This window comes from Lytechinus pictus, chromosome 8, assembly GCF_037042905.1.
Source record: "Lytechinus pictus isolate F3 Inbred chromosome 8, Lp3.0, whole genome shotgun sequence".
Taxonomy (NCBI): Eukaryota; Metazoa; Echinodermata; class Echinoidea; order Temnopleuroida; family Toxopneustidae; genus Lytechinus; species Lytechinus pictus.
In genome coordinates, this window is record NC_087252.1 from 12,800,916 (window position 1) to 12,873,004 (window position 72,089).

The window sequence follows — 72,089 nt, forward strand, 5'->3', positions numbered from 1 at the left end:
AGTTGATGGCATTGTTGGTGTGGAATCATGCTCATCTTAAAAACAAATAAATTATGGGGGTGGGGTTTATAATGCTTATAATGCACTGAACACGTTTGTAAGGGGTCATTTTTCTTGGACAATAAGGGGCAATATTTTTAGTGCTTCAATAGGTGTGTTCGGGAGCACTGTGCTCATCCCCCCCCCCCCCCGGAATCGCCGCCCCTTTATACTGGGGTATACCATGGATATACACATGTACACAGTTTCCCGGTTGTCTTTTTTCTTCTAGGAGGCACTTAATGTTAATGAAAGGAAAGGAGGAGACAAAAAGGGAAATTAAAGGGAGAATGGAATAAGGAAGGTGTAAAAGTAAAGTAAAACTCTCTTCTTGGTCGATTTCTTCATAAAAAGGTCTTTTATCCGCAAACTCACAATGTGTTCTTACATTTTTTGACTAAAATGATGTACATAAAATTATGGTTTCATAAGAGATACTAATTTTTGTTTTCTTAATGTCGATACCTTTATAGTATCATATATACAAAATATGAGTCTATTTTGTACCTTTTCTGAGCTTGAAGGTTATGTTAGATATATAAATGGTAAATACTTGTTGGACCCGAGACGGATGATTCGGGGGAGAAATACAATGCAACTCAGTTAATGCGGATTGCAAGGTTAAGCAAATAAGGTAACTCGATGATGAAATGGATTTATAGTGTTTAAGATACAGTGAATTAACGTAACTAATTTTATATGCCTTGGTTAATTCCTGGGCCCATTTCATTTTTGCTTTCATGTTGTCTTGAATATTTTTCAATTATTTTTTTTTTTTTGTAAACTGTCAAATATTGTGATTCATATTTCCATACACTTTTTGGGGCGAATGAAGAGAACATTGAACTGATAAAAATAATTATAATAATGATAGTAATAATAATTACTATTATTATGAACATTATTATTATTATCATTTTTATCATTATCACTATTATTATTAATATTATTCAACTCATTTATTATTTGTTTGCCATCACATGTCATACGGTACTAGGAATACGATCCACCGGCGGATTGTGTTCCAACTCCGGCGGATTCAAGGATTCAGTACCAATATCTCTTCGGCAGATATCGTTCTTGCTGTCGTTCATACACGTACCGTATATATACGTCACCGTGGTGGTACGTGGCAGCGCGCAATATCTCATATTATATTCCATATGCTAAGAACCTTGCTATAGGATTGGTCAGAAGTAGGTCACGTGCTAACGAGTAGTTTCCCTATCAATCTTCTCTCGCAGTGATTATGGTTGCACAATTCACGGGAATTTTCGCGATGGAAACTTTCCATGGGAATAAACTGGATTTTATTGGGAATTTTGGGAATTTTCGGCAATTTTCGGAAATATTCAAGAAATGTTGGAAATTTTCAAAAAAAGTTGCAATTTCCTGATATTTATATATAGGAATTGAAAGGATTACCCTGGCAGATGATGCTTGATTGTGCTTTGTCAGCAAGTTTCAAGCCAAATATTATGCTAAGACAGTAAGACAAGGCAGAATTGCAATTAATTTAATGTAAAAGTTGATTTACTGTATTAGTGGCTAAAAGGTACGTGCAATAGCATTACATGTACACTGCAAATGCTTTTACACAAGGGATATACATTGATCATGGAATGATGCCTATTGAATATTCTGATCTTTTTGCAGATGATGAGAAGCAATATTAATGATAATGATAATATTATTGTTGTTATTAGGATTATTATAATTTTATTATCATTTAATACTTTATTTCTCATTTATTTCTACATAACAGAAGTGAGAGCTTGGTGCTGTTTGCAGCGTTAATTTGATTAGTATAAATACAGATTGCTGGTTCAAGTTTAAAGTTTATTTCAGTTCAGTTAACCCTTTTTAGAAATAAACATTTTGTTCATTATTTTCAAAATACTAGATCAAATTAAATGAAACTGATATGAGATTGTCATTTAATATCACAAAAGATATAAAATCAAAAACACGTTTCTCAATCTCGATCAAGGTCAAAGGTCAACAAACTTAGTGCATGTTTTTTGTTTTCTCCCTTTGTGAAAAATTATTCATCTTGATTGTTTTCAAACTCAGCCATTATATTGTTATTTCTTGACCCTCCATATTTTTTTTTTTGGGGGGGGGGTGGAGTGGGCATCTCAGAAAAAAAAGGAATTTAACATTTTTTTGTTCCTGGACCTGATTTTCCCCTTTAAAGTCTCAAGCCAGTGCCATGGCTGCTGGTGGGATTAGTCTGCTGTGCAAACCTATTCTGCATGCACATACCCTGATTGAAACTTTGATCAACAAGTGGGTCTCCACGAAAAGACTAGCACATAAAATCTTGCCGTTTCCTGAGCGAGAGTGCCTTCAATACACAAGGCATGAGTAGGCTGCACATTCAGACCCTTAACTCAAGTGAAGGCTTTGCACAGCAGACTAGCAAACCCTGCACTCTAAATAAGTGGTCTGAATATGCATCCTATTGTTTCTGCCAATGACTTATGTACAAAAGGTCGTTTTGTTAAACAGGAAATTGTATTCGTGCTAGACCTGTATGAAGTTGTGGATGATAATTTTTTTTATACATTTGTGGGTAAAGTGCATTATTAAATTTCTGGGTGAAATTATTACATTTGTGGGTAAAGTGTTGCTACATTTGTGGGTAAAGTGTTATTACATTTGTGGGAGGTATTACATTTGTGGGTGTTACACCCCCCCCCCCCCCCAACCCTGAAAGATGCTCAAACCATTAGCAAAAATATGTATTTATAGTACATATCATTTTGGCCACCTACTCGCATTAGACGTCACAAATCAAAAACTTACAATCCTAACAACTTATTAAATCTTTGAAGGATTTTCCTCAAAGCTTCACCATTTTTGTCTCACCTGCATAGCAGAGTGAGACTATAGGCGCCGCTTTTCCGACGGCGACGGCGACGGCGGCGGCGGCGGCGTCAACACCAAATCTTAACCTGAGGTTAAGTTTTTGAAATGACAGCATAACTTAGAAAGTATATGGACCTAGTTCATGAAACTTGGCCATAAGGTTAATCAAGTATTACTGAACATCCTGCCTGAGTTTTATGTCACATGACCAAGGTCAAAGGTCATTTAGGGTCAATGAACTTAGACCATGTTGGGGGAATCAACATCAAAATCTTAACCTAAGGTTAAGTTTTTGAAATGTCATCATAACTTAGAAAATATATGGACCTAGTTCATGAAACTCATACATAAGGTTAATCAAGTATCACTGAACATCCTGCATGAGTTTCACGTCACATGACCAATGTCAAAGGTCATTTAGGGTCAATGAACTTTGGCCAAATTGGGGTATTTGTTGAATTACAGCCATAAATTTGAAAGTGTGTTGGTCTAGTTCATAAAACTTGGACATAAGAGTAATCAAGTATCACTGAACATCCTGTGCAAGTTTCAGGTCACATGATCAAGGTCAAAGGTCATGTAAGGTCAAAGAACTTTGGCCACGTTGGGGGTATTTGTTGAATTGCCATCATATCTCTATAAGTGTATTGGTCTAGTTCATAAAACGTGGAAATACGAGTAACCAAGTATCACTGAACATCTTGTGCGAGTTATAGTAGTTTTCAAAATCAGTACTGCTGCTATATTGAATCGCGTGATGCAGGTGAGACGGCCAGAGGCATTCCACTTGTTTATGTTTCTGCTACTTTTACAGCAAGCCTTTCGTCAGGGTGATTGCCCCCTTTGAAGACCTAATCAAAGAATAATCATTGAGGTCATGTGGGTGATATTTATTGCACTTGAACCTTATAATTGCCGAGCATACAGGCATACATGTAGTTTGCAATTATTAACTCGTTTGGCTGCTATGGGCCGTAAGTAAATTCAAGATTATACCCAACTAAGTTAATGATTGATTTCGTACTCGTCACATGCGGATGACGCTAGCTTACATTTCGCTGTCAGGTTTCATGTTTTTTAGCTTATGAAAGCCAGACGACGTGCGGACATATTCTAGGCAGGCATTGTATAAAATTCGTCTCTTTTGGTGGAGATGTGAATCCTTCCTCTAATACTCTACCAACAGTTTCGGAAGCAATGGTCGTTATCTCATGATTCTTATCAAGGCCAGGTAGGATGTTTTCAAGAGAATGGTTCAGTGTACAACTTTAGAGTCGTAATGCTAGTCCTTTGCCTAAAAGCGCATAGAGGTCTACTTCTTCAAAGCATTATTATTATTATTATATTATTATAAAGTCTTATTTATCCAGGACACCCTCATCAGTGGCGTACACTGTTCTCTACGAGGGCCCTGCTACATTTAAACACACACAAAAGAAAAAAAAAATAAAGGACAACAAAATTAGAACGATACAAACAGAATAAAATTTAGCGAATTGTGTTTTAAAACCTGGAATAAGATCATCGGTTTCTCAATTAAGATGAAAAATTATTGCAGGGTTGCAGCCCTTCTCATAGTAGATGGAATACTATTCCACAGAATTGAACCGTGTACTGAAATCCTTTTCTTTCCCTTCTCTGTTTTACACTTTTGTATTATGATCCCATTACTATCAGCATTTCTGGTACGGTATGACTGGGTGTTTGATAATTGCATAAACAAATCTGAAATATATTGTGGGCAACTGCCATTTAGGCATTGTAAACAAGTTTGATTATTTGGAATTTCCATCTCTCCTCTATTGAAACCCATCCTAACTTCTGCAGCACTTCTACAGTTGGGGTCCTAGTATCAACTTGTAAGATAATTCGAGCAATTCTTTTTTGTTGTTTGACAATTGTGTTTTTTACATTCAAATTACAATTGGATCAAGTTGGACTACAGTAATCAAAATGTGGCATAATTAGTGCATTGGCAAGTACTTTAGAGCATGTTTGAGTAAGGAAAGGCCGAAGCCTACTGAGAAGTGATATTTTAGATCATATCTTCTTGTCAATGTAATCTAAATGATTATTCCATACGAGGGATTGATCTAGGAATACACCAAGATACTTATAAGAGGTTACTCTTTCCAGTATAGTGCTTTCTACACTAAGTTCAAAAGATTCGTGAAAATTACCCAATTTCTGAGGTGTTCCCATTATCATATATTTAGTTTTAGTTGTGTTCAAAACAAGTCTCTTCTCTTTCAACCAGAAATTAACGTGATACAAGTCTTCATTAAGGCATGCTTGGATTTCCGTTGCTGATGAACTACTGTAAAGAATCATTGTATCATCAGCATACATCATTACCTTCCCATTCTTTGTCGAACTTGGTAAGGTATTCACATAGAGTGAGAACAATTGTGCCCAAGGATTGATTCCTGTTGTATTCCTATTTGGATATTTCTTGGTTCTGACAATGCATCTCCTAGAGTCGTGCGTTGACTACGATCTTGTAGGTAATCAATGAACCATTTCCTTTCAATATATCTGATCCCATAGCTGGACAGTTTATCTATCAATTGGTCATAATCTACGGTATCAAAAGCTTTCTTTAGATCAAGAAAGACCACTCCAGTCAAATTTCCAATATCCATTTCTTTGTATATGAAATCACTGATGTAACATAATACAGAGTTTGTTGAATGTGCTTATCAAAAACCTGATTGTCCTTTAGTGAGAATGTCATTATCCGTGAGATATTCAAGTAGTTGACTGTTAACTGCTTTTTCAAGCATTTTCATTATTATTGGAGTAATTGAAATTGGTCTATAATATGGGGCTTTTGGCCCCTCTTGCTCTCATGGAAACAATAGGAGCATGTTTGTCACACACCATTAAAAACAATTCTTTCCAAACTTGCCATGCGTCTTCAACATTAAAACTTTGTAGAAAGTGTTCCCAATCAACCTCCTGCGGATCGCCAATAAAAGCATCTACGTCAAACTTTTTGAAAGACCGAAAAGTAATCATTCTATGAGGCATAGTTGGTCTATAAAGTTTCCTTACTACATACACATAGCTGTGGTCGCTTTACCCATTGGATACCACTCTACTTTCTTGGACATTTAGTGGGTTATTAGTTAACACAATATCAAGCAGACTTTGGTTCAGTCATCCGGGTAGGAGATTCAATAACCTGTTGAAGGTTGTGTTGGATACACAGTTGTCTTATAAACCGAGCCTTTCTAACATCAAGCATATTGTAATTGAGATCTCCTAAGACATAAACTTCTCTGCCATTACTCATAGCCTTTGAGACTGTTGTCTCAATCAAGTCCTGATATTCAACATTGGCTTGTGGGGGCCGATCGAAAGTTCCTATGAAAATCGAATTTGTGTTTTGCAGCTTGAGTTCAATCCATATAGATTCAATATGTGAGCTCTCTAGGTCCACTCTTCGACAGTATTTGAGCTCGTCAGCAATGAACATTGCTACCCCTCCCCTCATACCTATTCCAATCTTTTCTCTCATTTTTCAATCCCTTTTGTTTAACATCAATGGGATAATTACTGTTGACATCATCATCATCACCGTCGTCAATGTTGTCATCTCTCTCATTTGGCAAGTTTGTTGATGGTGTTGTACTACTAAGAGTCTCAGGTAAGAAGTGATTTCTAGTTGTCTTCTTCCCACGATGAGTCTTCCCCTTAATAGCAATGCCAAGTGATCTGATTCTCTGCCAGACGTCGTTACTCAGTCTAATGCCGAAGTTGTGAATTAAGTCTATGAAGTTCAGCACTCTCGCATGTTATTCGTAGATGGCGCTGTGCCTTGTCGTCCGTTTCTCTGGAGTTACAAGCCTTGCATAAAAGCACGGATAGCTGTTGCTGCAACGTCAGTCAGCACTAAGTAGCAACTGAGGAGCATTGAGGGTGAAATTTATTTTTTACAAAATGAGATCAATTCGAAATTCCCTCCCGAATTTTGAAAATTGTTCATTCCGGCTGGTTCTGCTTGATTCCTGCTGAAGTGTGACGGGGACTTAAGCATCAAAATATTTCAGCTACTAACGCCCGAGTTCAATCAAACAGCAATACCTTGGTCATATTTGCTCTGCGGCGGCCGTACGGCGAGTCGAAAACAACCGTTTTATTAATTTTAATTCAAACAACCTATATGTAGTTGGTACAAAAATGTTGAAACGGCTGATTTCGACTCGTCGTACGGCCGCCGTAGACTATCTTCAATGAAAATTCATGCTCATTTGAATGAGTCAAATAATCAAAAGGAAAATGCCTGAAAAGTGCAGACAAGATAATGAACCTAGCATACAGTTGTTGGCGAAGCTGCCTGCTAAAGATAATCGTCACAAATATGTCATATTTTTTTTGACAAACGAGTACCTTGTATTTTGCAGTCTATTTGCATTTCGTCGTCGTAATGACGTGCAGCTGTGCCTTTTATTTCTACTCTACCAACAAAGTTTAAAGTTCCCTTTTCTCCTGTTTCTTTTTGGTCCGAAATGTTTTATCCTGTTTATTGTGTACCAGTATATAAACAAATGCTTTTTGTGCCAGATTGGCCATATTCATGTATATGTACCGGACGGTTTTGTAATTTGTATATGGTATAGTAACCCTAATCAGCCCTTCAACACTTTATATTGTTATCCTAATTTTTCGTGTTTTTTTTTTTGGGGGGGCAGACAATTTTTCTGATACTCTGTATAATTATATGCACGCTAGGTGGGTTTAAATCATGTTGATTTAAATCATGATTAAAATAACGATTTAAATTACAATGATGTTTTTTAATCATCGACTTAAAGCATTTTGATTGAAACATGTACAGATTAATGTCATTTTTTAAAGAGGCAGTATCACTTTAATTCTCTTAATAGAAAAAGATTTATATCATCAAAACATAAATAAATCCTTCATATCTACTCAAAGCAATTGGAATCAAGTCAATAAATACAGGTTGATCTTGCAAAAGCAAATATGTGCAATGAGCCTATGAGTGGCCTTTGTTCATAGCAAACAAAGTTCTTGTTTCTTCATGCAAACATACAAATTACAAAACATACATTTTTTTTATTTAGAGGACATTTTTTTTAAGAAAATTTATGAGTAAGTAAACTGTTATTGGCAGTTCTTCTATTCTGATCATTCACATGAGCTACTACATAGTGTTCTCCAATATCAACAATTTGTTCATACAATTATCTATCCATAGCAGAACAAAAAATATGTGAAAACTATGAAAGAGGAATTTAACCACCCCCCCCCCCCCCTTAACTTATAACGCCTTTTCATTCATTCATTCAATTCGGTTTATTGTGAAAAGACATTGTAAAACAGTCCGAAGACTGATACATACAAGTTAACAGAAAAAGGAAAAATACGTTAAATTATATACCTACGAATTAACAAAATATAATAAGAACATAATAGTAAGATTACATATTGCACTCGAGGTTCTACACATAACAGAAATATCATTATTAAAGGGGATAATGCTATATAAAGAGAAAATAGAATGACCGATAAAAACACACAAAAAATATTGGGATATGTATTATGTTGATTAATTTCAATGTAAACTGAGGGGGGGTGTAAATTATGAAAAGGAGGTGAAGGGTGAAGGGAAGTAAACAATTTTATACTTTTACACACAAATTATATACAAACATGAACCAGGGTTGACATTGAGTTGAATGGCATATACAGAGGCACATACATATCAATATGTCGACATATCAGAGAGCAACATTAAAAAATGCTGTGACATGATATGAGGGATAGTTGAGTTCTTGTATCTCTGACTTCTGCAGCGCGGTAAGTCCAGAAGATGCGCATTACGCAGGGCCGAACTGTGTCGCGAAACAGATTGACGTGTGTGTGTGTGTGGGGGGGGGGGGTAACATGTCTCGATGGCGGTGAGATATGAGAAGACCAAGTCCAAAACTCAAGATGAGATCCTTTCTGTGTTCACATAATGAAGGGAGGTCAAAAAGAGTGAGCTGTTGTGAGCATGAAAGAGATGACGGATACAAAATCATACGAAGAGCTCGTTTTTGGAGTCTTTCAATTTCGTCACTTTGTGTTTTAGTGATTGCAGATCCCCAAACCGGAACACCAAACTCCAACAGTGGACGAATTTACATTTTGTAGATATTTACGAGATCATGCTTATCAACAACAAATTTCTTTAGAATGCAGAGGATATACAGTCTTCTTGAAGAGCGTGACATCATGTGTTGGACTTGATCATCCTACTTGAGATCCGAGCGAATCATCACACCAAGGAAGGTTAACGAGTTGACATGTTCCGAGAGAACATCCTTGATTGTGATGTCTAGCTGGGGTGGAGGGACCTTCAGGAAGGACACTTGCATGACTTTGCACTTTTCGGGTTTAGGCGTAACGTCATTTGAGATACACCATTGACTCAGCAAATCAACATGGTCCTAAATGGAGCTTTGCTGGTTCTTTGGGAAAACCTCCACAACGCTTAAGTCGTCTACACAGGGACTAGTAGTCAGGCTCATTATCTTTATGTTTTAGCTTTCGCCGGATTTTTTTTTGGAGAAATTGAAATCTATATATTTTTGGAAAGGTTATCGTATGAGCTATCAGAAAAACAATGTTTTCATTTTCACCGACCCCAATATGGCCGCCATCTTGGATTTTTACCATGAGAACTGATCATAGAGATGTATACTAATTACGCTAGAGTGCGGAGTCGCCATAGGCGCGCGTACTTAACGTCTGTGATTGCGCGGAAGACGGTCGGCCATTGCTCGATAGGTCTAGATTCGCAAAAGTGCCCGGATGTACCCATAGCTCGTACGTTGTAACGCTGTGAAAAGGGATGCTGTCTCCGGCTTTTAAGGAATCAAATCTAATTACAATTGAAAATATGAATGACAAATTGCATCTCAATAAACAATTGGTGTGATTACATGGGGATTATGCTATTAATCTGTCTTTTTATCTGGATTTTCGGGACGAAATTCTCTATACAGTGCATTTACGATTACCTGCCACATGCCTATTATTATAGATAACATTATGACATATTAAATAAGTAGAACAAAATAAAACATACAACATTAAAAGTAAATGTTGACAATCATTTCAAAAGAAAGTGAATTAGCCCCCCGGGATTAGCCCATCTTCTCTGGACTTCCCTATCTTTGGCTTTAATGATACATCATCCTTTGGAACATTCCTTCGTCCACATGATACCGTGTTCTCATGACCAATTTGTTTATGATGGATATACTTTTGTAATTTTGATTCATTTCCACTCTATTCGTTTCACTTCACTTCAAAACATTTTTTTCATTTTCATTCAAGCATAATACAAAGTAATATAAATCGGATAGGCCCTACAATCTTACAGATGAACATTCTTATCTCGTAAAAAAAAACAGTAGGCCTATAAAATTGAGCATAAATGGCCAACTACATGTAACTTGCATTAATTTGTATGAAGTATATACTATTTTTTTTTATGGACAATAATTTGTATAAGTGCTTTGATCTTTGATTACTATTTTATTAGCAAGTATAGAGTATTTAAAGGGCATCTTATTAATTTTACATCATGGTGAGCCTCCCGTTACACCATCAATGGTAAAACTATGTTTTCAGTGCACTTGTTAATTTTTTTCTTATAGGAACATGATAAATTCCCTAAATCTGCGGGCCTATATCGCACCGAAAATTAATAACATTCTCTTTAAGTTAGAGTCGGTTTATTTTATTAGCTTTTTAGGGGGTGGGTGTAATTAAAATGACATACGCACCCACGAAAATTCACAATCAAAATAAAAGTATACAAGTACAGGGGGCTAAATTGGACCCCTCCCTGACAGGTAGGCCTATATCACTTGAGGTTAAATTAGGATCACTCAACAGCAGACAATAATTGTAATATCTTATTCCAAGTATTTGTCAGTTTTAATAGGCCTATTATTGCTTAATATGTTTGGTTTTGTACTCACAATTTTGCAAAACTTTTTTTATTTTAAGTTTTATTAAGTTTGCAATAGATGTATCTCTTTCAGGATATTTGTTATCAATTGGTTTTATATTCGTACAAATTATAATTATATACCACTCCCGCTCTGTTTCTTCTCCTCCTTCTTCCTAGCTCTCCTTAATTCTTATTCGATCCTTGATTTGTTCACACAATTTGTCCAATCAAAGGAGCATATACACCAGCGATATGTCAACAGAGTACATGTACATACAATACTATTTTTTTTCAAGAGAAAGCATTACAATTTTATTTCGTACGCAACATTTCATACTTTGTAAGATACAAAAGATAGTTCTTTACCCTCCGTGGCCTAACATACAGTTTTAAGTTTAGCGTCCAATATGGAGGCTTAGGACTACATAGTCATCTTTAACGCGACAAGGAAGCAACCAATTTGATTAAAAATCTCAGGTAATTCTTGCCTGACCAAATTAAGCATGAGCTGCAAGAGAGAAAAAGAGATAGAGAGGGGAAACAAATTATTTAGATCCTGAAGGACGTTATACTTAAAATCTCTGACTTGTTAGGAAAAGTAGATTGCAAATCTGATATTCTACAGTATTTCAGCCGATCAGCATATTCAGCCGGGGGGGGGGGGGTGGGGTCAAGCCTAGATTTTCCAGAAAATCAAAGAGAAACTCTTTAATGTTGCGTTAAACACGCTTTGTAATTCGTTTATCATGTTATTTGCTAGGCAATACTGTAAATATAATTCCCCCCATTAGGCCTCAAGACCTGTACATTACAAAATTGTACAACTGCATGCGCGTTTTTTATATGCAAATTTTGCTGTCAACAAACTTTTCTACATTGATTTGCAAGTAAGAAAGTAATTAAAGTGATCGGATGGTTGCCAATATTGGAAATCTAAATCATGTAACTTATAGATTAGTCAATAACTGGACCAATTCGTAAATCATTTTCAAATATTATCAATAAAAAGTCATTTTTTATGACTCACGTGTTATTGTGATGAGGGTTACGTCGACGTTTAAACCCATGGGGAAAAACCGGAGTTATGCCCTATTCTGATTTGTATGTGTCGAACTAGTATAATTATGGAAAAATATAACAATCATGAAAAAAAGAAGAAATAAATTATCAGCTTCGTGGTTTTGCCTAGGCCTACATGTTATTTTTAATATTCATCCCTTCCAAATCATTAGAAAATAAAAGTCATACAAATAAATGTAGCAACCTATCGAAATGTATATGACCAAAGCAAAAACAATTCGGGGGATGTATCATTGGCCTGTATATATGCGCTATTGATATTCCTATCTAGGCATTTTTGTTCTCGTTTTGTTAGATTTTTTGTTAATTTAAACTTTAATTCAGTATATTCGAAACTATTCAACTTTTTCATTTGCTTTCGCGCTCATTTGTCATCATTTTGCTCCGTTTCTGTGCTATCGCTGTACATGCCCCATGGGTACTGTACGCGCGTGGCAGGCTGCGAAGACCTATCGAGTAATGGCGGCCGGTCTCCGCGTAATCACAGCGATTTGACGAAGTACGCCCTCTAGCGTTATTAGTATATATCTCTATGGAACTGATATACTAAAAATGTGTTTAAAAAACATTCCCTATGTTCATAAAAAAACAAAATGCAATGACCCTAACTTAAACTCTAATATCACCAAGATTTTATCAAAATCTGGATTCATTTAATTTGGCACAAATTGATTAACAGCAAATAATAACTCCTGCTTACTGAAGCGTAGACATATATCACAATGAAGGCACTCTTTATAGGATATAGTCATACACATTCATGATTATTGTTTTTTTTATCAAATCGACAATTTTAGAAGTATATATATATAGAGAGAGATTGTATTGTCTCAGCAGGTTTATTGATATTATAATGTATGATAATAATAATGTAAGATGTTTTTTTAGTCATTTTCTTTAACTTGTGTTTTCTTCAGCTGTTTTACATTTCTGTTCCGTCTAGAATTGAGTTAATTTTTATTTCTTTTTAGCACTGCCCTTGCAGTCTGAACTTATGTTATTTGAGTTTGATTATATTCAGTTTCCATTCATCCTTCTCCACATTGGATTATTTTCCTCTGATTCTCTTTTGTCATCTTCATTCCTTCTCTATTTAGGTGATTCACTCATTCCATCCTTCACCTGACACCTTAGTTTCTAATGCCATAATTACATAATCACCCAGACATCTTTTATCACTTTTATCTTGATTTGATTTGATTTATTGTTTTCTTTTGCATCCATGGAAAATTCGTATAATACATTTTCCATAACATAATAAGCATAATATGTTAGCATTTTTGGCATGAATCATAAATAAAGTGTACTAAAAAATAATTCCAGACAAAAATGATTAACTACCAAATTATTATATGATATTTACAATTTGCAGGAGAAGGATTGTCATCATAAGCAGATTGCTTGAAGAAAAATGACAATCCCAAACTAAAACTAATTAAATCAATTAATACATTTATAAAGCAGAATGGGCATATATTTTTAAATTTGAAACATCAATTCATGCAATATTTTTAGTATGAAGATGAAGATGATAAAGGTGAGGGTGACGTTGATATGAAGATGATTATGAAGGCCATGGAGATGATGGTGGTCATGATGGAGATATTGGTAATAACTAAATCGAAGGAGGAATGAATTCACGATAAAAAGGATACAACGACACATACATTTTACTTCAAATATTCTGATAATAACATAGATTTAACGTTTGCCTTAAATGATTGAAGAGACGAAGATTGTTTTACAGACTCTGGTAGAGAGTTCCACAAATCTGAACCATGGTGTCTTATGGATCTCTGCGCAATAAGCAATTTGGGGTTGATTAAATGGAAATATGAAGAGTTACGTGTAGGGTATGACTGAATAGATGTATTCAGAGTATAAAAATTGTGGAATGAAGGTGGGAGCATGTTATTTACGTACTTAAACACAAGTAGTAAACTTTGAAGTGAATTTATGTCAAATACTGTTAGAGTCTTTAGTTTATGGAATAATGGATTTGTGTGTGATAAATATTGGGAATCAGTACAGATTCGAATTGCTTTTTTCTGTAATAAGTATATTGTATTAATTTTAGTTTGTGCACATGTTGCCCAAACTATGTTGCAATACGATATATAAGGTAATATTAATGAATAGTATAGTATGATAAGAGTTGTATGTGGAATTATGTTTTTCATTTTGTACAGTATACCTACGTTTCTCGGAATACTAGAAGTTATACATCTTACATGTAATCCCAATTTAAATTTTCATCTATTGTGACACCTAAAAACTTTGTTTCTCTTTTCCTTTTGAGCGGAATATTATCTATGTTTATATTGAAAGGAAATTCGTTACCATGTGAGTGTGTATACTTGAAATATATAAAGTTTGTTTTATCTATATTGAGTGAAAGCTTATCACACTTAAACCAGAAAGATAGTTTTGGCAATTCACGGTTAATTATATCTACTAAAGTGTCTAAGCTATTATGTTAACAAAAAATGTTGGTGTCATCTGCAAATAATACATATGATAACAAAGGTGTTACAGTAGTCAAATCATATTAAAAAAAGCAAGGGGCCTAGGATTGATCCTTGTGGAACTCCGCATTGTATTAACTGAAAATCAGAAGGAATATCATTGTGAATTACATATTGTTTTCTATTGGATAAATAACTCTTAAACCATGATAGTGTAATTCCGCGAATTCCATAATTTTCAAGTTTTTAAAATAATATCTGGTCAAGAGTGTCAAAGGCTTTGCTTAAGTCCATGAATACTATTATATGTTCTTTTTTTTTGCCATTGCATTTGTAATTTTATCGTATATTTGTATTAAAGCCTGATCAGTCGAATGTCCTTTCCTGAATCCATACTGGTTTGAATTAGAAAATGAAAAGTATCTAGAAACTTATAAAGTCTATTGTAAATAATCTTCTCTAATATTTTTGAAATGCTGGGAAGAATAGAAATAGGCCTGTAATTTGTTATTTCATGCGGATGGTCTTTTTTTTTTTAACGGGATTTACCTTTGCAATTTTTAGGGAATCAGGACATATTCCGGTGCTAATCGACATATTAAAGAAAATGACACAAAGGAGAGACAATATAGTGTATGATCTGCTTAAGAAGGGAAGTACTAATTCTATCATTCCCCTGTGATTTGCTTGATTTGAGATTTTTTGTTATTTCAATTAATTCCTGAACATTTGTTGGGTTAAAGAATAAAGAAGAGTTAATGGGTGTGGGAAGAATTTTTTTTCAAAATTTTCATCAGGTTTGTCAAGTTTGTTTGCCAATGAGGGTCCTAAGTTAACAACAAAATAAATTGAAGGTATCAGCTACATCTTCTGAATTTATCGCAACATCATGAACTGTGAAATTACCTTTGGGTAATATTTTGGGTTTCTTGCCAATCAAACAATTTATAATCTCCCATGTGGCTTTCATGTTTGATTTAACTTTGTAATGCTTCTCGGAATAAAATAATTTGCGAGAAGCTCGAATTGTATTGGTTAGTCTATTTCTATAAGTTTTATATTTATTTTTATTTTGAATAGAAGGGTTCTTTAAAAATGCCTTGTAAAGTTTATTTCGGGTATGTATGGATCTTAAAATTGCTTTATAAATCCATGGCATTTTTGCCTTCTTTCTTTTGACCTGTGATATCAGAGGAGCATTTTTCTCGTAATATGTTAAATATTGTTAAAATTTGTGCATGCAATGTTTGAATTAGATTCATGAAGTACATCTATCCATTCTTCAATTGCAAGATCCCTTTTGAACGATTCAATGTTATTAGGAGATTCTTTTCTATACATTGCCGATTTAAGTGTATTTTCTTTTGGAATATCATTATCGCAAAATGTAAAAACCGGCAAATGATCCGATATATCAGATATTAACAATCCGCTCGTAATATCTCTGTTTAATATATATTTGAAAAAATGTTGTCGATAAGTGTTGATGAATGGCTATCAATTCTGGTCGGTTTGTCTATATAGGGATAATACCAAATGAATGCATTGTGTGGAGGAATAAATCGTGTTCATTGTTTTGGGATAACAGGTTGATGTTAGAATCACCCATTAAATATATATGTTTCTCTTCTTTTCTAATAGTATGAAGGCACGTTTCAAGGTCTTCACAAAATAAATCTTCTTTATCATGAGGGGGTCTATAAATCAATCCAATAATTATATTTTTGCCTTTCGGCTTCATGATTTCTAGGAATAAAGTTTCACTCTGTTTTAATGATATTTCTTTTCTTATTTTTAATTGTAAATGTTCACTGATGTAAAATGCTACACCTCCTCCTCTTTGTTCTTCACGGTCACGCCTAATGAGATTATAGTTTACAAACTGAATATGTTAGGTGAAGTATTGTGAAGCCATGTTTCCGTGACACCAATAATGGAAAATTTGAAATTATTTAAAGTGAAAAGTAATTATTCCAATGACTCAAAATTTTTGTTCAAACTTCGAGCATTAATATGAAGCAAACTGAATTTATGTTCCATGTCTCTAAATCTAGAAGTAAAATCTTCAGTTGAGTAATAGTTATTATCAGATGATATATTGTTTGTATTGAAAAAAAAATGTCCATGTCATTATTCACGAGGAATATTTGATATTACCAGAAACTTAAGATTATGGGTATGATATGTGTGTAAATGTTCTGTGTCGTAACAGCAATATGGTGGTAGTAATGGTGATGAGATAAAGAGAGGATGAAGTTTAAAAAAACCAATAAAGGATGAATGTGTAATCGATTTTGCTGTTTGTGATGATGATGATGATGAAAATGATGACAGTGAATTGACATCCTGCAACCGGAATCTGATAATGATTATTCATAATCGAAATGTAATGAAACACTCTAATTTCTGAATATCTTAGCCATGATTTGTATGCGAAGGAACCTTTTAAACACGAAGTATCAGTGGCACTGTAATAATAAAGAAACAAAACTAAAAAAGTTTCGATCCTATCGAACAAATACAATTATATAAATATAATTGGTCATCGACATCACGAAGTGTCTCAGAGGTTAGAGTCAAAACAGAATAAAAAAATAATGTTTAATTTGTTTATTTCGAATGAGATGTCAATTGTTAAATATCTCGTAAAATTTTAGAGTCTTTTATTTTCTTGATCGATCCCTTGTGTTGGTATTCAAAAAAGTAAATCCTAAAAGCTAGAAATTACACAAAAGTCTCTCAAAATTGGTTCATGTCCTCTGAAAACATAAGGATAGTTCGTGAATAGGATGATAAATTAGCACATAATGTCATGTACAACCAAAGGGTGGTGCCATAATGGATGTACTGCATGCGTATTATAATCACCTAATGCATGGTTGCATAGGGCCTATACACATAATGCACATAATGGTTGCATACATAAACAGGTTGATTTAGCAAAAGCTGGTGGATGTAAGAAAGGGAAAATTTCACAATGTCTCATAAATGTCCTATTATTGTCAATAAATGTCTGGACGATCACATGATTATCATAAATATTATTCCTTATTATCTTATTCCTCATTGGTTTATATTGTGAATTGGATTACTACATTTAAGTTGGGTTCTCCTATTTTCTTTAATTTTATTGGTTATATTATCCCGTAATTAGTAACCAACGGGAATAAAATTATTGGAAATGGTTTTTTGACTTATTTGAGTAGGTATGGGTGTCAACATTTACCAAAAAAAAAGTTAGGAGGAATACAGGTTGGGGAAAGTGCCTTTTCCAAGGTCAAAGGTCAATGACCTTTTTAAATATACTGTATCATGGTATCTCCCAGATAAAATATTACAGGTTGGTGATTATGGTGTCAAAATGCACAGATTCTTACAAGAAGATAAAATATAATCAAATCAAGTACCTACAATGCTCATTCACCCATGAAATTCAAGGTCAAAGCCTCTCAAAGGTCAATGACCTTTTTTTTTTACATCATATACCATATACGGTATAATGGTATTTATGAGATGAAAAGGTGCAGGTTGGTGATCTAGGTGTCAAAATGCAGAGGTTCTTACAGGAAGATCAAATGAAATAAAATTAAGTACCCAGAATGCACATTAAACAATAAAATTCAAGGTCAAAGCCTTTCAAAGGTCAATGACCTTTTTTTTATATTATATACCATATACGGTATAATGCTGTCTTTGAGATGAAAAGGCGCAGGTTGGCGATATTGGTGTAAAAATGCACAGATTCTTACAAGAAGATCATATGAAATCAAATCAAGTACCTACAATGCTCATTCACCAATGAAATTCAAGGTCAAAGCCTTTCAAGGCTCTATGACCTTTTTTACATTCTATACCATATACGGTATAATGGTATCTCTGACATGAAAAGGTGCAGGTTAGTGATCTTGGTGTCAAAATGCAGAGGTTCTTACAGGGAGATCAAATTAAATCAAATCAAGTACCTACAATGCTCATTCACCAATGAAATTCAAGGTCAAAGCCTTTCAAGGCTCTATGACCTTTTTTAGATTATAACCCATATACGGTATAATGGTATCTCTGACATGAAAAGGTGCAGGTTGGTGATCTTGGTGTCAAAATGCAGAGGTTCTTACAGGGAGATCAAATAAAATAAAATTAAGTACCCAGAATGCACATTAAACAATAACATTCAAGGTAAAAGCCTTTCAAAGGTCAATGAACTTGTTTTTTACATTATGTATCATACTGTATAATAGTATCTCTGAGATGGAACGGCACAGGTTGGTGATCGTTGTGTCAAAATGCACAGATTCTTACAGGGTGGTCAAATAAGATAAAGTTAATCACCTAGAATGCATATTAATCCATAAAGTCAAAGGTCAATGACCTTTGTACATGGACTATATGTCGTATAAAGGTATCTTAGATAGAACGCTGCATGTTGGTGATTTTGATGTCAAAAAGCAATTTTTTCAAGAAGATAAAAAGGCTCAAAATAATCATACAGAATAATCCTTCAACTTTGATATCCAAAGTCAAAGGTCAAAAGTTGATAGATATCTATATATCCATGCATGATTCCCCCAAAATAGAAATTGATCCATTATATTCACATTTTATTTGTGAATAATAGAAAGAAAGAACTTGAAATTGGAAGTTTAATAATTTCACTCTGAAATAACGAAAAAAAATGGCCATGAAAAATATATTTAGGAGTTAGAGGTCAATCAACTATGTCAATAACGTCAGGGAATTTAAGTTAATAGGTCGATATAACGTGATTGTGGCATGTAGGTATAGTGATTCTGATGGGAAAAAGACTGACCTGCGTGGAAAATGAACACAAATTAAATAGTTGAATCCTTGACCAATGATGATGTCAAAATATAAGTTCGAGGTGAAATTTAGATAAAATAGCACCTTTTCTTACAATATATTGTAATGCATTGCCAAAAGTGTAAAAAAAATCATGTGTGATGTGATTTAAAATGGTGACAATGGTGAAGTTAACTAAAGTAGCAAGTATTGAAGTATTAAGTAGCAAGTACTAAAGTATTAAGCTAATAGTTTATACTTTTTATTATAGCATTGAGATGAGTGGCCTATCGCTGGAGAGAAAAAAAGACACGACAACTTTGATTTAGATATAATGATGCATTAAATGCTGCTACTTAAATTAAAAATCATTTCAATTTATATACTTGATTTCATTTATTTTTTTCATTGCTTTTGGCAATGCATCGCAGTATATGAAAAAGTGTTATTTGGTTATCAACATTTTTTAAACTTAATTTCCACTGATATTTTGGAAAGGGTTCATTGACCTCTGACACCTAAATACATTCTCCATGGCCTTCATTATTTCAGACTGAAATTATGAAACCTCGATGTTTTCATTACAAATTAGCCATCTTTATTTACATTATTCACAAATAAAGTATGAACACAAAGGATATTTTTTGGTTATTTTTATGTCATACAGATTATACATTTCCTCTGATCTTCGATTTCAAGGGTGAAAGTTTATTTTTTTATACTTATTTTGGTGTTGTTTAATCGTCTTGTACAAGTCTTTGCATTTTGGCACCAAGATCACCAACCTTCGGTATTTTATCTCAGAGATACCATTATTATTATTGACCTTTGTCCTTTAATTTTATGTGTGAATGTGCATTCTCGATGCCTAATTTTATTTTATTTTATCTTCCTGTAAGAATCTGTGTGTTTTGACACCAAGAACACCAACCTGCGCCGTTTTAACTTAGAGATACAATTATATAATTTGGTACATATAGTATAAAAGGTCATTGACCTTTGGCAATACATTTTATGGGTGAATGTGCATTCTAGGTACTAAATTTTATTTTATTTGATCTTCAGGTAAGAATCTGTGCATTTTGACACCATGATCACCAACCTGTGCCTTTTCATCTCAGAGATACCATTATACAGTATGGTTTATAATGCAAAAAGGTCATTCATTGACCTTTGAAAAGCTTTTACCTTGAATTTTATTGGTGAATGTCCATTCTACGAAGGCCAAAGGTATAAATAGAAAGAGTATTTTAATAAATAAATGAGACACAGACACAGATGCACAGATACGACACTACAGATCCAATCTCTTTGTTTACTTTTTCTCTGTCTTCTGTTCCTGATATGTTATGTTTGCTGTTAAGTTCCTGAGTTATGCTGTTTTTTTAACTGATTATTTTATTCTCATCAAGTAGGTGTTTAGTTTTAAACCCTACAATAATAATGATAAATTATACAACAATAATAATAAATTATAAAACAAAATTTTTTTAAGCGCTTTAGCACGGCTACCCTTATCGGACGCTCAAGCATTCAAGGAAACAAAACCTTTGACCTTGACTGGGAAACTTGTTCTTCATTCAATAATGGAAACCCCAACTTTAAACCGTGGTTTAAGTGAAACTTAGGTTCCGGATACGGGTCACTGTATGTATATTTGACAGATAAAATATAAGGCAGTTTATGTTGATTTCTTAATACCTCAATGAATCAACGCGTCAAATATTAATCATTGGTACGTTCTCTTTCTCTTATGTCACGCAGTCTCCTAATGTCACCATGCCTGTCTCTCTGAGTGTCTGGCGGGTCAGAATCGGCACTTATCTCAGGAGGTATCGCCATGATCCGAAGAAAGAAGCTGAACAATCAAAAGAAAGTGATAATGCCAATAGCGAGAATTCATCTAGAAATGGTTGTTCACTAGTTGAAAATGGCAAAGCTGTCAACACATCCTGTCAACAACCTCCATCTTCTGACGATGTAGACCAGAAAACAGCCCATACTGAATCTCCAAGAAACACCAGCGATAGTAAAGTCGACGTGCATTATCAAACTCTGTCGATCTCGGTCATTTCCGGTTGTGACATCACCAACGGATCTTCATGTGATTTCAGAAGCCCCGGAAATATCACTCAACATGGGTTTCTGTGTGTTGATGACCGTAATCTTTCAACACGTTCAACAGGTTCGAGAGAAAGGCAATCCATTCCTGTCCCAGATCCTTCTGACACCAAAGTTCCAAAGCCTTCTGACGTAGATGAGTTGGATATGAGATATATCACCATTCATCGCGTATCACCTGCAAACTTCTGTACCTCCACTCAAATAAGTAAAAAGGACCAACCTGGTGGCACGTCTGATTCTTACTCACAGGAAGCTAGAGCCATCACTGGTGCTCAAGATGATGACAAACATGACGAGAAGGAGACATCAAACACTATACCATATTGTACAGACGGTAAATCGTCACCTAGTTCTAAACTGGATACATGTACATCTAGCAATGCTGAATACACTTCATCGTGTACCAGGGTAGGTCTTATATATACACACACACATATATATTTATATATATATATATATATGTGTATATATATATATATATATATATATATATATATGTATATATATATATATATGTATATATACACAACAAAAAAAGTAAGTCCCCCCTAAATCAAATTGCTGTAACTTTTGAACGGAATTATTTTGAGATATGATATTTCGTAGGTAGTTTTCTACACTCATTAAGCAACTCCTGGGGGAAAATGAGATTGATCGGTTGAGTCATGCATGAATAGTTAAAGATTGAATTAAAAATGACCATTTTTGAAAGTCACAAGAGTCGTTTTCCAGATTGTGCAAATACAAAGTTGGGCAAAAGTTGTTTTTAGGTGAGTTTTATGGTGTTAATGCTGTATTACTATCCATCATTTAGCCACTCAACACACAATTTTGATATCGTATGTTCATGGTTGAGTGAGCACAATATTTAAGGGGCCGCAGAAGCGGGGTGGGGGTGAGGGCCCCCCACTTTTTTCCAAAAGTATGTACACAAATGTAAAATTGACCATACGATTGTGATTTTTTGCATGGTCAGCCCCCCCCCCACACTTTTTGCTCAGCCCCTCCCCCACACTTTGAAAACCGTTCCGCGGCCCCTGTATTGTGACGTATCATCATAGGGGTTTTAGTAGTATCCTCTACAACTTGTTAGGTCTTATTAAAATTTGAAAATGTTGGTGGCTACCCCGATTATAGTTCCCTCCCCCATTTTTAAATTATGGATACCCCCCTGATATATCCATGAATTAAACTGATCATGAGAAATTCTTAGGAAAAGAATACATTTATGCAGTATAAAGAGTATTCAATCCTAAGTTTTCGAATGTGCTCGCTCAACCATGAAAATGTTAAAAGTTCGGAAAGTGTGTGGTGATAGAAATGATGGTTGATAAAAACAACAGCAATTAAAGTCACATTTGAAACCGAATTTGCCCCCAATATTGAACTTATTACCCTTTAAAATGAGTCTGTGACATTGAAAATACCCATTTTCCAACTTTGATGCGTGCTCACTCATCCATGAATAAACAAATCGATTTCATTTTTGCACAGAATTCTGCCCATAGGTTGATAAACATTACTGCCAAATGACAATGCTAAAGACAGCCTTGAAAAAAAAGTTCCACCATATTTAATAAGGGGTTACTTATTCATAAACATATGCACCCATAATGTACACAAGTCAAGAGAGAGGAAGTCAAAATTTTAACAAATATGAAATAAGGGTTTGTTTCATGGACGGTTTCTGTTACTTCTGCCAACAGTTATTTCATGAAACTTCGCACATGGCTTCAGGGTGACACTATCCAAAAGGCGCGCACACCAAAATAACAATTCGATACGGCACAGAGTGGGGCCAAGGCCTTGACATTTCTTCCCATTTGCATAATTTTCGAATATTGTGTGCTCACTGATACATTAAGCATCGGGATTTTCATAAAAATCAAATCAAATGAACCATGCAAGGAGGTTTGTGACAGATATCCATAGTTACAAATTGCATTTTTTCCAATAACGGAAAAAAGAGCTAATCACATTCCACATGTTCATTCAAGCGTGAATGTTTAATTGAACGCCTTTGAATCATTGAAGCATGTTAATTGTTCATGAACATAACGAAAAAATTGATAAAAGATCAGTATCAGTTACCAAAATGACACAATACTTGCCTATGATATTTGAAAATCGTATTTTTAGTTTTCAATAAATGTTCATTGAACCGTGAAACGATGCATATTGTTGAAGATACTCTTCCCAAAAATAATTTTCATCATATTCGATCATTTTTATTGATAAAAATGTGTAAAAAATCCAATTATAGCAAATTTGGACTTGTGTTTATTCAACCGTGAAATTTAGCCAAAAAAGTTGTATCGTCTTTTAGAAAGTACCTTTACAAGCCTTCTGACTATTTTTCATGATGAGAATGTGGAATCAGTTCATATGAAATGGAATCAAAGTCATGATATTTGGCTTGTGACTTTTGAAAAGTGACATTTTTGCCTTCCGACGGTGCTCACTGAAGCATGACGTAAAATTCGTTCATAACATTTACTCAGAAGGTAGCTTATAAAATTACCTACACGCTCATGTAAAAATATATCAAAAACTCGCATTGGTTCGGAAATTATTGACGTTTGTTCAAGGGGTTTTTGTTGTGTATATATATATATATATACAGTGCGTCCCACAAAAAACGAAACCGAGATTTAGCGATGATTTATAGATACAATAGATAGATGACCCACCAACGTAAAGCTTAGAATCCCCTCTTTCATCCGATACTACTTAGATTACTCCTCATTCACGCATGAGTGAGCAAAAACAATTCGAAGAAAGGATGCCAAAACCTCGTTTTCAAAAAGAAAGTCTCATGACTAAAAAGTTCAAATTCTGCTCTTTTATTTGATACCTTAATCACAGAAAATGGTCAAGAAGTAAAAAAGTTATGATCCCTCGAAACAATGCTTGTATTTCCATAATTTCATTAAATAAACGCGTTTTCACCGGTTTCCCACAGAAGCTATCGCACGGTAACAAAAGACTTAATGCATGGCTGATCGTCAACAAAACGGAGTGTCGAGTGAGTTTGAACGCTAGCTTGTAAAACCTCTTCATTTTATGAAATTATTGAAAATCAAGCCTTGTTTCAAATAACCAGAACTTTCCTATTTCTTGACCATTTTCTTTAATTGAGGTATCAAAATAAAGAGCAGATATTGAACTTTTTAGAAATGTAGTTTTCTTTTTTAAACCCAGATACAGCCCGCCAAATGACTTTTTGGTATCCCCTCTTCAAATTTATTTTGCTCACTCATGCGTGAATGATAAATAATCTAAGTAATTTCAGAGGAAAGAAGAGATTCTAAGCTTTACAATGATAGGTCATTTGTCAATTGTATTTATGATTAAGTTATGATAAATCATCGATAAATATCGGTTTCGTTTTTTGTGGGACGCACTGTATATATATACACTCGGCAAAAAAAGTTCTTGGACACTTATAAAAGTTAAAATATTCCATAGATATTTGATTAAAGGCAAAGTATTGTATGTCAACATGACCACACAAAATTCCTCTTCCAGTATGACATGACAATTTCATGTGAACAGTCATGCATGGGTGGTTAAATGCTTTAAACAATTGCAATTTCAGTAAAAGAAAATTGCAAGAAATCGCCCATTCAAATGCTAATGATCATGGCCACCCTGTAGGCATACATTCAACAATTTCAACAGGGGGTTATCATTTGAATTGAATGCTTAGGGATGGATCACGAGATGCACAATGAGATGGATCATTTGGACACTCACTTTCAAGATGAAGCTTTCCAATCAAGAGCGTGCAAGAGCAATAGGAATGTTGCAGTCTGGGCAGTCATTTAGACAAGTGGCTCGATATTTCCAGGTTTCACCAACAACAATTTCAAATTTGAACCAGCATTATTTGGCTACTGATGAAGTTAGAGACCGCCCTAGGAGTGGTCGACCTAGGGCCACCACCCCTGCAGAAGATAGGAGGGTAAGAATAGTTTTCTTTTGCTTCTGCCAAGATACTGAAATTTGACATTTTTTTCATCGACTAACTTTGACTTAAAATTCCAGTGGAATAGTGATGCATCCAAGGTGGATAACTTTCTCTTCACTTTTAGAGTGGTATTTGACTTTAAGTTTGCTTTTATCGTTAAATGGATATTTATGCCACACAAACTTTAACAACTGAATGAATGACTGATCGTTTTCTTGCAATTTTCTTTTACTGACATTGCTATTGTTTAATGCCTGTAACCAGCCATGCACTGACTGATCCATTTCTTGCAATTTTCTTTTACTGACATTGCTATTGTTTAAAGCAGTTAACCACCCATGCATGACTGTTCACATGAAAATATCATGTCATGCTGGAAAAAGAATATTGTTTGGTCATGTTGACATACAATAATTTGCCTTTAATCAAATATCTTAATGGAATATTTTAACTTTTATAAGTGTCCAAGAACTTTTTTGCCTAGTGTATATTATGTAAAACATATTTCTCTTCAGGACTCGAGTCCATATTATTGAAGTTGAACCTTGACTCATACTCGGACTGTTGGTCTTGTACTCGTGGGCTGAATTCTAAGTGAGTCCCAAATGCGTCTTTGGATTTTCAAACCCAACTTTATACTAATAAGTTATGTGGAACTAAAAATCTTCGAACGTAACTTGATACCAAGTTTTGGGGACTGAGTATCTTCAAACACGATTATGCACTATTCATGTGGGACTAAAGATATCAAAATCCCACTTGTGCGTATATTTGGGTCCAAAGATCCCAAACCAAATTACTTTATAAAGTATATATGCCGAGTATGTGGGACTGAATATCGTCAAACCCAATTTTCTTCCAATTATATGGGACTGAAGACTATTAAACTTTACACCACTTATGTGGGAATGCAAGAACTTCAACCCTAATATACACATGTACCAAGTAAGTTGGACAGAACATCTTCAAACCCGACTTTAAACCATGAAGGTGGGACTGAATATTTTCAAACCTAACTTTTCAATCAAGAATGTGGGACTGAGGGTCTTCAAACCCAACAATATACCAAGTATGTGGGACTGAAGATCTTCAAATCCGATTACACACCAACTATGTTGGACTGCAGATCTTCAAACCCAACCTTATACCAAGAAAGTGGGACGAAACCTCTTTTAATTCGAGTACATACCAAGTATGTGGGACTGATTATCTACAAACCCAACTATATACCAAGTATGTAGGTCTAGAATAGATCTGACTTAGATCTAGACCAAAACTAAAGTAAAGCTACTGCTACTATATCGCTATTCTATGCATTGCTTGCCAACTACGCCTAAGACTAAGTTAGATCTAGTCCTAGAGTTTAGACATCTATGTAGATTTAGATCTACTCCTGTTTTTTGGTCCATCTGTTTGTTTGGAGGAGGTTTTTTTTTTATACATTTTGGGGACTTGTTTAGATCTAGTTTTCCAGGAGTAGAAAACAGGCCTAAACTAAGATAAACCTAGACCAACAGCTCAGTCTAGACTATGCCGTGGCCTAGGTTTATATAATTTAGATCTAGGCAGCCTAGCCTGTGCTTTCTTCTATTCATTCTAGATTCTATTTCTAGACTAGCCGGTAACCCTAACGTTAGGACTGGCTGATCTAGTCTACTGTTTGATCTATAAATCTCTAACCGAGGCCTAGATCTAGACTAAATGACTTAGACTAAAAGTTAGACCCTATCTAGATCTAGAACTAGATCTATTTCAATCTAGGTGTATACATCGTAATTTATAGGTCTAGATCTAGACTCGAGACTTAGTTCGAGATCTAGAGATCAAGCCCCCCCCAAAAAAAAAAATAATAATAATAAATAAATAAAAATAAAATAAAATAAAACAAGAACTATAAAGCCCACAGCTACATGTAGTTCTCTATGTAGCCAAACAAAAGTTATCGTGGACCATTGTCTTAATCTTATTTTGGCGTATGTAGTTAACATACAAACACATATTTTGATGAATGACAAAATGTGTCTTCGCAGATTATTTTAGCTCAAAACCTACATTCCATGAGCATATAGGCCAATGTCATAAAACGAAGAAGTAGTTCAATCCACATCATGGTGATTACACATTAATTGATTTGATATGCTGTTACTATGGCAACACATTTTCCAATATATGTCTTGCAGATCTATACCTCAAAATCAATGTGTGAGCCAACTTTTATAAGACTTTGTTGAAAACTAATAAAGGGGTTCAAACCACAAGATTTTCACCTAATTTCATTATATAAAATGTTACCTTGGCAACACGATTTCTGATACAGACAAAAATCGTCTTGCCCATCTTCAACTCAAGACTAATGTGTGTGCCAAATTTCTTGAGCATTGGTTGAAAAAAGATGAAGGAGTCCGAACTACAAGATTTTCACCTTATATTCGTTATATGATATGTTGTTACAATGGCAACACGATTTCTGATACAGGCAAAAATATGTCTTAGAGATCTTCAACTCAAGACTAATGGGTGTGCCAAATTTTTAGGAGAATTGACCAGTTGAAAACTGATAAAGTAATTCAAATCAGAAGATTTTCATATAATTTTTGTTATTGTTACCATGGCAACACAATCTTTTATAAAGGCATAAAATATATTTTTCACATCAAGACTAATGTTTGTGCCAAATTTCATGAGAATTAATTAAAACCTGAGGAAGTAGTTGGAACTGCAAGATTTATACATAATTTTTGCCGTAATATGCTGTTACCATGGCAACACGATTTCCGACACATGCAAAAATGTGTCTTGCACAGTTTTTCCTCAAATTCAATGTGTGAGCCAATTTTCATGAGAATTGGTACAAAACTGATGAAGTATTTTAAACGGCACAATTTTAGCCATTATATACTCTTACCATGGCAACACAATTTTTGAAAAAGCAAAAAAAAAAATCATCTCACACCTCCTTACCTTAAGACCAATGTGTGTTCCTAATTTCATGAAAATCGGTTGAAAATTGACGAAGTAGCTCGAAATGCACTATAGGTATAAATTCTAAGAATTTGTTGGATTTAAACCAGGCTTAAACTACCCCCCTGCGCGAGTTTAACTTTTTGAGGATTTATTACCACTCTTAGACCAAGGTCAACTTAAACCTTACTATCGGAATACGAAACTTAAACCTAGGTTTAAATATGGCAGTTTATTAACACACTTAGACCAGGGTTAAGTTTTAATGCGTTTTATGTGTTAAAGCAAAAATCGCATCATAATGAATATCAAGATGGAGGATGAGAAAAAAGGAAAGCCAATTTCACTGAAGGAGAGAAAATCACGTTGATAGCCGAAATAAGAGATAGGGAAGAAATCTCGAGACCCAAGCTTAATTCATATCATATTTCAGAATAAATAAAAGACGTGGGCGGAAATTGCCTTGAAACTAAAATACTTAGACAACTCACAACTGTCTTAAAGTTAGGGCTAATTTCTTAGCCATGTTGTATTTGAAGAGCTCACTTGCAAAAGGGGTTAGGTCTATTTTTCATCAAATTTGATTTTTTGGTCTCAATGTAAAGATTTTTGATGATACCAAAGAAATGTTGAAATTCCTATTTAAAAGTGATCAAAAATGGCAAAGAAAAATCCCTTTTTTTCAAAAGGGGTTAGGTCCATTTCAGTTTATTTGCAAAAGGGATTAGGTCCACACCGAATTTTTTGGAAAAGAATATTTAAAAAAATATGAAGAAAGGTAGATTTCTGTTATACCCAATTTTATGTTGTCATGGTAGGGAATCTTGAAAATTTAGTTTCTCATAAGAATATGCAATATAGGAGAATAAAAAAAAATGATTTTCTTGGAGTGGACCTAACCCCTTTTTAAACAAACTCTTCTGAAGAGCTCATTTGTCTAAAGGGGTTAGGTCCATTGTTCATAAATTTTATTGTTTTCTGTCTCAAAACCTCTAAATTTTTAGTCGCTTTGATGAAACAAAGACAATTTGAAATTTACATGAAAACGTGAATAAAAGTGGCCAAGAAAAATCACTTTTTAATCAAAATAGATTGGATTCATTTCAGTTTACTTGCAAAAGGGGTTAGGTCCACAATGATAATTTTTAAAATAATTTATAGAAAAAATTGAAGACAGGTAGATTTCTTTTATACCCAATTTTATGTTCACATGATATGGTAGTACATCATGACAATTTAGTTTCTCATAAGAATATTGCAGTAAGTGAGATTAAAAAACATGATTTTTCTCAGAATGGTCCAAAGTGGACCTAAGCCCTTTTGCAACTAAAATCTTCATTTATGAAATACAGACTCTGCAAATTTAAGAAAAGTTACTTATCCATTCTTCCTATATCTGTCTTAGTCGCGCAAAATCTCTTAGCCAATTCTTTATGGAATTCGCGTTTTGGCTAAGCGTTTTGTCTTAGACCGAAAATAAGACAAAATGCTCAGATTTTTTACTTAAGCATGCTTATCTCGTTTAAGGAATACGGTTCCAGGGGAACAATTCATCTAAATTTTCATCCGACAGGTCTGACAACTTTCCTTGATTTTGATTGGCTGAGAAGCACTGTCACTATGTGAACTGTCGGATAAAACAGGACTCGGACTTGAACTCGGACTCGGTAATTTCAACTCGACAACAACACTGGTAAAAGTGATTAAAAATAAACATTTTCAGGTTAATAGACAAAAAATGGAAAAGTATGCTTGCACAGGCGATTTGTAACTTTTTTACCTATTAACAGGTTGTAGTGTTGTTGAAGTAACATAAGAGCCAACGAAGACAGGAGATATAATGAAATTCAGTCTTGACTCTCTGAATCCAGTTTAATGTCTGATTCAATAGTGTACATTTAGATGTGGCTTCACTCAAGCACGATAGTGCAATTCAATAGCTCAGCTTAAACATGTAAGATTACAATGTATGCAGTAACTACACCGGGTGGTGACCTGAATATCTTAACTGTTCATGCACAACATTACTTTGAATACATTTTAGTTGCATCAATGATTGTATACACAACATTCTCCCCCTTGTCAAACTTGAACAGAGTATAGTGGTGACCATAACAACACAAAAAACTTCAAACTGATTATTCTATGAACAATATCTCTCCAAACTAAACACATTTTTTTTTTCTTCAATTTATCCAAATATAAAGCTCTCCAATCTATCCTATCTGATTAAAACATCTGGTTATTCCAATTTATCAATGTTATTTAGCTTTTTACAGTACACTCCTCACCAACTTACTACTATAGCAGTTTTTCAATGTTTATAATGAACGAAATGAATAATTTGCATTCAAGCAAACAATCTTTACATTATACCTCGTACAATTTTGAAATACTCAATTTCACAAATTGTAGTTGTCTAAATTATATTATACGTCATGTATTTTTTTAAGTACTAATTTTTCAATTCTATTTTCAATATTACACATAATTTCTATTGTACTCAGGTTCTATTCTTATTACGAATACTACGTCTTGAATCTTGGTGCACTACCTCCTCCCCCTCTTCTACAGCATCTTGCCTCACTTCTAGTTTTTCTGGACTTTCTTGGCAAGGAGAAAAATGGAATGTATTCCATGTAATCCTATCTTCTAACTGATATGTTGCATTGTTCTTTTGTTTAACAATCTTCAAAGGTGAACCAAAATATACTTGCCCCTTATCAGTAGCGGACCGTGACCCGGAGGGGCACTGTATTGTTTGTGAACAATACTGTGCCCCCCCCCCCCCCCCCAATGCTTTGTTTCCTCCGGGTCACGGTCCACCACTGCCCCTTATGAACGTGTCAATGTTTTTGGACCCGAACATTTAATAATTTTTCGTCAGAATCGAAAGATGGCCGTCAAGGTGGCGGCCAAATGAAACCCATGGGACAATATTTAATTTTCAGAACACCAAAATACAGTATATTCATTTAGTATACAACTCCAAGATTAAAAAGGTGTAGATTAGAAAAACTTATCAATAGGGTGAAAAGGGTGGTAAAGATAATGATAATATACATTAGTACATTCAAGTCTGTGAAATGCAGTAAAAAGGCTAAATTTCTGAAAATTGAGTTTTCAAGTTTGAGACATTATAAATTTGTGAAAACAATGATATCAATTTGGAATTTCGCCCACTTATTAATTGTCTATTAGGAAAGTTTTCTAGAAAGTTTCAGGGCTATTCCTTTATTGTCCTTAGATTTATGGTAAATTATGCATTTCGAAAATTTACCATTTTGGGGGGGAAATGTCAAAAATAAACTTTTCTTCTTAAAATCTCAGCCGAATTACCTTTTCATCACCTCTGAATACATGCATATCTAATTCTAAACCTCAGGAGCTCATTCCTATGACACTACAATTTATATACATACATACATACATACAGGCCATCGGCCCGAGGGAGAATAGTACTATGTGATGTTCCTGAGTGCGAATAGTTAAAGCCTGTTCCGAGAATGGGTCATTGTATATTTGTTTTATATTCCTTCCACTCATACCATTTTACAGCGAAACGATTTTTGATAAGTCGATATAGAACAATCGTTGAGAAGTTGAGAACAAAATAAGTCTTGCCGTATAGATCGTCTATTCAGCGAGCGCACCTGGTTAATGCAGCTCGCCGAAAGTTTCCCGTGGCATGCAGTGGAGAGTACCGTTTGGCTGAGCAGCGCTCTGCTTGCATCGCGCCGCACAGCTCGCAAATCGCGAGGTAGGGGGGGGGGTCAAAAAAACGTATAGTTCATTTTTTCCCTAGGGAAAAAATGGACTATGCGTGACGTCAGCAAGGAAAATGAACTATTTTACGGCAAACGTTTTGCGTAGTAAAACTATTCTTTTTCTCCTTGTGTACACTCTCAATACAACAGTCTTAAGTAAGGGATATAATTAGATATATTTCGCTGATATCCGTAAATCCCAATTTATATTTAAAGTAATAAAGCTTTTATATCGTCCAATATCCAAGAACCACAAGGCGATGAAAATCACTTTTTTGACTAAAAAAGGAGTCTAGAAATGGGTACATTTCGGTAAGAATACCTTTAAACTCTACAAATAGTGGTTTATATTTACTAATTTTAGGGGGAAAAGAATAACAAATTGCCTGCCACCAAAACATATGAATAGACACCAACACCGTAGAACCAGCAATTTGGGATTTTGGCCAGGTACAATTTTTTTTTCAGACCAGAGACAAAACGTATTGCGATTTCATGTTGAGATAAGATTAAAGGAACAACCCCCCCCAAAAAAAAAAATATATATATAAATAAATAAATAAATAAATAAATACACAGTAAAATCAAAATCATCCATTTACAGCCCACTCCTATTAATAAAAAAAAAATGAGCCAACACAAACATGACAAGTTTGCAAATTTTACATTACAGCCATCATCTGGCTTTAGCTCCTTGCTTTTGTTACTTAAAGAAATGGCACTGCGTAGCCTAAAAAAAATCTGAAATTAAATGTTTGGGTTGTGGTGGCAGCCTTTGTATGCGGAACACACACACCCTCACCCACACCCACATACACCATCACCCCGGTTGTCTAGAAAGGGTGCAGACACACCACTCCAATTCCGCGAACGCAGATGGTCGCCACAAGCTTAATTTTCTTGCGTTGCAAAACAGTCTGAAAAAAACGATGTATTTTTCGATCCTTTTGAAGGATGTAATCATTTAAATTTTATTTCAGTGTTCAGTAGATGAAAATTTACTGTCAATCAAAGTTAACAAACTTCTATCAAACAATAAGCCTACGCTGGTACACGGTGAATTCCTAATCGTTTTACCGATGCGTTTTCTCATTTATCGTGCAGTCTCCAGGTGCCACCATGCCTGTCTCTCTCAGTCTTTGGCGTGTCAGGATCGGCACGTTTATGCGTCGCAAGCAGAAAGCATATGACTACTTTTACTACCTGAGGAATTATGTTTATGGTCTTAAATTAATGGAAAAGGCTAAGAAAGCAGCTCAACACTCAAGAGAAAATAACAGAGGCAATTGCCACATCTCGTCTTTCAATGGCTATTCATCTGGTGAAAATGGCAAAACTGATAACGCATCATGTCGACAACCTCCGCCTTCTAACGATGTAGACCCAAATCCCTCCCAAACTGAATTTCCAAGTGATCGTGAGGCTAAAAGTAGCAAAGTCGAAGCATGTTCTCAGATCAGTTACGTTGTGGACATTGGCTCTTCGTCTCATAATAAAAGTCCCGATCAGATCGCTCAGGATATGTCTTTGAGTACCAAGGACCGTACTCTTTCAACATGTTCAACCTGTTCAACAAAACAGGAATCCATTCTTGCCCCGGAACCTACCACGGCCTGTGACGTAGACGACGAGCTGGACCTGAGATACATAACCATTCATAGCGTATCACCTGTAAACTACAATTCAACTCAAACAAGTAAACCAGACCAACCAGACGGCACATCGGAGTCATACTCGCAGGTACATGTAGCTAAATTCGTCATTGCTTATAAAGATGGCAGTAATCATGAGGAGACATCAAACCTTTTACTGTCGGGACAGTTGCAGATGACAATTTTTTGACTGGTTCTGAACCTTAACACATATCATTGAGCAGCAAGGCGTGAATTACATTTAGTAACTCTTTCTTAGCCCTTATTTATCATCTTTAAGAATGAAAATGTAGCAAAAGTTTTAACCATGAAAAGAGATGTAATGTTCCATGCAAAAGTAATGTGTAATGATTCTTATAAAAGTAGGCCTACCTAACACGGTTAAACTAGCCAATATAATGAAGAGAGATTGTGACGATTCTCTTTCTTAAAAATAAGCTTCTGATTTTAAACAATATTTTTTGTCAGATATTTTAAAATATCATTGGGTTACTGGTATTAACGCACTATTAGTAAATAATAATCAACAATAATAAACGGTTCATACATGTTAGTTCCGTTGTAATCATGTTTTGATAAATAAAAGCGCATAAGTTTCAGTGATAACCCCTAAAACAGAAAGTTATGAAATTGATAGAATTATAAGATACTGTTTGCAATGTAAATTGTCTGTAACCGGTGCTTCTTTGTTCTTCCTCTGCCCCCCCCCCCCCTCTTCATAATCGCAGGTCGCAGAACATCATGAAACACCAATCTTTCCAGGCAATATATCTTATTCACTCAGTGGAGAAGCAGATGAAATCAAGATGAAGTACAATGCTGTTGTGATCACTGTGCTCCTACTGATGTCTGGTGACGTGGAACCAAACCCGGGTCCAGATACCAAGTGAGTAGATTTAATTTAGGTCCTACAGTACCATAAATAATAGAGCGGATAAGCCGAACAATTGTGCAAATTATGACTACAGCATGAAACATTCACAAGTATTAGTATATGCCGTAAGATTTATTTCAAAGATGGGAGGTAAATTCATAAATGCCATTTTCGGCCGTTGACATGGCTAGGGATTAATTTCTTCAAAGTAACATACGTTCCCATGTAAATGTTAAATAAACATGATATAGATGACCAAAATGATAATTTTCAGGCTCCCAATTGAATACATATAAAATTTAGAAATATTCAAGATCACCAAGATAGTTCCAATTGGTTCGTTGCCATGGCAACGGCTTGTTTTTCCCCAGAAAAAGAAAATTTGATTAAAAATACGTTGTAGAATATGATTTATCTTTAATTTCCCCTAATTTTACAGTGCTTAACAAAAATATTTTGGTTGCTAAGTGTATAAATTACATTTTCAAGCTATTGCCATGGCAACCAAATAAATTCTAATTTACAAAAATAACATGATTGACAAGACAATGGACAGGTGGAAAATGCAATTGGAATTGACTTTATCTGTTTTGCCCCCCTCATTTGAACAAAAAATACAGAATGTTATTTCCCCCTAGAAAGGTACAAATATTGATAAAAATGTAGAATACATGTATGATCATCATTCCATGTCCCCTTATTTTCAGGGTCTAATTGAGATATGTTTGTGATTAAATTTATAAATATAACATCTAATTAGAAAAAAAAACATGGGTGACAAGGTCACGGTCAGGTGAAAAATACAATGAAAATTTAATTAATGTACATGCGTATAAAGGTTTGACCTACTTAATTAATTTAGGAGAAATAATACAGTGAGTGTTCTGCATGAAGTAATTAGAATGATAAACATTGATGTTGCCATGGTTATACTTGAATTCAACGATAAATATCAATGTTCCAAATGGCCTGTTACCATAGCAACGGCTCATTTATCCAAGAAAAGTGCCAGTTTTTATTTAAAAAAATGGACTGTATAATCAGATTTTCTTTCATTTTACCTAATTTTAGGGTAAGAATGGATCCATTGCTGATTTCAAGAATGCGCTATTACATTCTAGTATAGTCCAATTATGTGCATCGGAATTCGAATAAGTCCCATCAGCGGGTACTCAAGGCTGAAAATAGTATGATTTGAACAGATAGAGTACGTGTCAAATTACAGAAAGAAGACGCCGAACATTTAAGTTAAATCAGACAAGGAATACTAAATTTGTGAAATTTCAAACTTTCTATTATTTCATGAATTTTTTTTTTTAGGTATTCATAGATTTAGTCATCGAATTTAATTCATCGAATTAGTAAGCTAATAAATATCGTGTTTCTATTTATCATCTTGTATATTTTTGCATGAAATTATATTTTTATTCAAATTCTGTCAACAAAAACTGAATAAAATTAGATTGGCAACTGATTTAAGGACGTTCCACAGTCCATGTCATTTTCACCAAAAATTTGCAGAGAGTTACTTTGGTATGTATGCATCGTGAAATTGCAAAAAATAATATAGGTTCATGTGCTTATTTTTTCTACGGGACTTCAAATTCGCCGTATTCAAATGTTATGAAATGTTGCGCAATCATTAGAATTGTGCCTCTCTTAGACCTCACGAATTCACAAAATGAGTTTAAATCATCTTTACTCAGTGGATACCGCATCAAATTTTCAAGATATATAACAAAGTGTATACTAAAGTAAGAGGAAGTATTTTGATAAGTAAAAGTATGTCTACTTGGAGTCAGCAGTGCCCTAATTTTTTGGCAAGAATAGTCCAAAAACTCGGAAAAAACAAATCTTCAAAGACGTGAATCTACTCAAAAATTAAAATATATTTTATAAGCTGCACTTCTTTCAAAATCCATTTCATTTTCATCAAACTCGGCTAAACTGTAAAGGAATGTATATAAAAGACGTTGCGAAGTTAAAATATCGGGTCCATGTGCTCGATTTTAGCTATCAGTGTCCAAAATGTTGCGAGTTGGCTTGAAAATCGCCGAAAATGCGCCGAAAACATGGAAAAGTCTAATAATACCGTCTTTAAAAATGCGAATGGCTCCGTAGTTTTGCTCCCAGATATTCAAAATCCATGTCATTTTCATCGTACTCTCTACATTTGAAGAGGAATATATTCTAAAGCCGTTAAAATATTAAAAATATGGGGTCCAAGTGCTCGTTTTTAAGCTATCAGTGTCCAAATTGTTCTGAGTTGGCTTGAAAATCGCCTAAAATGCGCCGAAAACATGCAAAAGTCTCTTAATACCCTAAACAATGTAAATGGTTCAATATTTCACTCCCAATTAACATTCAAAATCCATATCATTTTCATCATACTCTCTAGATTTGTGGAGGAATATATTTTAAAGCCGTTAAAATATAGAAAATATGGGATCCGTGTGCTCGTTTTTAAACTATGAGTGTCCAAAGTATTGGAAGTTGGCCTGAAAATATTGAAATTAACCTTACATGCATAAAGTGCACCAAAAACGTGCAAAAGTCTAATAATACCGTCTAAAATGCGAAAAGTTCCCTAGTTTTGCTTCCAAACATTCAAAATCCATATCAGTTTTCATCATAGTTTCTACATTTGTAGAGGAATATATTCTAAAGCCGTCAAAATATTAAAAATATTGGGTCCATGTACTCGTTTTTTAATTACAAGTGTCTATAAAGTGTTCCGAGTTGGCTTGAAAATATTGAAATCCACCTAAAGTGCACCAAAAACGTGCAAAAGTCACATAATATACCGTCTAAAATGCGAATGGTTCCGTAGTTTTGCTCCCAAATATTCAAAATCCATGTCATTTTCATCATGATATCTAGATTTGTAGAGGAATATATTCTGAAGGCGTTAAAATATTAAAAATATTGGGCCCACTTGCTCGTTTTTAAACTATCAGTGTCCAAAGTGTTTCGAGTTAGCTTGAAAATCGCCTAAAATGCTCCAAAAACGTGCAAAAGTCTAATAATATATACCGTCTAAAATTCGAATGGTTCCGTAATTCTGCTCCCATACACTCAGAATCCATGTCATTTTCATCCTACTCTCTAGATTTGTAGAAAAATGTATTCTTAAGACGTTGAAATTTTAAAAATGTGGGGCCCATGTACTCGTTTTTACACTATCAGTGTCTATTTTGTTGCGAGTTGGTTTGAAACAGCTCAAAATCCGCCGAAAACGTGCAAATGTCTAATACCGTCCAAAATTCCTAAAATACGAATGGTTCCGTAGTTCTGCTGAATCTACTCCAAAACATTCAAAATCCATGTAATTTTCCTCCTACTCTCCAGATTTTTAGAGGAATATATTCTTAAGATGTTAAAATATTAACAAAAATTATGGGGTCAATGTGCTCCTTTTAACTCTCACTGTCCAAGTTTTGGCTTGAAACTGAGTGTAAATTGCGCCTAAAACCATGAAAACGGGCAAAAGTCTAATATCGTCCAAAATGTCTAAAATACGAATGGTTCCTTAGTTCTGCTCCCAAACATTCAAAATCCATGTCATTTTCATCATACTCTCTAGATTTGTAGAGGAATATATTCTAAAAACGTTAAAAAGTTAAAAATATGGGGTCCATGTGCTCGTTTTCAACTTATCAGTTTCCAAAGTATTGTGAGTTGACTTGAAATGCGCCGAAAACAATCAAAAGTGAAATACTGTTTAAATGCGAATGGTTCCATAGTCTTGCTCCCAAACATTGAAAATTAATGTCATTTTCATCATACTTTGCGCATAGATACTTTAACCCCTACATATTTCAAATATGCAAAAATTTACACGGGTCCATGTGCTTGATTTTATGATATAGATATACTCACCGAAATAGACCTTCTTAAGAATTGCGCATTCAAAAGAATTTGGCATTTTTAGACCTCACGAGATCATAACAATGAGTTTAAAGCTCTATTACCATGATTACTATGTCAAAATCAATGGAAATTTCCTCAAATTTAATATAATAAATAATTTTATCCTCAATATGGATAATCTATTCATATTGCTATAAATTGTTTGCTCTTTCAAGTCTAACAACACTCTCAGTTCTTTGAAATTGTGCGAAAAATAACAAACACTCAACCTCAAAATGTGAAATTTCAATAAGTACAAGAAAATGAGAAATGCTGCACTTTATTCGAAACCCATGTCATTTTCACCAAACTTTGCAATGCTGTAAAGGAAGGTATACCTAAGAGGTGCAAACATTATAAAATATGGGTTCATGTGCTTGTTTTCAAACTATCAACACTTGTATTAGAGCAAATGTGCTTTTTAAAACACCCCAAAACGCACAAAAAGCTTTGTATCTATGTGAGGAAAAATTCCAAACCACTTTACCATTTTATTAAAACTCGGGATCCTATTCTTCATACTTTGCAGCACTATACAGTGCGTCCCAGAAAAAAACGAAACCGAGATTTAGCGATGATTTATCATAACTTAATTACAAATAAAATAGACAAATGACCTACCATTGTAAAGCTAAGAATTTCCTCTTTCATCTGAAATTACAATTTGAAGAGGGGATACCAAAAAGTCATTTGGCGGGCTGTATCTGGGTTTTAAAAAGAAAACCACATTTCTAAAAAGTTCAATATCTGCTCTTTAATTTGATACCTCAATTACAGAAAATGGTCAAGAAATAGGAAAGTTCTGGTTATTTGAAATAAGGCTTGAATTTCAATAATTTCATAAAATGAAGAGGTTTTACAGGATAGCGTTCAAACTCACTCGACACTCCGTTTTGTTGACGATCAGCCATGCATGAAGTCTTTTGTTAACCATGCGATAGCTTCTGTGGGAAACCGGTGAAAACACGTTTATTTAATGAAATTATGGAAATACAAGCATTGTTTCGAGGAAACGTAACTTTTTTACTTCTTGACCATTTTTTGTGATTAAGGTATCAAATTAAAGAGCATATATTGAACTTCTTAGGCATGTGATTTTCTTTTTAAAATTCAGATACCCCCCGCCAAATGAGTTTTTGGTATCCTTTCTTCAAATTGTTTTTGCTCACTCATGCGTGAATGAGGAATAATCTAAGTAATATCAGATGAAAGAGGAGATTCTAAGCTTTACATTGGTAGGTCATTTGTCTATTGTATTTGTGATTAAATTATGATAAATCATCGCTAAATCTCGGTTTCGTTTTTTTGTGGGACGCACTGTAAAGTAGGCCTATAAAGTATTTTAAAATTTTAGAGGAATCTAACAAAAATGGTCCATGCTTTTTTTTTAGAAATAATTCCAATTTATTAGCTGCATAAAATAACACATAATCGGATTTGCAATAAGTGCAGATAAGGAGAAAATCAGATCATACCTACGGCTGATTGTCCTGTTCATCCTCTGTGACGTCATCGCGCAGAGTGTAAAATATGCGCAGATCATGATGCGCATCAACATAACTGTGGAACGTCCTTAAAGCATAAGGTAATGAATGCATTGACTTTTTTTCAAGGGAGACATTTCAAACACCCATGAATGAAAACCCATGTCAAAATATTTAAAAAAGGGAAAGTGGGGACACCGTAAACCCACCTAATGAATATTCGAGCATCTTTTAATTTTTTTTTTTTACGAAATATTTCTTAAAATCAAAAGTCATTACCTTAAGTGACTTGCTATCAGATTGTGATGAAATTATCCACATTTAGAGAGGTGACTTTTAATCGTTTTTATTTTACATAATTATTTTCAATCCGGAATACTCGTTTAACTACCGATAAACACTTTTCTTTAAAAACTGTCTATATCAAGCTGCAACAGACGGTTTTTTTCATATCTATTATTATTTCTTTATCATTTGCTTGTTATCTTTGAAGGGCAAACTTTATTGTAACTAGGTGAAGTACTTTCTTGAATCTCGATAATACCAATTTCCCCGAAATATAATGCAAATTAAAATTGGAACACCTGTTGACTCATTTTCTTTGAATACAATATAGCCCTGGGAATCTAACTGAGTTCGAACTCCATCTCCTTGCTGACGGTATGGATCCATCAGACTTCAGGAAGGTCGGACTAGCTCTAGGATTCACCGAGGCTCAACTAAGTCGATTCAAGGAAGACAACATTGGCAACATAATGCTCGCTCTATATAAGATGCTTTGCGAATGGCTTAAGACAGTAAGGCATCAAGAAGCGAGGGAAATGCTATCCAACAAGTTAAAAGACATCAATCTGATACAACTGGCCGACAGTGTACAAAAAGGTCAGTATTATACAACCACCTACATGATCACTACTGCCATGTAAATAAACGCTAATGATAACAATGATAGTTTGACAATGAGTCACAGTATGACGATGGAAATGATAATGCTAATAATAATGACATACAAAGGCGATGAAAATAACATTTAGACAATATACAAATAGCGAATAGGCAGGAGTGCATGGTGCGAGATTTCGCATGAGGTGAAAGAAAGATGCTATATTCAACGAGGCGTTAGCCGAGTTGAATAGAGTATCTCTTTCTTGCACCGAATGTGAAATCTCGCACCGTTGCACGACTATGAATGTTCGCTATTTGTGTTGTACAACACCTCGGAATCTAGAGAAAATTTGAAAAAACAAGAGTTTTTCCCTTCAGTAATGTATTAAAAGGGAACGAAAATATTGAAAGCGAAAAGCAAAATCCAAAGACGTTATAATCCACGAACGTAGAGGGCAGCAACACACAGCAGCAGTGTTGCTATTAGGAAGGTCCACTCCAACGAACGTAGAGGGCAGCAACACACAAGCGTGTTGCTATAAGGAAGGTCAACTCGATACGCGCATGCAGCTGAGCTGCGCGCGTATTTTATTGTTCATGCCAACGAAATCAAATGCCGATCCAATACAACAACAAATTAGTAGCGATCAAAAAACGAATATGAAGAATATGACTACAACATTATCAAAGATAACTTAAAAAATATGTTGAGGAATATACGTACATATAAAAACATACTTTGATATTTAAAACTTTACAAATATAAGTTTCAGGAAACTAAAATCATTACCAAATCGGTGATTGTTGTTATCAGCGATTTCACCAGACGGCTGTATTAGGTGATTTGCGTCGAGACGATTTTGTGACCACTCGCAAAGCATTTCGGGATTGAATATAACCACCTTATTTTCTCTGAGCTCTTCGCTGAACCCATCATCACAGTGCAGCTGCAGCGCAGCGCGCAGCCAATGCAATGCATCCGATGCATGGGTTGTTTTTTCGCCGTCCATGCCATGGTCTCGGACTCAGAGTTGAAATTTAGACCCGGATTTCGGGGATACAGCGCCTTTATTTCAGATTTATAGACTTAAAAGTCAAATGACATTTAAAATTTGAAATCTAACCTTGAACAATCATCGTTGATAAACATCAGCCCAGCAGCTATTACACTTCAAATCAGGCCAGGCAAATTACACGTCATTGTCTAAGTTGCTAGATCTATGACGAGTCGCCTGAAGCCCCAGCGCATCATCAACGTCACTAGCTAGCTGCGCGACCGGCCCAGACTCGGCGCACCCAGGCCAGAAAAATGACCTCGATTATTACGGTGGTTGTCTATGCATTTATTAGTGGTGCAGCGAAATTCAGCAGAAGAAAATAAGAGATATGAGGTATCCTCGTCACAGGCTTAATATTCCAAAATGAGGAAAAATGTCAAAATCATGATTATTTAAGCTAAATATTTTCTTTAAAAATTAAAGTGATATTTGTAATATTTATACCCAGAATAACCGATCTAATAATTGTTCATTAAAAAATATTTGAAATTAACAAATGAAAAAAAATCAACTCGACAAATTTCTCAAAACCCCACCTTATTTTTTAAAGTGGTCACAAAATTCGAGCGGAGTTGACCTTCCTTAGAGCAACACGCTTGTGTGTTGCTGCCCTCTACGTTCGTTGGTCCACTCGATACGCGCATACAGTTGAAGTACGCGCACAATTAGGTAAGCATGCCAACCAACGAACGTAGAGGGCAGCAACACACAAGCGTGTTGCTATAAGGAAGGTCAACTCGATACGCGCATGCAGCTGAGCTGCGCGCGTATTTTATTGTTTATGCCAACGAAATCAAATGCCGATCTAATACAACAACAAATTAGTAGCGATCAAAAAACGAATATGAAAGAATATGACTACAACAATATCAAAGATAACTTAAAAAATATGTTGAGGAATATACATACATATAAAAACATACTTTGATATTTAAGACTTTACAAATGTACGTTTCAGGAAACTAAAATCATTATCAAATCGGTGATTGTTGTTATCAGCGATTTCACCAGACGGCTGTATTAGGTGATTTGCGTCGAGACGATTTTGTGACCACTCGCAAAGCATTTCGGGATTGAATATAACCACCTTATTTTCTCTGAGCTCTTCGCTGAACCCATCATCACAGTGCAGCTGCAGCGCAGCGCGCAGCCAATGCAATGCATCCGATGCATGGGTTGTTTTTTCGCCGTCCATGCCATGGTCTCGGATTTAGAGTTGAAATTTAGACCCGGATTTCGGGGATACAACGCCTTTATTTCAGATTTATAGACTTAAAAGTCAAATGACATTTAAAATTTGAAATCTAACCTTGAACAATCATCGTTGATAAACATCAGCCCTAAAGCCATTACACTTCAAATCAGGCCAGGCAAATTAGACGTCATTGTCTAATTTGCTAGATCTATGACGAGTCGCCTGAAGCCCCAGCGCATCATCAACGTCACTAGCTAGATGCGCGACCGGCCCAGACTCGGCGCACCCAGGCCAGAAAAATGACCTCGATTATTACGGTGGTTGTCTATGCATTTATTAGTGGTGCAGCGAAATTCAGCAGAAGAAAATAAGAGATATGAGATATCCTCGTCACAGGCTTAATATTCCAAAATGAGGAAAAATGTCAAAATCATGATTATTTAAGCTAAATATTTTCTTTAAAAATAAAAGTAATATTTTTAATATTTATACCCAGAATAACCGATCTAATAACTGTTCATTAAAAAATATTTGAAATTAACAAATGAAAAAAAATCAACTCGACAAATTTCCCAAAACCCCACCTTATTTTTTAAAGTGGTCACAAAATTCGAGCGGAGTTGACCTTCCTTAGAGCAACACGCTTGTGTGTTGCTGCCCTCTACGTTCGTTGATGCCAACGAAACCATACAACGACACAATACACTCAGGGATTAATAACAAAAATTTAGAGGAAAACTAGCAGATTATGACAATACTAGATTCAAATAATAGAAGTAAAATTTTTTTTTTAATGTGATAATAATGTAACACATTTTAAATATAAAACTATCACAATTTATTGTATTTTTTTGTTAATCGTCAGTAAGCAGGATTGAATTTTGTCATTAAATAAACCAATCTGCTAATTTCATCCCGATTTGACCAAGCTTATTTTGTGACCACAGAACTTTTTGTAATAAATGTTAGAGTTGACTTTTTTTTTAATTTCCCCATTTTTTGCTTGAATTTTTTTTTACATCAGATATGCTTAAAAATATGAAATATTTAGATCTCTATTTTCCCTGAAATATTGCGTTGTAATGGTAACATTTTTGTATGACTTTGCGTATCAATTGTGATAACGAAGATGTGTAAGGTTGCTGCACCGCATTAATGCGTTAAGCAAGCTACACAACCAGGTGCCATATGGCATGACAGCGCCCGGCGCCTCGCCCCGGCCGGTGCGGAGGTAGGGTACGGTTGGCTGGTATTTGCATTTAATTCTGCAGGCATGCTAACACACATTCGTGTAAAATTATAGAATGAAAATAGCAACTGTGGCAGAGACCTCCGCCCCTTGATAGTTCACAAGTCAAAACCTGTCAGGATATACCAGGCTCGATATTGGACCAGATAATTTCGGTCTAATGTTAGGTCTAACGACAGACTAGGTCTAGGACTTAGCTTTGCTAGTGTGGCTGCATTCGATTTCTGCCTGATGGATGGCAAAAGGCAGTCGGATTTGTGGATATTAGATTCTCATTTTTATATTTTTAGCCTCCTTACATTGAACGTTTAATAAAGATTCTAACCTTGAACATTTATCGTTGCTCAACTGCCTTAGTGCCATAACAATTACAGACCTAGCCCAAATCATTCAGGTCCATATCTAGCTATGTCGAATCGCGTCCAGATAACAGAGGACCAGTGCAGTGCGGCCAGCTGTACGCGCCCCGTTATGTGACCCCGGGGAAGTTTCGGCGCGGCCAGGCAGAAGATCAAGGTCTTGACTCTGTTGTTGGCTGGTGTATTTTTGGTAGGGGTAGCGAAATTTAGCTGAAGAACGGCAATACAATGCCATCAGACTATGTGTTTTTATTGATGTGCAAACTACAAGAATCATGATTATATTGTGTCTTACTTTTTTTTACAAAATAAATTAATATTCTGAAAATAATATTTAACATTCATTCTTGGAGTTTCCATCATCCAAAAAAATTAGTAAAATTGAACAAACGAAAAAAGAAATCATCGCTACAATCTACCTAAAACGTTCTCTGAGTGAGGGGCGGGGCTTAGAGTGGTCACAAAATCTGATAGTCCGGGATCCGGGAGCAAAATCTCATAGGGGCCCTATTTAAGGAGTTCGTACAACCCACACCACAGAAAAGGTTTGACACCACAATGGGATAGTATGGATCCTCTAGATTACTGCTAGGTGGGTAGTAGTCTCAAATTGTGGTATCACCTTTTTTCTACAGACGAATTTAAATAGCGATATAAAATAGCAACAAAAAAAGGAAACAATTAATAACCTTTAAGGGTAAGGTGAAATGTAAGTTGTCATATCTCCGCTTGTATGTGCCATGAATACGTCATTCATGTATCAAAATGTTGCTGGGTGACAGCTCTAACGTCACAATACCATTTAAAAGTGAAATTCAGATATCAAACCTTCAAAATAGGAATACACTCATGGCCAATATCCACTATCCACTATCTCAAGTAGATTTGAAAAGAATGATACGATAAAGTGATTTTGTGTTATTAAACATGATGCTCTATATAACTACAGTGGGACTAAATATGCGTTATTCATAAAAAAATTAAGATTTTGGCAATATTTTCAAACATTTCAGATCTGTTTTGAATATGGGCTATTTTTCATAATCTTGTAGTGCCGTTAGTTTAAAATCCAACGCTGCATGAATCAATTAGCATTTCTTGTTCACTGGGATATAATCTGTAATAATTGGGAATTCTTTTATAGGTTTCGTTGGCCGAAAGAAGGGGGAGGCCAAAGTCCCCCATCCTTTTTCCGACATTTGTCTATTTCTTGGAAAATTTGACATTTTGAAGTCCATTTTGAGGCAGATAGCATTTATATTATGTAGGAAACCTTCTTTTTTTCAATTGAAATCATTTTAAGACAAATGAGTAACCTTTTATCTATTAGTATCTGTTATAAATGAAGAGGTGCTGGCAAACTTCTCACTCAGAGGGGCTGCCAAAGTCACCTACCAATTTTCAGTATTTTGTCTATTAACATGATTAATGTAAGAATCTCCCATTTTGAGGCCCCATTGAGGCAAAAAAGTATTTCTGCTTTGTAGTAAAGTCACTTTTATTGTCATGAAATCACAAAATAGGAGGCTTTTCTCTATCAGCTACATATATATAACGAAGTGCTGGGAAATCGAAGCCTACCCGCCCTAGGGTCCTGCCGAAGCTACCCACCCCTTTTCCTTATTTTGCCTATTTCTGGGGAAATCTGCCATTTTGGACACCCCCCATTGAGGCAAAAAGCTATGTCAGTTGTAAACCCAGCCACACAAATTGCCATAAAATATATGGAAAAGTATATAGTCTTTACTCTATCAGCTACATAGTTTATGACGGAGTGCTAAGGATTTGAAGCCTACCCCCTCAAGGGGCTGCCACAATTACTTACCCTTTTCCGAATTTTGTCTATTCATGGAAAATCTGGCATTTTCGAACCCCCATTGAGGCAAAAATCTGTTTCCACTATAAAGCAAGCACCTCATATCGTCTTATAACTACCTGGATATAAAAGAGTACCTCTTTCTCTATCAGCTGCATACAAAGAAGTGCTAGGAAATCGAAGCCTAACCCCTCAGGGGCCTGTCCAAGTTACCCACCCCTTTTTCGTATTTTGCCTTTTTATGGGAAAATTTGTCATTTTGGATCCCCCTTTGAGAAAAAAAGCTGTTTCCGCTGTAAAGCAAGCACCTTAAATCGTCTTATAACTACTTGGGGACAAAAATATTTTTTTCTCTATCAGCTGCATACAAAGAGGTGCTAGGAAATAGAAGCCTAGCCCCTCATGGGCCTGCCGAAGTTATCCACCAATTTTGCATATTTCGTCTATTTATAGGAAAATCTGCCATTTTTGAGCCCCCGTTGAGGCAAAAAGCTGTTTCCGCTGTAAAGCAAGCCAGATATATCGTCTTAAAACTATATGGAGATGAAAGAGTATTGTTTTTTCTATCAGCTACATATAAGGAATTGCTCGGGAATTGGAGCCTACCCCCTCAGGGGGCTGCCAAACTTACCTACCCATTATTCCTATTTTGCCTTTTTGTGGGAAAATCTGCCATTTTGGAGCCCCTATTGAGGCAAAAAGCTGCTTCCGCTGTTTCCGATACAACAAAAATGCCAGTTTGCTCCAATGGAGATGACAAAAGACGATATTTTCAAATACATGTCAAGTACGAAAAAGGGTGAGGTAACTTCTTGTAAAAATAGGCTTTAATATGCCAGGATAATATTTTGAGGCAATATCTCCTTGACTGGTGAGAACAACACAGACATTAAAGGAGAATGAAACTCTTGGAGCAAGTTAGCTTTTTTGAAAGCAAAAAAATCAAAGAATAAGATCAACAAAAGTTTGAGTAAAATAGGACTAGCAATAGAAGAGTTATGAGCATTTGAATGTCGAGATCACTAATGCTATGGAGATCCTCCCATTGGCAATGCGACCAAGATCTATGATGTCACAGATGAACAACTCTCTCCTTTTGGACACTGAAAATATACCCCAAAACATCTCTTTTAGCTCATTCTAATCATATGACAAACGATTCATCAATGATATAATGTTGTGAAACCTCTGTACTTGTCCTCTCATAAAGGGAACACCTCACCTTGTGATAGACTCTATAAAAGTGAGAATATAAGTGAAATAAGTACTAAAGTAATGAGAGAGTTGTACGTGTGTGACATCACAGATCTTGGTCGCATTGCCTATATGAGGAACTACATGGCATTAGTGATCTCAATATTCAAATGCTCATAACTTTCTTATTATTCATTCAATCTTCCTCAAAATTTCAACAATATGTTTCTTTGATTTTTCTCTTTGATATGGATTCAGCTGGTTTCAAGGGTTTCATTCTCCTTTAAGAAACTTATTACAAGTAAACAAGACCTCGACCGCCTACCAGGATGAACTGATATAGACTATGTTTATTTTTCACCTTGTTAGTATAATGTCCTTTCTTGTACTTTGCATATAGCTGAACTTTTTTTTCATTGCAATTCATTTATATATATTGCATATATGTTTATTTGTATTTTGTATTTTCATTCTTGATGTAACACAAATCATATTTTTCATAATGTATCTTTCTAAACATGTAGTTTATCTCAGGATAATTTTGATCTTATTACATTGTAGTCTTTTTACTATTTAATACAGAACAATGATTATATTGATGTATGGAAACGGTTAATCATAATGATAGAACCTCCAGAACATGTATGTGTACCTTGCAATTATGTAACCAATGTATATTTGACATACTCTTATTTCATGATGTTTCTGATAATGAGTTTATTGATGTAATTTTTTCCTCAACAGAACCAACAAAAAAGTGAACAATTCAGTGCATTAACTTTTTTAAGTAATAATGTACATGTTGTAAATAGTAAAAGTGACTCAAATACTGCCAATTCTTGCCATACAAATGATAATGAATTTATTCCTGATTCAGTTGACAAATGTGAAAATTATTTAGACAATGAATTACCAAAATAGGCAAGTCAAATATAAATGTTTTAGCTTTATCCACTTTAATTCAAGGAGCCTTAGTAAAACATTCCGATAACATTAGTGCATATTTAAATAATCTTGATTTCACATTTACAATATATGTTTTTTTATAAACATGGATTAATATTAATACCCCCATTCTATTTAATAAATATGGTTATACATTCATTCACTCTGACCGTCAATATGGAAGAGTTGGTGGTGTTGGCATGTTAATATTGAACTCTATTCATTATAAAGTCAGATATGACATCATGTCCCAATTGAATGATTTTGAATCAATTTTCATTGAAATAGATAATGATAAACACAAACCAGTTATAGTCGGTGTAGTTTATAGAAAACATCTAACATTAAATCTTTTACTGATGTATTGGATGATTCACTTTTAAGACTTTCAAATGAAAATAAATTGACTTATATCATGGGTGACTTCAATAGGGTCATTCCATCTGGATTCACCCAGTGGTTGCACCCGACCGTCTCAGAATTTGTTGTAAATTGGTACACATAAAATTCACCATGGCCCACGCACAAAACAAAAAAAATAGTCCAATTGGTCCGTCGGTTCTCGCGCTACGGCCCGCCCTTTTCTCCTTGTTTTGACAAAAATGGGCGTGACCCTCAACTTTCAATGGCCACTGCGTCGTAACGTGTTGACCAATTTTCATGAAACAGGTACCATTTATTAGGAAATTCAGAGAGGAATCCAAAACATGCATCAAATAATGTATTGGAGCGATTTATAAGGTCATGACCTTTGACCTTTACTTTGACCTTGAGTTTGACCCCCGGACAAATAATTTTTTAACTTGATTTTCGTGTATGTTAATCATTTGTATGATATTGACAAAATATGTTAAAACCAATGATGATATTTTATGTCTTCACCTTTTAAAACTCTTCCAAAGATACCATGAAATTTCACTCTAGTCCCACATACTCATATTCATGTTAGTAAAAGTGTTTACCAGTTACATGATTTCTTCCAATCTTAAGTTACAGTATGCATGCACATGAAAAGAAATTAAGCTCATCAGTTCACAAATGAAACATTAAACATTTATGCTCATGAATAGGTATCTGTTTAGGCATTTTGATGTTCAGCAATATATATCATATATTTATATATATTCTTGTTAGTAAAGTGTTTACTTTATCATCAAATTGTTGAGTATATGCCTATTTACTAACAAGAATATATATATATATATATATGTATATATATGACATATATTGCTGAACATCAAATTGCCTAAACAGATACCTATTCATGAGCATAAATGTTTAATGTTTCATTTGTGAACTGATGAGCTTAATTTCTTTTCATGTGCATGCATACTGTAACTTAAGATTGGAAGAAATCATGTAAATGGTTAACACTTTACTAACATGAATATCAGTATGTAGGACTAGAGTGAAATTTCATGGTATCTTTGGAAGAGTTTTAAAAGGTGAATAAATAAAATATCATCATTGATTTTAACATATTTTGTCAATATCATACTAATAATTAACATACATGAAAATCAAGTAAAAAAATTATTTGTCCGGGGGTCAAACTCAAGGTCAAAGTAACGGTCAAAGGTCACGACCTTATAAATTGCTCCAATACATTATTTGATGCATGTTTTGGATTCCTCTCTGAATTTCCTAATAAATGGTACCTGTTTCATGAAAATTGGTCAACACGTTACGACGCAGTGGCCATTGAAAGTTGAGGGTCACGCCCATTTTTGTCAAACAAGGAGAAAAGGGCGGGCCGTAGCGCGAGAACCGACGGACCAATTGGACTAATTTTTTTTGTTTTGTGCGTGGGCCATGGTGAATTTTATGTGTACCAATTTACAACGAATTCAGAGAGGGTCGGGTGCAAAATTGCACATTCATTGGGTGAATTGGCATGGAATGACCCAATATTGATAATTTGAAAATACTCCAAAATGATGTTAGTGATTTCACAAACATGATATTTTCTCATTATTTTTTTACCCCTTATTGATCAACCCAGGAGGGTTACCTAAACTTCTGCATTCATTAATTGATAATATTTAAACCAATAATATATGTGCGTCTATAATTCCTGGGATTCTTTATTGTGATGCTACCGATCACTTTCCAATATTTCAAGTAACATATCATCACAAAATTATTCAAAAGATTGATTATTTTACTTATCGTAAAATAAATGACACATTACATGCTTTAAAGGTTGATCTAGTCAACTTACAAATTGTTAATGTTGATAATGCTTATAATATTTTCAGTGACACCCTCAAAAATATTTATGACAACAATTTGATAATGACAGTAAAACAAAACTCACAATAGATGTACAAACCTTAGTAAACGATGGAATTAGTCAAACTAATACGTAAAAAACATAGGTTATACCAAAAAAATATTGCAAAGATGCTACTATAGCAAAGATGCTACTATAGCAAACGAAAAATCATATAGAAATATACGTAATATAGTAAACAAACTATTGCTTAAGGCTCGAAAAGATTATTACTACAGTGCGTCCCACAAAAAAAGAAACCGAGATTTATCGATGATTTATAATAACTTAATCAACAATACAATATACAAATAACCTACCATTGTCAGGGGCGGATCCAGCTTTTTATAAAGGGGGGTTGGGGTGGTATGCGAGGGAGCGTAGCGACCGAGTCCAAGCGAGCGGAGCGAGCGAGGGGGGTGTGGAGGGGGGTGTCCCCCCTCCCACAGTAGGGAAAATTTTTGAAAATCTGTGTGTGAAAATGGCGTTTTCTAAAAGATAAGATTTAAAAAAATGGTCCCCGGATTTTTTTTTGGGGGGGTTGCAACCCCCCCAACCCCCACCCTCTAGATCCGCTTCTGATTGTAAAGCTTAGAATCTCCTCTTTCATCTGAAATTACTTAGATTATTTCTCATTCATTCATGAGTGAGCAAAAACAATTTGAATAGGGGATACCAAAAAGGCATTTGGCGGGCTGTATCTGGGTTTCAAAAGGAAAACCACATTTTTAAAAAGTTCAATATCTGCTCTTTATTTTGATACCTTAATTGCAGAAAGTGGTCAAGAAATAACAAAGTTCTGGTTATTTGAAATAAGGCTTGAATTCAATAATTTCATAAAATGAAGAGGTTTTACAGGCTAGCGTTCAAACTCACTCGACACTCGGTTTTGTTGACGATCAGCCATGCATTAAGCCTTTTGTTTAAGTAGAAATATATTGAAAATCATAAAAATGAGGAATTACATATCAACTTAAAGGGGGAAATAGGAAGAACACGATGGTGTACATCATTTATCATGGAGACCGATGAAACTCACTTAATTGATATTTTAAAGTTCTCTCTCTAAATGCTTCAAACACGCTCGATTACGTCCGCGAAATTGGGTTTTTTTATGACGTGTATAAGTGTACGAGAGACGTGATTGGCTCTCCCACGTCAAGCTCCACTTGCATGCAAAACCTGTTGCGAGGGTACGTTTTCTCCACACTGTCACTGAATACTTCGATCACGAAATGAAAGAAAACCCAGAAGTTTATCTAGATTTTGGATTTTCAAATTGATGATTTTGAAGACGAAGAGAATGATGATGCAATTTCTACCTCTAGTGACGTGAATGGAGGTAAATTAGGGGAATTACGTCTATGATGATGAGTCGGACAATTCAACTTGCATGCCGATTCGCTACCATAACTCATGCAGCTGCTAGTGCTAGCTGCACGCACGTAGGCCTACCGCGGGCCAAAATAAATCCATGAACATTCCAGCCTGACCATCCATACAGAGTCTCTTCCCTCTGTCAAGGCTCTAAAGAAGGAAAATAATGATATAACAGTACTTACAAACAAGTGAATATATATCCGAATCTGAAGGCAAATCAACTCAACGAATAGCAGCAGACGATATTCACCGACGATAAACTTCACGTGGTTGGGATAAATTGTCACTCGTTCTGTTAGATATAATTTCTACCTCATTATTTTGACAAAATTACGAAACTCGGGGAATTATTTATCTATATAAAAATATAGGAACACCTCGTACTATTTTTAAACTACGATAAAACCTTTTTTGAAACAAAAAGTTGAGGTAAATTAAAATAAGATGTAAAAGATCATCCCCAACATGCGTAGCTCGTATGTGATTGTAAACAAACCATCCAAAATGCCGATTGAGAGCACTGATCTCTCCCTTATCTGGATGGGAACAATAACGCTGATTGGCCTATTCCGCGTTGAAGCACAGGAAGTTGGTACCTCCGCACGCCGAGTTCCCCAAAAAAGCCAAAATCGAAGTAGAGTCTGGTTCACGGCAATAGTGTCAATTCTTAATTATACTTACCAGATCAACTCTTATTACAGCACTTTTCAATGTGAATTTATACCTGATACAAAGTTAAAGATGCCGTTCTGTGCCGCGTATGATTGCACTAATCGGGACGACCTTGGAAACAGAGAAAAGGGGATTACTTTTCACAGCTAAGACAAGCTGGTGAACTGCATAGTTGTAGACTTTATGTAGTCCCATGTGCTCAAATACATGTGTGGTAATTCTAAATTACCAGAGCAAGTTTCTAAAACTTTAAAAATCCAGGGGGGGGGGGGTTATCGATTGTTGTGATTTCTCTGGAAGCGTGATGAATTCAAACCATGATTCAACTAAATATTCAGTTTATTAATATTCATAACTGTTACCATGTTTTATGAGTTTATCAGTCATGTTTGGACAGAAGAATATCACGAGACACGAAAATACTGACCGTGTAGCCTGTATTCTGAAACTTGACCTAAGTGAAGACTGGAAATCTGCCGATTCGGAGGAGTAAAAAAAAAATATTTTTTTGCGAAGCACAGATCCTGACCGAAGTAGACTGATTTTTCGGTCAAGGACTAGATCTACAATGTATTCTGAAAATTATTTCATCTTTCATTTGTATTAATTTCCTTGGAATGGACAATAAAATTTACAAGCTAGAGGTACATGTACGGTAGGACTTTAGGAGGCTAATATAACTTGTGGCATGTGAATTTGTGATATTTCTCTGTCAACAATAAATCTAATTATTTTTCCCAAGAACTTATTTTTTTTTAAGTACGTAAAAAAGACATTAGGCTACAGAGACGGATTTACAGACTTCAGAAATTGCACAGAACTTTTGAAATGATGAATGTCTTCAAAGAAAAAAAATGTATCGGTGGAGCAAAAAAAAAGGGGGGGTATCAACCCAAATTTAGGGAGGGATGCAAAACAAAGAAATAATCTGACAAGCAAAAAACAAGGTTATCAACCAAAATTTAGTAGGCCGGACCACAACAATTTTAGGAGGGTCCACCTGAATTTAGGGGGGATGCAGGAAACAAAATTGACAAGCAAAAAGTACAAAAAGGTTTTCAACATAAATTTTGGGGGGTCTGTCCCCCAACCTAAAGTTTAGGGGGGACAGGACCCCCCCCCCCCCCCCCGCTACCTATATGAACAAACTGGGGAGAGGATAAATGAAGAGGGTCGATCGATGTGACGGAGGGAGAGGGAGAGGGAGACACTCTTAAAGGGCGAGTCCACCTCATGGAAAAGATTATTTGAATAGCGAGAAAAACCACACAATATGCTGAAAATTTAATCAAAATCAGAAGTAAAATATGAAAGTTATATTTTAAAGTTTTACTTCAGCGATGAATTTTTCGGTGTTATGCTTGTTTGATTTTTTTGGGGGGTGGACTTAAATAAAAGGGGTTTTCAAGCCCAGCGTTATAAGCCTGCATAACCTAGAAAGTCCTCGCCCATCCCTAAGATGTTATTTGGCAAACCTCCAAAATACCCCTGGCTAGACAAGTCAAGGATTTCATCCATTCTTCCTTAGGTGAGAAAAACACCAACTCCTTTAAAATTGTGTTTCCGAAATGTTCTGGGAAAGTACCATGGTTTCAAGAAAATTGCGAATTCTGGCACCTTAAATATATGAAGTTTTGTATGAAAAGCAATGAGAGCTTCAGTGTGCAGACAGCTAGCGTATCGCTCACAATGCACATGTTAGTGGAGCGATCGCGTTCCTTTTGGGTTAACTGGTATGGCGGACAATAGAACTCGCGGGCTTCAAACAAAGGACCCTCCCCGCATATCCAGTTAGTGGAGAGATCAGAGATTGAGAGCTGTGCAACACGTGCACCTACTCTCTCAGCCAAGGCGAGCAAGCAATGTGTGTATGTGAAGGTTTATTTACAATCACATACGAGCTACGCATGTTGGGGATGCTCTTTTACATCTAATTCTAATTTACCTAAACTTTTTGCTTCAAAAAGGTTTTATCGTAATTCAAAAATAGTACGAGGTGTTACTATATTTTATATGGATAAATAATTCCCCGAGTTTCGTAATTTTGTCAAAATAATGAGGTAGAAATTACATCTAACAGAACGAGTGACATTTATCCCAACCACGTGAAGTTTATCGTCGGTGAATATCGTCTGCTGCTATTCGTTGAGTTGAGTTGCCTTCCTTAGGATATATTCACTTGTTTGTAAGTACAGTTATATCATTATTTTCCTTCCTTAGAGCCTTGACAGAGAGAAGACTCTGTGTGGATGGTCAGGCTGGAATTTTCATGGATTTATTTTGGCCCGCGGCAGGCCTACGTGCGTGCAGCTAGCACTAGCAGCTGCATGAGTTATGGTAGCGAATCGGCATGCAAGTTGAATTGTCCCGACTCATCATCATAGACGTAATTCCCCTAATTTACCTCCATCCACGTCACTAGAGCTAGAAATTTCATCATCATTCTCTTCATCTTCAAAATCATCAATTTGAAAATCCAAAATCTAGATTAACTTCTGGGTTTTCTTTCATTTCGTGATCGAAGTATTCAGTGATAGTGTGGAGAAAAACGTACCCTCGCAACAGGTTTTGCGAGTGGAGCTTGCCGTGGGAAAGCCAATCACGTCTCTCGTACACTTATACACGTCATCAAATTCGAGTCAATTCAGAGACCGATGGGAGGCGTATTTCGGAGAGGCATTTTAGCGCTTTTCAATTGGCGATTTCAACCTTATGTATTACTTTCGTTATTTTTGAATGGCCAAATGATAATCTCCACATCATGACCTTTCCACTGATATATAATAAGGCCATATTCATAATCAATATATTTATCCTTTAACCATGCGATAGCTTCTGTGGGAAACCGGTGAAAACACGTTTATTTAATGAAATTATGGAAATACAAGCATTCTTTCGAGGGAACATAACTTTTTCACTTCTTAGCCATTTTTTGTGATTAAGGTATCAAATAAAAGAACAGATATCGAACTTTTTAGGTATGTGATTTTCTTTTAAAATTTCAGATACCCCCGCCAAATGAGTTTTGGTATCCTTTCTTCAAATTGCTTTTGCTCACTCATGCGTGAATGATAAATAATCTAAAGAATATCAGATGAAAGAGGGGATTCTAAGTTTTACATTGGTAGGTCATTTGTCTATTGTATTTGTGATTAAGTTATGATAAATCATCGCTTAATATCGGTTTTGTTTTTTCTGGGACGCACTGTATAACAAATTTCAAGTTAACAAAAATAACCTTAAGAATACCTGGAATATTATAAAAGTCTTAATAGGAAATAAGAATACAACTTTACCAACGTATATGATTGTAAATGGTGAAAAATTGAAGATAATAAAGCTATTACAAATTCCTTTAATGATCTTTTTGTGAACCTTGGTAATAAATAACATATGTCAATTGAGAATAATTCTTTTGATTTTGAACAATACATGTTGCACATAATACCTGAAAATCACTCTTTTCAAAACCTATTGATGACAATGAAGTGTTAAATGTTGCTAAATCTCTTAAATCCTCAAATTTATCTGGTATTGATTATTTGAATGGTAAAGTCAATAAAGCTATTATTTATACTATTGTAACTCCTATCACTTATATTTTAAATTAATCTATTACCACAGTAATAGTTCCATCTAAATCAAAATTTGCAATAGTTGTTCCGATTCATAAAAAAATGACATACATAATGTCAATGTTGAGAAGTCTAATTATATGTATTTTCATAATAAACAAAAAGCTTTTCCTAATGAATTGAATGAAAATTTTACAGTGAAATTAAAACAATCAGTTTTAAACAGACTTGAAGTGGTCCAGTTTTTAGGTTGCACTATCGACCAACAAGTTACTTGGATACATTATACACAATCTATCTCATGCAAAATTTCTAAGACCACTGGCATTCTTAGTAAATTGTGTCATATTTTACCCCAAACAATAATTATGAAATTATTATATAATACTCTTATCCTACCCCACTTAACTTATTGCAATAATGTATTGGGCAACACTTATAGATCACGTTTACAGGGTATTTAAACATTACAAAAGAGAGTCTTAAGAATATGTACCCATGCAGAATTTAGAGCCCCATCAAAACCCATTTTTATATCTCTTAACGTTTTGAACATATACCAACTCAATAAATATTGCACAATGATTTTACTGTTTAAATATCACTAACAAATCCTTCCACATCAGGGTTGCCAACTGGCCTTTTTTCCGGCCAGATTCCCGAAATCTGGCCGTAAAAAAAGTAGCTTGGCCGTGAAAAACAAAATTTCACGGCCAAAGAAATTTGGCCGTATTCTGGCCGTAAAACAGAAATCTTGGCCGTGAGTTTTCATTTCGGCCTTTTTCATAATCAGATAGAAAAATTGATCAGAAAATCACTTTAAATAGGTCTATGTCATAGAGATGTAGCGATATTAGTATACATCTCTATGGTCTATATACAAATGCAGTCAGGTCTACGGAGGCATGTGCCACGGCGTGTACTTTGCATGGATTAAGCCCTGATCTAGCTAACGTATGAAGCTTCATGGATATACAGCATGCATTCTCAAAACGCGAGATTAGTTGCGTGTTGGGGAGGGGATTCTTATTTTCATTTGGCAACCAGTCACCATCATCATATTTTCGCCATCATATATATTATATTATTAACGTTTGTTTTCTTTAAAAAAAAAAGTAATTGAATAAAGTAAAATTCAAATATTTAGTTCTTTTTCCTTTCTTTTTTCTTTTTCTTTTCTACGTCTTTTTTTCTCTCTTCTTTTTTTATTGGATATCTATTAGGATTTAAAATCGAGTAGGTGTGTCTCACAATTTAAAATCAGGGCTTTTACTAAAAATATGTGATAAAAATATGCCTACTCGTATGCGGCAAGTAGGATGGAGATCGATGACAGAGAAAGAAATGAGGAAAATCACAGCTCCAACAGGGGCGGATCCAGGTTATCTGAAGGCTGTACATGTTTGGTTAGTCATGACCATATAAAGATGTAATTGCAAAATAAACAGTGTTTGGCTATATAATGTGATTAAAAGTAATCAAAAGCAGCCCAACTTTACATATTACGTTTTCTATTTTTTTCTGTTTCTTCTTTCTCAATACATCCTCAACTATAATTTTCTCTCTCTCTCTTTTTTTGTCGTGAGTTTGAAAATCCCCCATGAAGCTTGGCATATGATTATTGGCAAAACAAAACAAAACAAAAAAGCTCAATCTTTTAAATGCTCCTCAAATATAGCTGGTATATGAACTAGATCGAAATGCATGGTGCTTTCATCGGCCGTTTTCCTCGAGTCGATAGTCACCCATGTACTGACTTTGCGAACTATTCTCCGCTTCAGCACCCGTTCCGCACAGTTTACATGAGATCTAACTTTTTTTAAAGTATGCAGGCTCTATAGGGAAGCACATAGTATAATTAATTGGGTATAGGGGTATGTCTAATTTTTTCCTAATGTAGATAAAATTTGGCCGTGAAATTTGGCCGTGAAAAAAAATTGTTTGGCCGAATTTGGCCGCAAAATCTGTTGAGTTTGGCCGTAAAGACTAGCGACGATCTGGCAACCCTGTTCCACATGCATTAAATAACATGTTTTCTCTTAATAGCAGTATTCACTCTTATAATACAAGAAGTTCTTTTAAAAATCATGTTGGTAAAGTCAATAAAGAGTTCATGTTACAATCCATAAGGCACTCAGGCCCATCTTTCTGGAACTCCCTTCCCTCATCCATTCTTGTTTCCCCTTACCTAAAGTATGCGTTAAATCTACTCCTAGGTCATTTGCATCACAAGCTCATGCCCTTTCTTATTCTACTTGCCTATCTATACTCTTTTCTTCTCCTCTCTTCTATTTCTTTCCCTTCTCGTAGCCGTTTCTTTTTTTTTAATTTTTGTTTGCTCATGGTGTTAAAGGTATCCCGATTTCCGACAAAGGCATCTGCTTTCTGGGTTTTTAAGCTTTCTTCCATCTACAATTTATGTAGTCATATTGGGGGGGGGGGGTTGATTTTATAAGCAAAGACTATGAGGGGGTGAACGGCTTGGAAATATTTATGATGTTCAGTAATTAATACTGCTGTAAAAATCGGGGGGGGGTCGTTAACCACTAAACAAATTTCCGAAAAAAAATGAAGTTAGAAGAAAAAAAGAAAAGGCAAAGGAGGAAATTAATTTAAGCAGCGTTGGATCACGAACTAACGGCACGACAAGATTGTAAAAAGTAGCCCGCAGGCCAGGTAGAATATATCTGAAAATTTTTAAAAATCTTCATTATGAATAACGCATATTTAATCCAAGTAAAGTTTTATAGAGCGCCAAATATTTGAATACAAAAATCAATTTATCGTCTTAATTTTTTTCATATCTACTTGAGATGGAAATGGAAACACTGTAAAAAATGAAGTGCTAATTTAGCTCTTACAGTGCTTGTATCCATGAAGTGACTGCACTACGAGTGCTGATTTTCTAGTTTAGATTTGAACTAGAAAATCAGCACTCGTAGTGCAGTCACTATAAAAACACTGTAAGTGCTAAATTAGCACTTCATGTTTTACAGTACACTGGCCATAGTGTGTTCCTTTTTGAAGGTTCGATATCTCAATTTCACTTTTGAATGTTGTTGTAACGTTAGAGCTGTCACACAGAATCAGTTTGATACATGAATGACGTATTTATGAAATATAAATGTGGAGATATGGCAAGTTACATTTCACCTTCCCCTTAAAAGTTATTGATTTTTTTTGCTATTTTACATTGCTCTTTAAATTCAACGGCAGTAAACAAAACGTGATACCACAATCTGAGAATACTATCTACCTAGCAGTGATCTATAGGGTCCATACTAACTACCTATGGTATCAAAACTTTTCTGTGGTTTGGGTTGTACGAAATCATTTTTCACAGGTCCTTGCTCCCAGACTTTGAGCGGATAGGAGTGGACTTTCCTAAAACCAATACTGCAAAGTGTTGCTGCCCTCTACGTTCGTTGGTTATAATATAAAATCCCACAAGCGCACATGACCGTGGACAGCATTGCACATTTAGCCAGCGGGCTATACGCGTATTGCACCTTCATTTTTACTGAGCGCAATTAATTAAATCGTATTGTGACGTCACCTCCTAAAGCCGTGCAACGGTACATTTTGGATGGTACGTCGTGTGTGCAACGGTACGAATGTTTGACATTTAATCTCCCGTTTGCTTGCGTACAACAAGCTAATTAGGCATTGCACGATACGTAATAAAAGTGACAACAGCTTTGTTTTTTACCAATAATGCATATAGCATTTGCATTTATTTGAAAGCAGGATAAAATAGCATTAAATGCCTTGCTCACGGGCATAGGTGCCGCGGTCGGGGATCGAACCCCAGACTTTCCATATACAGCCAGGCGTCCTAGACCACTCGGCCACGGCATCTCGCCGCATCCCGCATACTGAAGCGGAGACACCAAAGATATAGTCATAGAGTTATATAAACCTAAACACCAGAGGGCTCACTTGAGAAAATTCATGTTCCGTTGGAGCAACAGTGGATCGGATCGACAGTGCAAAATAGAGCTGCAGTCAGACGATCGACGCGACGACGACACGAAGAAGGCAACAATGCCAAGCTCTTGTGCCTGCTATGGTTGCTCCAATCGTTGGAAGAGTGGAACGTCTATTTGTTTCCACCGGTAAGAAAACTCCCGTTGTTATTATAAAAATGAAAAATTTGTTGAACGTAACGTAAAAAAACTCCCTTGGGTTGGGAAGTCATGTATGTGGGACTGTACAATTCCAATTGCTGTGTTTTGTCGGCCTGAACTTCTGAAGACGAAGCTATGCACTACATTGCGAGTCAAAAAATGTTATAATTTTTAAATTAAGTATTCTTTTTTTTAAAGAAAATGTAGGATTCAGAGAGAATTTCTAGCATGTATGGATAAATAGATCTAGAGTAAATATTCCTGTCACTTGTCTTGGTAAAAATCTTTTCAGTGTTGTTGACAATGACATGTTGTGGTTGAGACGAGCATAACAGCCATGTCCAAGAGTCATGGGCATGTTGACAACCATTGTTTGTAAAAGTGTCAAAACCCATTTGCGCCAAGTCAGGTAATTACCTGCTGAAACAGAGACAAAAGCATTCGCACAAACAATAAGCGTAAAGCAGAGCTACCAGTAGTCGGTACCATACATGTAATGTTTGGACCTCATTGGTACTAGTCACTTCTAGGAGTGGTCGGTACCAAGTCTCACGCATTATGCGTGAGACTCGATCACGCATGCAGGGTCCGTCTCACGATATCACACATGGCACCCAATTTTCTCCCGCATCGGGACCCGACAGAAAAAAAGAGAAAAAGTAGCATTATTCGCTAGATTATACGCACTGGCCGACCGCCTTCGCACGCCGTCGCGTCTACCCCGGCACGCGAGACGAATCGAGAGTGCAGTCAGCACACAGCGAGTATGTGATACGGTGAATCACGTGCGTGCATCGCATGGTTTTGTAGTATGGATCGATATCATGATGAAGCCCATATCTCGCGCGCGCGCCTTTTCGAAACGTACAAGTGTAAGTACTGGCCGCGCGCGCGCAGAGACGCCGAGTCATGAGAATCTCACGCATAACATTTTTGTCTCACCTGCATAGCAGAGTGAGACTATAGGCGCCGCTTTTCCGACGGCGACGGCGGCGGCGGCGGCGGCGGCGGCGGCGTCAACACCAAATCTTAACCTGAGGTTAAGTTTTTGAAATGACAGCATAACTTAGAAAGTATATAGACCTAGTTCATGAAACTTGGCCATAAGGTTAATCAAGTATTACTGAACATCCTGCCCGAGTTTCATGTCACATGACTAAGGTCAAAGGTCATTTAGGGTCAATGAACTTAGACCATGTTGGGGGAATCAACATCAAAATCTTAACCTAAGGTTAAGTTTTTGAAATGTCATCATAACTTAGAAAATATATGGACCTAGTTCATGAAACTTATACATAAGGTTAAACAAGTATCACTAAACATCCTGCATGAGTTTCACGTCACATGACCAAGGTCAAAGGTCATTTAGGGTCGATGAACTTTGGCCGAATTGGGGGTATATGTTGAATTACCATCATAACTTTGAAAGTTTATAGATCTGATTCATGAAACTTGGACATAATAGTAATCAAGTATTACTGAACATCCTGTGCAAGTTTCAGGTCACATGATCAAGGTCAAAGGTCATTTAGGGTCAATGAACTTTGGCCAAATTGGGGTATTTGTTGAATTACAGCCATAAATTTGAAAGTGTGTTGGTCTAGTTCATAAAACTTGGACATAAGAGTAATCAAGTATCACTGAACATCCTGTGCGAGTTTCAGGTCACATGATCAAGGTCAAAGGTCATGTAAGGTCAAAGAACTTTGGCCACGTTGGGGGTATTTGTTGAATTGCCATCATATCTCTATAAGTATATTGGTCTAGTTCATAAAACGTGGAAATAAGAGTAACCAAGTATCACTGAACATCTTGTGCGAGTTATAGTAGTTTTCAAAATCAGCACTGCTGCTATATTGAATCGCGTGATGCAGGTGAGACGGCCAGAGGCATTCCACTTGTTTGTCTTTACCCCACACCCATTTCTATTAAAAATACAAATTAAGTGAAACATAATCATAAAACTTAGACCCCAGCATCTTCCAAACTATAAAACCCTGTGATAACACATACTTAGTTTTACCAGACAAAAGAAACAGAACAACAACACCAACATTTGAAATTAAAACCCTCTTCCAGCCTAAGATCCTGTACTAAAGAATGCATTTAAAACATACTTTTTCTTCCAGGCAAAGAAATTTCTAATCAAAAATAAAATCTTCAAAACTAAGAGCCCGGGGAGCATTTCATGAAAGGAGTTGTCAGACGTTTTATCCGACACTTAACATGGTAGCACTGCTTCTTAGCCAATCAACATCAAGGAAGGTTGTCAGATCTGACAACTTGTCGGACATAACTAATGTTGATGAAATGCTCCCCCGATCATCTTATTCATGCTGAACAGGCACAAGAGCATGATTGAGTCTTAGTTAAATGAAGATTTCATTTATCCTAATTTTGAAAATGACAAGGTCTGGAATAAAGAAAACTCTCTAAACCTTTATTTTAATACAGGTTCTTAGTTTTAAAGATTGTTGGGTTATATTATATTGTTTTGTTATTGTTAAATAATTGGGTCTGGAAGAAAGACTACGCCATGTCTCCATGTTATTCAGCATTAATAATATAGTGGGGTCTTTCTTACTTTTTTTTCACTTTTTTAAAATGGTTTGTAATTTTGAAATAAGTGGGTGTGGAGGGGAGACTACACTATATTTCCATGTTTTTCAACATCAATAAGATTGCGGGGTAGATAGATAGATAGATATATAGATAGATAGATAGATAGATAGATAAATTTTATTTTCACACGGTAAAAAACCTAAACAGATACGTAGTCTGATTTGCATTTGGGCCGTGCCATGAATAAAATGTACAAAGTAAAAGGCACCAAATCTTAGTATACATGAATAATACATAAAAATGATAATCGTAATTATTACCAGGTGATAATACAATGACGGTAAGTTTATACAAATAATTACGAATTGTAATCAAATAACAAATTGGGAAATAATGCAGAATACCATCAATATGAATGCATAATACAGAACATATAACATTATTATAAGGTGAAATATTACTCAGATACATTATTATAAATGGATTAATTTGAATCATTGAGAAAAAAAACTCTGTCTTACAACACTGCACACTCACCCTTACACACAAACAGATACACACCACACACCCTTTCATACACCCGGCATCATTAAGTCTCATCCCTATGATATAACGCATACAGGAATAATGGGTTTTAAAAAAAAAAGACATACCCCCCCCCCCCCCACCAACCTATCCCTTTGTGATCCATTTCCTTGAATTAGCTAATGCCCTTTTGAAACTGGTAGTGGTATTAGATTGTTGCATTTGGATTGGTAGTGAGTTCCAGCATTGAGCCCCCCTGAACGTAAAAGTTTTCTTACCAGATTCGGTCTTTGCTTGGGGGATATTTAAAGTTAGTGGACCTGACCGTGTATTATATGTATGTCTATAAAATGAAAATCTTTCCATTAAATATGTCGGTGCCTGTCCTGTCATTATTTTAAACATCGGTATAGCAATGTTGTCTCTTCTGTTTTCTTGTAGCGTTACCCATCTTAATTTATTTAAATTTTCTTTGGAAGATGGATACCATGGAGATCGATTTATTATTCGGGCAGCCCTATTTTGTAGCTTTTGAAGAATTTTCTGATTAATCAACCCGCAGGTACCCCATACAGCATTGCAATAGTTAAAATGTGACATTATCAGGGAATTATAAACAATGATCAGATCCTTTTCGTCGACGAAGTTCTTTATAGACTTTAACATGAATAAACCACCATTTACTTTCTTCTGAACATAATCAATATGGTTTTGCCATGTTAAATTAGAATCAAGGATAGCACCTAAATATTTACATTCATCTACCTTACGCAATGGAATATTATCAATATGTATCTGAAACATAGCATTTTTAATTTCACAGAGCCTTTGTTTGGTACCTAGTACAATGTACTCGGTTTTATCGATGTTTAAATGTAGTTTATTTTTAATCAACCATTTTCTTATGTTTTCTAAATCTTCATTAATCTTAAAATATATTTCAGTGGGACTTTTGCCTGAGCAATAAATCATCGTATCATCTGCATACAAGCTAACTTTACAATGTTTTAAAATGGACGGTAGTCTTTGTTATTTTTTGATATTTTGTTTTGTATTTCTTTATTTGTTGTTTGAAATATCTGGGTCTGGAGGAAAGACTGCATTTATTTTCATGTTATTCAACATCAATAAGATTATGGGGTCTTTGTGTTTTATTATCTATCTTTTTGTGATTGTTATTTTGGAATAACTGGGTCTTGAGGAAAGACTACGCTATAGAGTCAAGTTCTACATTTTGAAGTTCCCCTTAGTCTATGTACACAGGGGTCACCCATCTGTGAATCGATAGAACATTCCAAATAACCATGTAAAACATATAACATTGAATAATAACATATGAGATTAATTGCACCGATTACAAGCCCAGAATGTCTGCATTAATTAATTGTTTCTTTTGTATAGGTTATGGTATATCATGCAGTAACATGTATTTTATATTACACGTTTTTTTATTTTTCTCTTTTCAAACTTCGGAAGGAGAGGTCTGTTGACAGGCATCACACTATCTTGGTTGGGTAATGGGGGGGGGGGGGCTGCGCAGTGCCTGCTTTTTATTAGCAATCACGCGCATGCTGAGAAGCCCGTTCAAATTACTGAACCAGGTTGGCCAGAAAATACTATTCAAACAATCAATGATTTATGATGATCCGCCTTTCACGATCTCATATAAATTTTCATAAAGCAGCGCTGATCCATAATGCATCAAATTTTATAACCACAAAAACGACAAATTAATCATAGGCGTAAATATTCATATCTGAATGACACGCGCCTTAAAACCTAAGTTAACAACAACGTTTTTCGACATCATTGAGATTGTGGGGTCTTTGTTAATATCGTTTGTTATTATTGTTTTTATCATTTGCTATTTTGAAATAACTGGGTCTGGAGCAAAGACTACACCATATTTCCATGCTATTCAATGTTGATAGGATTGCAGGGTCTTGTTTTTTTTTTTGTTTTTTTTTATGATTTTTTTTAGAACTGGGTCGGAGGAAAGACTACGCTATACTCCGTATAAGCTAAAACAACAACAACATGAACAACAACAACAGTTATTTAACATTAAGAAGAATTAATTTTCGATCTTTGTTTCGAAAATTGTTTAAATATTTTATATAACTGGGTCTGGGGAAAAAAGACTGTGACTTTGCACTCCATGAACGCATTACTATAGGGTTTTAGTTTAAGAACAGATTCGCAAAAAATCCCTTCAAATTCATTACATTTGGGGATAAAGTGCATTTTTACATTTGTGGGTAAAGTGTTATTACATTTGTGGGTAAAGTGTTATTACATTTGTGGGCGATCAAAAATTATTACATTTGTGGGTAAAGTGCATTTTTACATTTGTGGGTAAAGTGTTATTACATTTGTGGGTAAAGTGTTATTACATTTGTGGGCGATCAAAAATTATTACATTTGTGGGTAAAGTGCATTTTTACATTTGTGGGTTAAGTGCATTTTTACATTTGTGGGTAAAGTGTTATTACATTTGTGGGCGTTTATTACATTTGTGGGTGTAACATCCCCCCCCCCCCGCCGCCTCTTTGAAAAGCGTTTCATTGCCGATGACACTGTAGCTTCCTTATGGAGGCATGTTTTTCATTTTAACAGTAATGTTATGACACATATCATGAGAAATAGACTTAATATTGATAAAAACAGTGATTTGCACATATCCCGGTAGTTTGCACATTTCCCGTGAAAATTGTTCATTTGTACATATCCCGTCGTCACGTTTGCACAGATGCCGTTGATAAATTTTGACAGATTTGCACATTTCCCGGCGTGGCGTTTGCACAAATCCCGGCGAAATTTTGCACATATACCGTCGTTTGCACATATCCCGGCGTTTGCACATAACACGGCTCCACAGGGGGTAAACTTAACTTTTTCATGAATATTAAAGGGGAATCCAACCCAAATAAAAAAAGTTTTTTTAGAGGAAAAAGAAGAATCAGACAAGTTGATGGATGAACATTTGAACAATTTATTTATTTATTTATTTATTTCAAATATTTAAAAGAAGGGTAGCTCAATCAGCAACAAGCTGGTTTTCGTTGAGGCCCTTCGTGAACAAACACAAATATAAAAATTGGTAACATATTCAACTATAAACAAAGAATAGAGCATAAATAATAATATTGAACAAAAAAATGAAATGAAATAAGCATAATTAACTATGGAAAATAACAGAACAAAAAAATATGATACTGTACAGATGTTACCTAAATCTAAACGGAAACATTATATAAACATGAAAAGATATAAAATATGTACAAAATGAGGAGAAAGAATAAAATAGATTCCACCATTAGTCCCTATTACATATTAAAGGTTTTTTCCCATTTAGCCATTTCCCGTTTGAACTGTTTAATTTTTTATATGAATCGGAGGTTTATTCCAATGTAATGGGCCTGTGACAAAAAATGATTTCTGATAAAAGGTTGTACGAGCATATGGCACCCTGATTATCATCTTATTTGTGCTTCTAGTTGTTCGCGAGGATATTTTCTCTATATAAATAAACTTATCACAAAGCACCTGGGGAGCAGCTTCGTGTAAACATTTATGAACCATTAAGCGAGATGCTCTAAAAAAGACATTGCGTATTTTGGGCCAGGATAATATTTTGAAAATTTGTTCAGATGGAGTTTCCCAAGAGAAGTTAGATACCATGTACTGTATGCTGCCCTCTTATGTAATCTCTCTAACTTAATGTGATTAATTTCAGATCTTCCCGACTAGACGGTACAGCAATACATTAAATGGGGCATTACAAAAGCCCAATACAGCTTATTCAATTGTGCTTTATCAAAATACAGCGGCGAATAGTTCCTAGTTTTTGTTTTACAATTAAAGCTATGCTGTCAACATGTTTTTTAAAGTCGAGATTGTTATCTATGATAACTCCTAAACATTTATATTCATTTACACATTCCAATTGACATCCATTTAACACTATCGATAGCATATTGCTGTCTAGTGACCTTCGCTTTTGTTTTGATCCTAGTAGCATCGTTTTGGTCTTGTCACTATTCAAAATCAACTTGTTTTTATTGAGCCAAGAGTCCAAATCCCTAAGAGCTTTTGACAGTTTTAGCTCAACCTCTTGCTTCGATCCCCCCCCCCCCCAAAAAAAAAAAAAACAGAAATAGTAGTATCGTCAGCATACATGTAAACGGTGTCATTTGGTATAGCGTTTGGGAGATCATTAATGAATAAAGTGAAAAGTATCGGGGCTAAGATCGAACCCTGTTGCACATCCATTGTAATGTTTCGTAGAGTAGATTTTTCTTTTCCTAAAGATACATATTGTTGGCGGTTTTTCAAGTAAGAATCAAACCATTTGATGACACTAGGTGAGAATCCATATTGATATAATCTATCTAATAGTAGGGAGTGGTTAACCGTATCAAATGCACGTCGAAGGTCTGTAAAAGCTATACCATTCAGGTGTCCTTTATCTACATTCTCTGACCATTGATTCACCATGCATAATAAAGCTGTTTCGCATGAATGCTTAGGGCGAAACCCAAACTGATTCTTATATAAGTAGTCTTTCTGAGATATATAATCAAATACGTTTAATTACACTGCCCTTTCGATTATTTTAGATAAAATCGGCAGTAAAGATACAGGCCTGTAGTTTTTCAGTGTGGCTGAATCCCCTCCTTTTGGAATCGGTTGGACTCTGGCTATTTTCCAAGCATCAGGTATACAGAAGACTTTAAGGACAGATTCAATATACATGTATATACTAAGCTTCCAATTACACAAGGAATATCACAAATATATTTCAGTATTTTGACGGAGAGTTCGTCAAATCCAGTTGCTTTTTTGCAACTATAAGATTTTATTTCTTTGATATATAGAAATAATAGAGAAATTAAACAAATCACGTTTTGTCTGCTTTTCCGAATGTTCTTCATTAATGTGTTCACACTCTTTGGAATTCTCAACACTTTGTTTAAAATTGTTAGTGAGTTCCTGAACTGAGTCAATAAAATATGTATTGAAGAGCACAACAATTTCTTTCAAGTCAGATATTTCGGCATCGTTTACTTTCAATGTCATATTTTTAGGTTGCTCTTTCTTAGCCGCATAACATCCCACAGTGCATTTGCTTTACCTGATTTAACATCTAATAAAGAGGTAATATATGATTTTTTTAAGCTTATTCAGTTCCCTTGTCACCAGGTTTCTATACCTTTTATATTGATTCCAAAGATGTGATGACGACAGTTTGATTGCTTTATTATGTAAGTAATCCCTTGTATTCATCAATGCAATTACATCACCTGTCACCCACGGACACGCCTTGTTTCGTATACGTTTTCTTTTGTATGGTGCACATTTGTTTATAATTTCCATCAGCGGCTTGTACCATATGTCCCATGCACAATTTACATCTTCACATTGATATACAGTTAACAACAGAATTATTCATACCCCTACTGAAATTTCAGTTTTTTATATTTTTATGAAAAACAACAGGTGGACACAGAATATTTTGGCAGTATTTGGATACCCTTTATTGAGAGAAAAAAAAATCAGAACAGTTTTTGTATAACCTCATTTGCATAACAAAGATCGCACTACTTTATTTGTATTTTGATTTGTTCAAAATTATTCATACCCTTTGCAATCAAACTGTAAATGCATTGTTCAATGCTATTTCACTTAAAACAAATCTAAACTGCATGGTCCTAAATCATATTAGTGTCTTTAATAAGGTGCAGAAAGTAAGCCCTAAAAAAATTGTACTTCACAAACATCATTAATTGCTTTAAAGGAATGAAAATAGACAAGTGGCCAAAATGGCCCAGAACCACCACACTAATTTCCCCCTAGACTTCTGTGTTAGAAACTGCGCTGACAGTATGATTATTCAGCAGTGATATTCAGTCATGAATTTTGAAATAGTGACTGCATCAATTTCAAAAGTTTTTTGTGTTCCTGGCTGTTTATTTCCCATTCTGAGCATCATTATACAACATAGACAACAAAGTTTAAAAAAGAAATTAAAGTCATTCCTCCATGATCTTAACTCTTAAAGACCTTAACTCTTAAAGTAAAGAAATTACAGCTCTATAGACATCATGTGTATTAGGTGGTGCATATAAAGTGAAACTTTGGCATGTTCAGAGTTAAACAATGTTTTTCAAATGAAATATCACAGTCAATAGTCAATTGCAAAGCCTTTGTTCTTAATCACAGCATCCAGGCGGTTTCTGTAGCTGTTCACGAGGGTTTGGCAGAGCTCCACAGGAATTTTAGCCCACTCTTCCTTGGCTATGACCTCTAGTCCTTTCAGGTTGGAGGGTCTGCGGGCATGCACCTTAGTCTTAAGGGTTTTCCACAAGTTTTCAATGGGATTTAGGTCTGGGCTCTGGCTTGGCCATTGTAGCACCTCCACACGGTTATCCTTGAACCATTCTTTGACCGCCTTTGCTGTATGTTTAGGATCATTGTCCTGTTGAAATGTCCAGTTGGGGTTGAGATGAAGATTATCTGCAGACTGCCTGATGTTGTCTTCCAGAATTTGGATGTACTGCTCCTTCTTCATGATGCCGTCTACTTTTACAAGATTGCCAAGCCCACTTGCAGAGAAACAGCCCCAAAGCATGATGCTCCCACCACCAAACTTCACGGTTGGCACAGTGTTCTTGGGGTTGAATGCCTCGCCTTTCTTGCGCCAAACGTAAGAAACATCTCTGTGGCCAAAAAGTTCCATCTTTGTTTCATCTGACCATAGAACTGATGACCAGAAATGTTGATCCTTGTCTCGGTGCTCTCTGGCATATGCAAGTCGAGCTTTGCGATGCTTCTGAGTCAGGAGAGGGGTCTTTCTTGGGCGACAGCCGTGTAGTCCTTCCTTATGCAGTGTGCGGCGTATTGTCTGCAGTGAAACCTTGGTGCCTATCTCACCCAAGTTGGCCTGAAGGGCCTTGACTGTTGTTCTGGGATTACAGAGGGCCTCACGGCATACTTTCCTGGCCAGACGAGGAGATATCTTTGACTGCCGTCCACGCTTGCCAACGTTTTCCACTGTATTGAACTTCTTGTACTTTTGGACAATGGACTGCACAGTGGGTACCGGTACTCCAAAGAGTTTGGAAATGGCTTTGTAACCTTTCCCATCTTTGTGGGCATTCACAATGCACATGCGGAGTTGCTGAGTTCCTTAGTTTTCGCCATGATCGTAACAACTGAGGAAGATTTCATAATTGCACTTGATTTTATACTCTAGAACAATGGCATTCCAGAGCTCACTTACCACCTTAGAAATTATTCAGACAGGCCTACACATCATTGCATGTGAACAAAACAACATGCAAAAACATGCAGAATGTCTGGAGCATGTGCATATCAGATGGATATGGCCAAATACCATGCATTAGCAAAGGGTATGAATAATTCTGAGCAAGTCAATATACAAATAAAGAGATATGCCTTTTGTTATGCAAATGAGGTCAAACAAAACCCACTCAAAATTTTTACTTTTCAAGTAAAGGTATCCAACTATGGCCAAAATATTCTCCCTACACCTGTCGTTTTCCAGAAAAACCAGAAACATTGACATTTCAGTAAGGGTATGAATAATTCTGTTGCTAACTGTACATCTTCAAAATGAACTTGGGAATATAAAGACTGAAATTCAGAGAATTCAAAGCCTTTGAAATCTCTCCATTCTATTATATTTTCTTTTTGATTAATATCTGTATCACCGTAGACAGTAAAAATCATAAAGTGATAACTGAAAGATGTTTTTATTACTCCATTCATTAAGTGGTTGTCTATATCAGTGGAATATATCAGATCAATAATAGTTTGTGACGTTGTCGTCACTCGTGTTGGTATATCAATTAATTGGTCAAACAAAAAACCAGTCATGATTTCATCAAGAGATCGAGACATAGAATCAATATAGCATGGAGACATATCACAGTTAAGATCTCCAAGTAATATAATTTCTACATCTGTGTTTGTAATAGCTTGATTTAACATTCTGTTCAATAAATCAAAAAAATTAGACGCTGAGTTCGGTGGTCTGTATATAACACATATAAGCATTGTTTTTGAGTGTTTTATTGGCAGTTTAGCCCAAAGAGCTTCAATATCGTCACACACGGTATAATTTTCATACAAACAATTTATGTCATCTTTCACGTAGAGTGCTACAATATCAGTCAAACGATCAAGTTATGAATTTTCTAAAGTTTTGAAAATTGGTAATCTCTATACCTATGGAGACTTTAAATTGGCCGCACATGTGATGTTATAGTGATGTCAGGCATAGACTAC

General features: G+C 35.3%; 1 protein-coding gene across 1 annotated transcript; it reads left to right on the forward strand.

Annotated features, from left to right (window-relative positions):
* The first annotated feature begins 20,991 nt into the window (after positions 1–20,991).
* Positions 20,992–42,741, forward strand: LOC129259288 (uncharacterized). The gene is made up of 5 exons (XM_064103093.1): positions 20,992–21,756; positions 25,058–25,312; positions 33,151–33,786; positions 34,427–34,584; positions 40,582–42,741. The coding sequence occupies exons 1-5, from the start codon at positions 21,004–21,006 to the stop codon at positions 40,889–40,891; spliced, it is 2,112 nt and encodes a 703-aa protein (XP_063959163.1). The 5' UTR covers positions 20,992–21,003; the 3' UTR covers positions 40,892–42,741.
* The last annotated feature ends 29,348 nt before the right edge of the window (positions 42,742–72,089 follow it).

Excerpts from the sequence above, each read along its gene's own strand:
- LOC129259288 (XM_064103093.1), top strand. The coding sequence starts at position 21,004 with ATGCCTGTCTCTCTGAGTGTCTGGCGGGTCAGAATCGGCACTTATCTC. Across the intron at positions 33,787-34,426 it reads CATCGGAGTCATACTCGCAG|GTCGCAGAACATCATGAAAC; the intron begins GTACATGTAGCT and ends TCATAATCGCAG. Across the intron at positions 34,585-40,581 it reads AACCCGGGTCCAGATACCAA|CCCTGGGAATCTAACTGAGT; the intron begins GTGAGTAGATTT and ends AATACAATATAG.